This window comes from Lacerta agilis, chromosome 10, assembly GCF_009819535.1.
Source record: "Lacerta agilis isolate rLacAgi1 chromosome 10, rLacAgi1.pri, whole genome shotgun sequence".
In the NCBI taxonomy this organism is placed as follows: Eukaryota; Metazoa; Chordata; class Lepidosauria; order Squamata; family Lacertidae; genus Lacerta; species Lacerta agilis.
Window position 1 is genome coordinate 27,752,282 of NC_046321.1, and position 65,291 is coordinate 27,817,572.

A 65,291-nucleotide genomic window follows, 5' to 3' on the forward strand; every position below is an offset into this window, starting at 1 on the left:
ATGGCACTCTGCACCTGTGTAGTGGCACACTTTCCTGAATAGGTTCTGTACAAAGTCCTATTGTGATGGAAACAGCAAGGTTAAAAATTGCAGCCCTACAAAACCAAAATGCTCCCACAGCTGCCACTGGAACAAGCAACTACGGTACTGGGAGCCCTCTCCCATACTAAACAAAGCAACCTAGGATTAGCATCTCTCCAAGTAGATTACAAACCAGGAAGGAAAGAAAGCCTCATAGCTCTTTGCAGTAATATGCTTTTGATAAGCTAATGCCTCTTTTCAATAAGGTAAACATCAGACACCTTTAATTCTGATGCATAGGCCCACATCTGAATACAGATTTGCTAACCACAGTACATGTTCAAAGAGAATCCAGTCCAAGTAACTGTATCCAATCACTTTTGCACAAAATGTCTCAACCCAAACGTTGCATGCCACCTGATTTCTCTAGCCAGGAGATATATTTTTAGCATGGGCACTGGAGCTAAGCAAGGTGCTCAACTGAAGCCTGGTTATTTCTATACTGCTTTTCAGCAAAAACTTGTCAAGATTCTTGATCTCACTATGATTTTCACAACTGCAGAAAGGACCGGGACTTTGCAGGGATGAGATTTCGGTTCAATCCCCGGCACCTCCACATAAAAAGATCAGGTGACCTTGCCCTTAGACACTGGAAAGCTGTTGTCAGTCAAGAGGCAATTCGTGGTTAGATAAACCAATAGCCACGACTTGGTATAAATGCAGCTTCTTATGTTCCAAACTATGAATGGTGGCTCTCTGTGCTACCACATCAAATTTCATGGCTGAGAAAGAATTCAAAACTCCCTATTTCCACATACACACAAAAAGAGCGTATTAGCAAGCATGCCCCATTCTTATAAATTTACAGAAAATTGTTTCTTTAGGACATCATCAGGTGTAAAGAAATAATTAAACTTACCTGTTGTCACTAATCTTTTTTTATAAAAAAAATGTTGCTTACAATAATTGAATTTGTATGAAGTTAACCCAAGCTGAAAGCAAAGCGTTGTCGAAAATGCATCAACAAGAGATGATTCAATCTTGATACAAATGAGACATTCTCAATAAATCTGCAATTGCCTGGCTAGTTGTGGTTTAAAATGTGCATCCAGATTCAGTTGAAGAGTCTAGCAGCATTAGCTTAAAAAATCATACGCTTTCTATGGCTGAACTGAAATTACTAGTGCTCAATGACATTTTTGCTCTTTATCTCGTGACAATTATGCTATTTAAATTCTAATGGAGTTCACGGCTGCAGGCTTGGAAGTGTCGTTTTGAGTTTGTTGGTATTTGTGGTACTGGCTTGAACATCTGGAACTCTAAAAGAATAGAGAGCGAAGGGCCCCTGAACCAAATTGGAGATTTCTAGTTCTGCACACTATTCTTCCCTCAAGCCCAAAACGCAGGCAGCATTTCTTCAGGACCATCACATTTCAGATGACTCTTCTGCTATCAGACCAATATCAATTATGAACCTGAAGGCCAGATCAGCTTTATTTTTAGGTGTACAAATGGTGTACATTCTCTTCCCTGTCAATCTTTTTCCTGGAACTTGGAAACAGAGCAGGAGGGAGGCTATATGTAAGATGAAACTTCCTGCCGACATGACATTATCACAGCCAGGTTGGAAGGGGGAGAAAGAAAAAGACAGATGCTTCCATCACTTTATCATTTTCTACTTTATTACTTCAAATTAACAACCACGATAAAGCTCAAAAAAGTCCAATATTTACACAGGAAAAAAGTACAAAATCCCCCCCAAAGTTCTTCAAGGTTTTTTGTTTTTGTTTTTTTTAAAAGTAATAAAAAGTTTTGTTTTTTTACTTTAATTAAAAAAAGGAGAGAGAGAGAGAGAGAGAGAGAGAGAGAGAGAGAAAGGAAGAAAGACACAGTAAGCAGGGTAAATAAATTAGGGGCAAAAAATAAAAAGAGCTGTGTGTTAAATAGAAAGAATAAAAAGAACCAAATATGCCAAGCCCCACCCCCACTTCCAATGGTTCCACACTGTCCAAAGTAAAAAATAAAATTAAGAAAGTGTGCCAAGCAAGAGGCTGCAGGGCATGGTAACGACTGCGGCGATGCACATCCCAGGATGGATCTGTTTTCTTAAGGAAAGCCTAAAGTCTAAAAAAAAAAAGTAGTAATGGGGGTGAACACAGAGGGTGGGAGACACCTTTTTGTGAGAAGAGGTTGTGCGTCTGAGCTGTGGTTGTCCTTTGGGAAACCGGTGGTACACAAGGCCCAACCCCCTGCAGCTAAAGCAGGGACTCTCCCCCCACTGTTATTTTCACATACCTCTCCCCCTTTGTCGTCAACACCCTCCCCAGCTCCTGAGGAAGTACAAAATAATAATTAAAAAAATATAAACTAAACACACGCAAACAGTTTTGTTTCATTTTTTTTTTAAAAAAAGAAGAGGACCCCCCCCCCCACTGCCTGCATATGAGGCAGGCAACATTTCCACGTCCTTCATATTTGCTCCTGCCTTGCGCAGCACATGCCTCCACCCCTTACGCACACCCTTCGCACGCCGCAACTGCCGCTGTGCCAGTATTGTTCGCCTTGTTGGTCTGCCCGCAGCATCTCCCAACATGCCCGTGAATGCACAGAGGGGCAGTGGTGTCCCCTAGGGAAAGAATGCCTGAATGCTTCTTCCACCATTGCCCCACTTCGGCCCCTGCCACCCACAAAGGCAGCGCATGCTTGAAACCGCCGTCCACATTTAAATGAATGTTAAAGCCAGCTTTTGACACCACTTGGGCCTGGAATCGTAAAAGTCTGCTGCAAACATCCTCCTCTCCCTCCTTCTCCGCCCCCCTCCCCTCCCCCCCCAAAAACCCCACAATCCCAACGGAATTTAAAATTATGCTGGAAACAAATTTCATCTTACACAAACCGAACTTTTAAAAAATATGGAAGTCGGGAGATTGATTTTTGTGTTGTGTGGTTTTTTTGTTTTGTTTTGTTTTTTCCTTTTTTCCAATGATACAAACAGATCAAAAAAGGGAGCGAGAAGCTGGGGGTGGCTGGCCACAGCCTGCTGGCGTGAAATGGGGCAAGGCCTACGGAGATGAAACTGCGCGACAGCAGCAGAGGTGTTTCGGCAAGGCTCCTCCTGCGTCTGTGACTTTGTCCAAGGCAAGTTGGGCTCGGGAACGCAGGCAACGATCTCAGAAAAGACATGGACGCCAGCATAGGGCAGCTCCTCTCCTTGTTGCTGGCAGGGGGGAAAAATTGGGTTTTTTTCTTTTTTTTTCTTTTTTTTAAATTTGTTTTTGTTATTTTGTTTTTTAAAAGAAAAATACAGTGAAGACACTAGAAAAAGAAAAGGGGAAAAAAGAAGAGAGCATTGTTAAAAATGGTTTCCCCCATCCAACAGTGGAGACCCTAGACAAATCTTACTAATAACTACTACTACTAGTACTACACACAGCAGCAACTCTTCTGAAAATGTGTCATCCGATTGTGCCACTGACCCTCTTTAGAAAGGACATTTATGAAACAGTATAGATGGTGCCTCCTGTTCCTTCCTTCAGCTTCACAATGTATCTGCAACGTGGGCAGGCACTGCTTTACATCCTGAAAGCAGCCCCAAAACTGAAAAGATGCTCGCCTTAGTTAATGCTGGAAGCATCAGACAAGGGTAGCCTCTTCCCACCTCCCAAAGAAAAAAATCAAAATTCTACACAGCAAGAAAAGCGGGTTAAATCAGAAGGGTGTTGCGATTCCAGGGGCACACTCCATGGCCCCTCTGCCGTCAACACTCTTGGCAGCTTTGCACAGGTTGGGGGGCTGAACTTCTGCAATTGGCAGGCTGCTCTGCTGCACAAGATGCTCCCCCGACACAATTGAGAACCCTGATAGATCAGGGTTCATAATCGCAGAGGGAGCCTACAGAAATTCAGCCCCCAAGATGTGGAGGGGAGCAATGGGAAAAGCTACAATGATGTCATTTATGGGGGTGGGGAGGTGAGGCCAGGGAACGTATCCACACACACACACACACACACACCCAATAGTAATTACACAAGAGCACCCAAAGAGCGCTAGAGAGTTAGGACCAAGCCCAGTAAGCTACATAAAGGCCTGCTTTTAAAAAAACAGCAGTGGCTTGCTCCTACATCAACATCTGTATGCTTTTGGGAAGAGGACTCAAGTCACTGCTCTTCCCCCTTAATCTGCTGCCTCCCTTCACCCTCTGCAATAAAGGCAAGTAGCAACCTGCCTCATATTCCTTTCCAACCAAGTAAGGAAGTACAGAGCAAGCTGTTTTTGGAAAAGGCATTCTAACCAACTGATTTCACCCAAGGGGACAAGAAAACAAGCTATGGTGTGCTAAAGAATTGTGCACATTGCCTCTTTCAAGAGTCCCATGTGACTGAGACTAAAGGGTGAGGTCTACAACTGTTAGGTAGTAGCTCCTAGCAGTTGAGCTGGTAGGGTGAATGCATCCCTCAACAATATCTTAATATATGCCTAGGGTTACATGTTTCCACAGCAATATATACGGTTTGCTAATCGTGGCATGTTAGCCAAAGTTTAGCCATGCCCGTTGATGTTCAAAAATGGCCTTGTGATACTCGGTGGGCCTGGAACATTTACCAACCAAGAGACACAGAGAGAATGAATGTTTAGATCTCTCTGTCATAGGTTCTAAACAGCTGGAGCTGCTCAAACATCCCACTTGTTCACAGACTGTGCCGTTTCTATAACCATGAGGCATTATGCTGGGATTACATGCAGAAAGGAAGCATATCAACCCATGAAGATCCACTATCCATGTAGACGAAAGAGAAGGGGTTAGGCAGAGACTCACCTAAGCAAACACTGGTCCGGTGGAATCTTCTCTTCACTTCCCCAGGTGATCAAATGGCACACTTGTCTACAAACAAATAGAGAAGTGAGTAGGCTGCAGAAGAGGACCTTAGCAAGGGTGGGTAAAGAGATGTCATCCAAGTTCTTTTTCCCACCCTTGTCTCAACAAGACCCCACCCCTCCTTCCAAGGAATACATTCAACTACCTACAAACACAGGATAATTTTCATCAAAGTACTGGTAGATGGCTTGCCACTGAATGCACTTCAACCTTATTTTGACTTCTTTTTCAGCAGATTCAAGAATTGTTTAACTGATAATTAGTTAATAAAGCTAAAACCAAATCCACAAAAAGGCAATGATGATGACTGATGGTTCCTAGATTCCAAGGAGATAGTGTCACACATACATATCCTTTGGCTGATCCTGTTCCCAGTTTGGAGAAGCAGGCAGTTGCTGCAGCCATGAGTGCTTTTCTACCAGTTCCATCTAGTCCAAGGATTTTGTCCTTTTCCCCCTGGTTAAAATCATCCATATTTGTTGTTGACTTGAAAAAAATCACTGCAATGGGGCTGTGTCTTTGAAAAGAATCGGGAAGTTCAACTAGTACAGAACGCAAGAGACTCCCTCCTATTGACATCAGCAGACAAGAATGCACATAGGCTGCACTGCAACACTGACTCCCAAGCATAATTCAATGTACTATTATTAATCTACAAATACCCCATGGGTCTGAGCCATATGTATCTTGGCGGGAGAAAAGCAGATTAGCAGCCGTAATGCATTTTTGCTGAACATATTTGGTGGCTTGTGACTACTCTGATAGGACTTCACACAAGAATTCAGACTAAAGATTCTTTTTCTCACTTCAGCGTATGACAAGCCCTGCAACACAGTTAGCTTAGCTGTTCTGCTTCTCGTGCTGGGCTGCCAGAATGTTTAAATTCTCAACAGCTGGAAGGTTGGTAATTTCTCCCCTTTCACATAGGGATGCAATTGCCATCGTTTTCAGAGGAGCAGGCCATTTTTAACGCCGTCCCACACAGAAGCAGAATAAGGACTTGCACCAACTGGGTAGTTACCAGATTAACATGCGCCGGCGAGACTCTTAACTCTACCATTTTCTTAATTCTAGCCACAGCCCACAAGTAGATGGAAGCAGTTCTGGCCCCACTTGGCCACCGGTAGGAACCCACCTGTGACGCTGAAATCCGTGACACCTCTTGCCGCCCTGTGAGGTCAGACGAGGAGATGTTTGCAGGGGCTCCTCGGTGTAACCTCATGCTGACCTTCCGCTCCCTGTCCACCCGTGAAATTGCCCTGGGGGACGTGTTTCCTGGCAAGGGGCAAATTACTAACTTGTAAAATTGATGCTTTTTTTGAAGAGCAATGTAAGAAAAAAAGAGGGGTGAGGAAGAGTCCGTTCCGCTTGGAGCTCAAACTCTAAATTTTGAACAGGATAAAGGCAGGGCGGAGAGGGGGCAAGAGTCCCACAACCACCACTGCCACTGGAGGGGGGGGGGGAAGATGGGAAAGGCAAGAGCAAGCAGCAGTGAAGGAGGTGAGCAGCTGTAGTTAAACACATGGGAGGCTTTACTTTACTTAGGAACAAGCCCATGAAGCAAACGACGCACATGCCTGGCTGTGCAATTCATTGCTATGCAGAGAACAGGTTTGCGTGTGACCTTCCCTCTACTCACCAGATTGCTGGATGCGGGAGGTGGGTGTGGAGGCCATGGGCTCGGCGACATTGCGGAGGCGGTTAGCTGTGGCTCCAGCAGGAGGCCCGGGGGGCAGTGCCCGCGTAGCTGAACCCCGGAGCTGCCCCATCCGCTCCTCTCGCTCATGTTCTCGCCTCTCCCGATCCATGTCCTCAGGATTCCGGGCTGCTCCCTGGAATATCAAACAACCCAGAATGCATCCAGATTTTAGAAGCAGGTTAAAAAAAGGGGGGTGCAAATCACTTTATTCATATGCAGAATTAGCTGCACATGCAACGAGATAAGAGTTCAGGGAAGGGGGGAAGGAAAACCGTCGTGCTGAATCATGCAGGACAGTTTCCATATGCTGCTTTATTTTGCTTTCTTTATTTCTTCTAACCATGACAGGGAGTGTGGGTGGGTGGACTGTGAACCCCCTCAGGCTCCTTCCTTGAATGTTCAGTTTTCCTTTTCTTTCTTTTTTTAAAAAAGTGGAATGAGTCTCTACCCTTTTCACGCTGAAAAGAAGTAAAAGTTTAGGCAATGTTCTACTGCTGCTGCTCAGTAAATGGCAACCTGCCCTGTCTTCCAGTGTTCTGGATATAAAGTGCAAAGGTGCTTAGATGACAGACAAATGCTTGGAATTTATGCTTCAACCATAACTCGAGGCGAGCAGTGGTGCGGCTCAGTGGGGTGACGCAGCCAGTGCTGCATCCACAGATCTGATGATCATGCCAGGCAGGACAGAAGGTGGTGGTAAATGCCCGTTCGCTGTGCCAGCTCCCAGGCTGTTTGGGCAGATGCATGAGGTTGCTCCTCGGCGGAAGGGCTCTCTTGCTGATGGGTGAAGCTTCCTTTGCAGGTGGAGGCCAGGCAAGGTCAGGCGCAGGTATACAACTGCCCCATCCAACCTGCTAGATTAGGTGCTTGGTTTGCTCATATACTGTTATCTAATATCTAATCAACTTACGTTTGAGGGCAGAGACCCATTTCACTTAAAAAAGAAAAAAGAAAGCTGAACATTCAGGGAAGGGGAGTGAGAGGGTACACGACCCACCAGCCCATGCTCCTTCTCATGGTCAGACAAAACTAAGAACACAGCAACTAAATATTTAAGTTTTTCCATCAATTTACAGTGCCACCTCAGCGTACCTTTAGGCCCAATCCCAACAAGATTTGGCAATGGTCCAACAAGGAACAGTGTAGAACAAGGAAGCCTAGTAAGCCCCATCGTGTGCCTTCTGAGATTGTGGTCACATCCAGATCATATGTTTAAAACACATGGCTTCCCCCAAAGAATCCTGGGAAATGTAGTTTAGTAAAGGTACTGAGAATTGTAGCTTTGTGGCAGGCTACGGTTCCCAGGATTTGTTGGGAGAAGCTTGTTATTGTTCAGTCGTGTCCGACTCTTCGTGACCCCATGGACCAGAGCACGCCAGGCACGCCTATCCTTCACTGCCTCTCGCAGTTTGGCCAAACTCATGCCAGTCGCTTCGAGAACACTGTCCAACCATCTCATCCTCTGTCGTCCCCTTCTCCTTGTGCCCTCCATCTTCCCCAACATCAGGGTCTTTTCTAGGGAGTCTTCTCAAGAGGTGGCCAAAGTACTGGAGCCTCAACTTCAGGATCTGTCCTTCTAGTGAGCACTCAGGGCTGATTTCTTTAAGAATGGATAGGTTTGATCTTTTTGCAGTCCATGGGACTCTCAAGAGTCTCCTCCAGCACCATAATTCAAAAGCATCAATTCTTCGGCAATCAGCCTTCTTTATGGTCCAGCTCTCACTTCCGTACATTACTACTGGGAAAACCATAGCTTTAACTATACGGACCATTGTCGGCAAGGTGATGTCTTTGCTTTTTAAGATGCTGTCTAGGTTTGTCATTGCTTTTCTCCCAAGAAGCAGGCGTCTTCTAATTTCGTGACTGCTGTCACCATCTGCAGTGATCGTGGAACCCAAGAAAGTGAAATCTCTCACTGTCTCCATTTCTTCCCCTTCTATTTGCCAGGAGGTGATGGGACCAGTGGCCATGAGAAGCTACGCACTTTAAATATTATTTAAATATATCGTGGGGGTGTGACCTTTATGCACTTGTTTCCAAGCTTATTTCTACAGCCATACAGGGTTTTGAACTTGCTTTTTATTTGAACAACAAACAAACAGTGGTTGAGGTCAGGACACAGAACTCGGCTACTAAAAAGAATTAGCAGTATACAGTGGTGCCCCGCTAGATGAAAATAATTCGTTCTGTGAAAATTTTCGTCTAGCGGGTTTTTCGTCTAGCGAAGTGACAATGACAGCCGCGCTTTCGCTAGACAAAAAAAAAGACGAAGAATTTTCGTCTTGCGAGGCAGCCCCATAGACAAATTCATCTTGCGGGGCAGCCTTCTGCTAGACAAATGCCTTCGTCTTGCGAGTTTTTCGTCTTGCGAGGCATTCGTCTAGCGGGGCACCACTGTACAGTCATACCTTGTGTTATGTTTGCTTCACATTGTGGCTTTTCAGGTTACAAATGCGGCAAACCTGGAAGTGTTTACTTCCGGGTTCGCCCCGCGCACAAGCGATCTGCACGCTTTGCACATGCACAGTAGCGGCACTCTACTTACGGACTTTGCGGGGTGTGAATGGCACCCCAAAATGGATCGCATTCGTAAGCAGAGGTATCACTGTAATGTGTGAACACAAGAGTCCCTCAATAAAAAAGAGACCCTCAAGCATGGCCATCCCTACTGTTCACCCCCCTTGCCTCCACTTGCAGCTCACAAGCACACACAGACTCCAGGACACAACGAAAAGGCTCAGAACTGGAATTACTCACAAACTTGAGCATGTTCCAGTCGAACACATAGTCATAGGAGAAACCCTGGCGGTGGAAGAGGTTGCGGAACAGCTGCCTCAAGTAAGAGTAATCTGGTTTGTCATCGAACCGCAGCGAACGGCAGAAGTTGAGGTATGTTGAGAACTCAGCTGGGAGAAAAGCAGGGAGAGATTATTAGTTGCCATCAAGCACAGCAGTCCCCCCCAATGAGGCACTGCTGTTCTCTTCTTTGCCTTCATAAAGTCTTCATGTTATAGATTACTAGAGAGGTCTTTTCGGAGGTGCTGCTGCAGTTGTGGAATGCCTTCCCTTGAGACACTCACCCGGCACTCAGTTGTCATCTTTTAGCACCAGGTGAAGCCCTTTTTGTTTCCCCCAGAAATTTCACCAGCCTTAATATCTTTTAATGTATTTTAGATCTTTAGATACGTTATCTGCTGTTAATAGCACTCTGTTATGGCTTGTTATTATGTTTCAGTTTTCCTGTTTGTCTTTCTATTTTATGTATGTTTTAGTTTTTTTTCAGGATTTAAATAAACAATGATAAATTCTCCAACTTCAAAGAGCCAGAGCAGCACGTGCATGTTATATGGTTGTGTTCATTTCATATTTTGGGCTATTTCTCACACCAACTTTAGGCAGCAATGTTGGGAAAGGAAAACAAGCCTAGCTAGCAGTTAAGTTTTTCGTTGTCTATCCTCCTGGGTCATATTATGGACCCAAGAAAAGACCTTTTCAGCTGTGGTGCTTCTGCCATCAAGCCTAAAGCCCACCTGCTGCCAAAACCCTTTTTATTTCGTCCATTTGCAGAGGTAACTGGTACATGACTATTCCTACCCCTTCTTACTCCAGTTCACTCCCACAGAAACCTGCTAAATACATGCCCCCCTAATTCACCCCACTTTTCCCCAAACCGGAGAGAAATAACCTACAGGCAGGCTTGCATGCCACCCCTTCCACTTTCCTCCCAGATTCTCAGTCCTTCCTCTCACAAATACAGGTCCACCCATCGAGGCTCAGGACATGTATATTGGGAGGGCATGCACCTCTGGTATAGGTGCTGTACAAGGAGAGACCATGCTTTAAGCAGGAAAGACAGACTGCTGTGCATCTGTTCATAGGGAGTGAAATTTGTCCATCACACTCTGCGACTTGACATACTTGAATACACACATTTAAGGCTTCCAATTCCCTCTATAAAGGGGATAGCATATGGACTTAATCCTGCTCTACATAAGCCCCAGGGGCCTATATTTGGAGACTCTGAAATGAGCTTGCCCAACATATACCCAGCGGACTGCTTCAGGTACAAGCAAGGCTTTAGGAACATAGGAAGCCACCTCCTACCAAGTCAGACCGCTGAGCCATCTAGCTCAGTAGTTTACACTGACTGGCAGCAGCTCCCCAAAGTTTCAGACGGCTCTCTCCTAATCTTACCTGGGGATTGAACCTGGGACCTTCTGTATGCAAAACTGATACTGTACCACTCAGCTATGACCCTTCCCCAGGCTAGTCCCTTACCTCTTGAGGCAGCCCCTTTAGCTACAGTTTCTAGACTACTGGGGCAGAACTTGTTGAAAGTCTCAGATTGTTCACCCAATATTTTGCAATCAGAGGAACAACGTTCATCTCGATCCTAAATAGGTAGCAAGGTCACAGAGCACATGCAAAGATGGCAACTAGACAATTTTGAGTATGTTTGTGGAGACACGAATCTCTGAGTGTAGGAGATGCAAGGGCACATGCACGTTGTGCATGCAAAGGAAGAACTTACAAGGGTAGCCTTTGCAGAGCACCTCGATGGGCGTCGACATCTTCTTCTCACTGATGCGCTCATATTTCTGGCGCTTTGTAGCAGCCTTCAGGCCTTGCCAAGGCAGTGAGCCAAGGTTGAAGTACATCAGCACATAGCCCAAGCTCTCCAAGTCATCACGGCGACTTTGTTCTGGAAAACAGATGCACACGCATGCATGAAGCAGAGATATTCCAGCAATAGCTTGCATTACGTCAGAAAAGTCAAGGTGATGATATAGACAAGCTACAGAACAGAGAATTTGGCTTATCCTGCCAAGAAATGAAGATTTGTTTATATTTATATTTTAAAAAGCAGGCCCAGCGCTCATCCCCTCTGACGGAGTCCTGCAAGTATGTGGCAAGACTGAGATCCAGGCAGGGCTATGTGTTGCACAAAACCATGGAAGAGAAAAGAGGTACTGAAACTGGCACACAATTCAAGATCTTTGGAGTTTCAGCTGTCTTTTTTCTTTTGAAAAAGTAGGCACTCAAGACTGCAAAGAAGAGATTCTGAGGAGACTGCTGTAGGCAAAGATTTCCTATAATCAAGGCTTCAATAGTTACCTTTCCCCTGACCAACAGAAGCCAAAGTTAGTAACCCAAAGTAAATGTATAATCAGTCTTGTATTTAAGCACTTGCCTAGTAGCCATGGGTGACAAGGAATGGCATGCAGACAACGGATCAGGTTGGTGGTGCTGAGTAGAAAACAAACAGGCAGTCAGAGGAAGGAAGCCCTCTCCTCAACTCCCATCAAAGCAAGGCAACAGCCTGCTGGAGGAGAGGGACAGAGTCATCTCTCCTCTGCTAGCCCTTAGCAGGTGTGTGTGTGTGTGTGTGTGTGTGTGTGTATAGAGAGGGGGGCAGGCTTGTAACTTTTCTGGGCTTATTTACGAGGCTCTGTACTAACTGATGATACAAATCAATTCTAGATGCTTTTTAGAATTCAACTTATCTTTTGTATACGATTTGTCCTTCCTCAGATGCTAGGAAGGATGGCACTCCCGCATTTAGCACTGGTTTCAGGGGGGAACTGTGTGTTATGTTAACCCATGTGGGTTTGGCCTGTCTTTTTGAAATAGCAGCTGCTGTCTAAATGCAAACTCCCTCCTGATGCAAATACCAGCTTCAAGGAAGTGATTTTCATCAAGACCACAGTGTGTTGATAAAAGGATAACCTCTGTCTGCCCACCCCACAAAATACTGCATGCCCTATTTTTTATATAAAGAGAGAGAGAGAGAGAGAGAGAGAGAGAGAGAGAGAGAGAGAAACACATGACCAAAACATATGTTTTGCCTCTTGTGGATCCTTGTGGCACCAGGTGTCTATCCTGCTCTTTCATGTTTCCTGCTACCTAAAGTTTCAGTTGACCCCTACCTTTTTACCCTACGCTATGACAGAATATCTGAAAAAATCTCAAGAGAGCACTAGTAACAAAAACAGAGGTAAGCACTCTTAAGCTCATTGATATCAAATGGGCTTAAGCATGCTTAACTGTGATGGACTGTGGCCCTGACCTTTATTACTTGGCCTCTAGCGTGCATTTGGCCGAAATATCTTTCTACTGTGGCTGAATTTCAGTTCCCTATATCTGTGCCATTTCCTAGATCATATCAGGAACGTGGGGGGGGGGGTGGAATGTTACTACGAAGAAGCTCAGTCTCTGAAAGATTTGTCCATGTAGAAAAGAGCTTTCTGTCCAAAAGATCTATTTGGTATAAAGACAGAGCAATATTCATCACACTGTCAGTATGAAAAATTGTACAGTATTCCCTTTGGCTGTTTTCTTATTGTACTAAGTTCTCCAGCATTCCCTAATAACAACTCAGCTAGCTTATAAGGGTTCAAGGCAGGTTACAATGCATCTTGATCCAATTTTATCCTCAGCACCCGTGCTGCAGCTAAGCAGCAGCAACGACCCAAGTGAGTTTTTAATCACTGAGAAAGGATTTCATTGTCTCAAAGTGCAGTACTGTACAGCCATTTGTGTTGATTTAGGAACAAGTGATATTCTGGTTCTAATCCACACATAAGTCACAAAGCTCACTGGGTGATTTTGGACCAGACACTATCAGCCAATCCTACCTCACAGGGTTACTGTGAGGACAAAATACGCAAGGAGGGGAACTGTGTGCACTCCCCTGAGCTGCCTAGAAGGCAGGTTACAAATAAGCAAGTAATCAAAACCCAATATTCTAAAACAAACGCTACGATACAAAATGCTATAAGCCACCACAAATTAAACTACTAAAGTTTTACAGATATAGGGGGAAATACAGTAGGGGAAAAGCAGCTTGCAGCTTTTTCTTTTAAAAAAATAGACCACACAAACCCCAGAGAAGTACCCATGTTTTGCATTTTACATCTGTACCTACCTTCTGGAACTCATTTGTGTTTCATTTAAGGCAGGCATGTCTTCTCTATCACCCTTTCAGTACCCACCAAAAACCTTTCTCCCCAACCACTGGGTATTTTTAAAAACCCAATGTGTCTCCCTATTGGACTTGAAACTTGTTCTTATATTTGTTTTTAATGTTGAAGTGCTTTGGGATGCTTCATGAGAAGCAATTCACAAACGAAATGAACAAGCTAACAAACAAGTTTATCACTGTTAGCTGCCTTAAGCACTATTTGGTGGAGAGGCAGAATTTTAAAAATGTGAACAAAGAGGTGAAAAAGTTGTTAGGTGAAAAGGGAATAGAAATGTGAATCTTGAAACGTGGGTTTGCCCCAGTCATACATAAAGCAGAGGTGTATGTGTTTCTATCTATCTATATCTATATGCATATGTATATTGTATGCACCTTCTAATATAACATAATGTTACCTGGACAATTTACTCTCTCTCTCTCTCTCTCTCTCTCTCTCTCTCTCTCTCTCTCTCTGTATGTGTGTGTGTACATAATATAAAGAAAAACGCAACAAACATTTAAACCACACCCCAAGAGGTAAACACGGATAGTCCAAGTTTCATAAGCCTTTTTAAAGAGCTTGGGTGAACACAAAGGCCTTTACTTTGTGCAAAAGGAGACCGGAAGGGTAGTGCCTGGGAAAGCTGTCCCCTTGCCAGGATGCTACTCCCCCAAAAAAGGTCCATTTGGCAGGGGCACCCTGAGCCTGTGCCTGCCACAGCCTCTCCCCCACTCACCCCAGCGCTTTTCTTCCAGCTGAGCTCACTACTAGCACCAGAGCTCTCCTCAGAGAAAAGCAACAGACTTCAGGGAGGTGTCTCGAGGGGAAGTTTCAGCACCTGCGTACCCTTTGGGCTCCTGGGTGGAGACTTTGTGTTATCCTGCATTCTAAACACAAGCTTGTCTCCTCTGGTTTGTTTTTGCTACAGCAGAGGACCAAAGTCCTGAGGCACATTAAAGGATGCTAATAAATTTGTTGTGGCACAACCCAAGTCATACAGCTACTTCAGCTGAACAGACGCGTTCAACTGTCTGTGAAATCCTCTCTGCGAGAACAATGTTAAATTAACACATTGACAGGGAGGAGCAGGGTTTTGTTTTGTTTTTGTTTTGAATGTAACTTCTGAAAGTTTTATGTTTATTCACATTGACTTTGCCTCAGACACTGTAGGTGGTTTCACCATGGCAGCGAAAAAACCACGAGAAGCAGACAAGCACCGACTTTTTCACTGCTTCCCGCAGCACCAGAAGCTATTTTGTATCATAAATCAGAATGGATCTTTGGAGTGCTTGGGGCCCAGGCCATCTCGCCACTTGGGGCATTCACAGTAAGTGCCGCCCTGCCCTGCCGCAGTCACCTGCGCCACACACACCCCACTGGAGAAGCAGCGGCAGCATCAGGCAACATCTCGCCCATTTGGGGCTTGATCCTGCCTGCTGCTGACTGGCATTAAAAATCAGTGAAGTCAGTAAATTTTGATTCCGTGACCTGGAGTGTGTGGATAATGCTTTACACTTTGGCATGAAATCAACTATAGATGCTAGAAGGCAGGATCAGCAGGAAGGCTCTGGGGCCCAGCTGGAACAGGGAGAGGGGAGGGATCACCATTCGTATATTTACGCCCTTCTCCTCCAGCTACTTAGACAAAGTCTGTTACAGGCCATCTCCCTGGGCACTTCTGGGTGTCTGTTTCATATATCTCGAGATATAAAGGGTGCAGGATATGCTAGAAGACATATTTTGAGCATGTGAAAGTTGACTGGAATGCTTGACTCCATGCTGACTAGAGAGCTGCCTTTTCCAAATCGTTCCTCCTAGTAATATTTCCCTGCAAGGTCCAGGTGAAGCGCTCGCCCAGATCTCGCCGTCTATTCCCCCTCCTCCTTCCCAGTTTATTTGACTCAGGATTTGAATAGATAAACACCCAGCATGTCCTCTGGACACTGTAATCACTGCACTGCATATTCAAATTTTGAATACTGTAGCCAAATTAAGTTCAACAGAATGCATTTCCCCCCCCCCTCCTCCCTAAAAAAAATCAAACACAAGTATACTACAGAATAAAAATGTACTGGGTTCATTCATTAAAATCACTGCTATAGCAGGGCAGCCAAAATGAAGCCAACCAGACACATTTGCCAATTCAGAAGGTGGTATTTTTAAAGCACAGAATTCTAGACTCTGAATAATGGCAAACTTGTTAAACGTCCATTTAAAAGCTTTGCCGGCTCCAATTATAGCTCCTGCCTAGACTCCTCACAAGACTTCAGACAATCCACTAGGTCTTGCCTACAACAAGTGCCTGAAGCCCATTTTATTTACGAGGTTTCAGTAGTGCAGAGTTTATGTTAACACGGAGGGTCAGCCTGGGGCGCGACTATCCAGCCCCAGACCGCCAGCAATCTATGACTGGCATGCTGCATTTGGTCCAGGGGCTTCCAAGTTGGTAGGCCTACCTCAAAATAGATCACAGTACATGAACATAGTACTGCACATAATATTGCGTCATAATCTAACATGAGATTCTGGTCACTAAACTTGTTTTTCTTTAAATGAAGAACTCCGACTGTAATTGTGCATTTAAAGTAAAACACAATTCCTGCATAGCAAAGTGGCAATAGTGAAGGTGTTTTACACCCTGCCTTTCAGTACCACAATATCGAAACATAAAAGACAATTAAAAAATAAAAGATACATTTCCAAAATGTGCATACTCAATGTAGCTTTCGGATTTACAGCTTCCTGAGTTTGATTTCCCCCACCACAGAAATTCTAGTCTTTAATTTTAGAGCTTCTGATTACTTAGCCTAGCATGAATTGGACAAGCCACTCATTTAAATGAAAAAAAAAAAAAGAATTTCCACCAGGTTGAAATATCTAGATCAGTCAGGTTTATACAGTATGGTTGTATGCCTTCCTAAGAGGAATGTCAAAACATTCATTACAACACGCAAGTCAGACTGCTGATTCTTAAAGGTCCCTCCAATCAACATGCAAACACACACTTTAGCTGCTTATTTGCCAAGTCCAAAGGATCCATTCATGCAAACAGCAGCTGGGACTGATTTATGCATGACTACTACATACACAGTCTAGCAGTTAGCATTGCTGAAAGAACCTTGACTAAAGAACCCCTCAGCCATGAAAAAATTCTTACACGAAAAACACCATGCAGGAAGTTGTACACAACCTGCATGACAATTGTAAACTTCTTAATCTTGCTGCATGTACACATGGCCTGCACAACAGGCGCAGATGAAGATCCACACACATTTTATCAACCCAGGCAACTTAAAACAGGCAAATCTTGCTTTGCACTAACCATAGTTTTGTGGGTGGCTGTGGGTGCCCTTCATCTGCAGATCTCAGGGCGGTTCACAACTATGGTTTGGGCTGCTTATCTGCTTTCATTTTCAGTCTATTCAGCATCCCCATTTGCAGGCATAATGACCTCTGGAGGCAGATCAGAGACCTTAACTATGGTTGGCCAAGGGGGACACAGCATGCCAAAAAACGGCATGAGCCACAATTTCAAACAACAGTTTCAGATTCTAGTTTGCTGACTGATCACAAACCATGATCTGTCAGCTCTTTTCATAAACTGCCACAGACCACAACTCAAGATTATTATTTGTATTCTGCTTTTCTACAGAAGGTACCCAAAATGGTTTACAATGAGAAGGAAAAATTCCAATGTGCAAAGCGCAGAGCATCTACACAATAAATAAGAGAAATATATGCAAATAGCAACCATATTCTACCAATACCCCCCAATGATTTTTTTACAAGCATATACAGCATCCCAAACAATACTAATCTACCAACTGGTCTCTCACATTCATGCAACTGATTGGATGACTAATTTATTAGCAAAGCTCTTTATCAGATTCCTGTTTGAATTAGTAATAAGCACTAGTCCTCACAATATAGTTGAGTAAGACTCGCCATACCATTTAAAAAATAATAATTTGCTTTTCGTTTCAAACTGTACTGCTATCTAAAAAAGACCAAGCTGTCTGAAATATCAGCCTTTATAGAGCATGTACCCTGCAGTAGCCAACATGGTGCCCTTCAGATGTTGCTGGACTACAACTCCCATCAGCCCCAGGCAGTACAGCCAATGGTCAGTGATGATGCAAGTTAAAGTCCAGCAACATATGGAGGGCACCATGTTGGCTACCGCTGATGAAACTCATCGCTGCAAGATTCTTACATATGCATCTTTATCAAAAGAACACAGAAACAAACAAATGGAATGAAGACAATTTGCAATGACGACAAAAATAAGGTTCCACATTTTAAGAGTCTCCATGAGCTGGAATTTCATACCGAAAGCCAAAACTAATATTTCTCTCAAGGGACCAGTGATAGGGATGATAATACTATTTTAAAGCTCTACTCCTGGGAACCCCATTGTTCCATAGGAGCTTATTAGGATTATTTAAAGCTGAAGGATGGGTTGTCCCCCATTACCAGTGGACACTGGTACTAGACACATTCTGTCCAGAATTGGGTTAATTTTGCTCAGCTGGTAAATATGCTAGCAAACACTATAAACAACAACCCCTTATACAAGGAAGATAGAGTGAAGCCCACTCCCCGTGTTTCCAATCACCCAAAAACAGACTCGCTAAGGGAAATGCAAGTAAATGCATCTCAAAACACAAAACATGTGAAACATTTCCCTCTTATTGATCTCAATGTGATGCAGAACATATTTACAGTATTGGGATCCTCCAATCTTCCACACAGTAACACTACTTTTGTTGTTTTCAGCACAATGGGGAAGAAGATATTCTGCAGGTCAACAGCTTTCCTGCAGCTCTAATAAATTATTTGCATGCCTAAAAATTATTTGCACGTTCCAATTTCCCAGGGGGGCAGCAGCAGGTCTTGAGGCATGTGGTATAAGCTATCTCTCTCTCTCTCTCTCTCTCTGGCAAGGCAGCAAAAGGAAGTCATCATGGCAGTTAAATTTTAAGACTGTTTAACATTTGACATTTTGACCAGGTCACTGGCCAATTGTCCAGAAGCTTAAGCTGCCAAAGGGCCCCAAAAACATGTTCTACTGTTACTTCAGTTCTGCTATGCATTCCTTTCATCTTCAGCAGCACAGTTAAAGGCTGGTAGAGGATGGGAACTTCCCACAACAACTTGCCTTTCTTGGCCACACTACAGACCCAGTGTCCAGCAGGATGCCCCTTGTAAGCTTCCAAGCAGAGCGAAATGTTAATAGTTAAACTTTGTTGGTAGTAAATACCATTTTTAGCTTTCATAGCCGATTGCCATTCAAAGACTCCACATGTTTGTCTAATCCTCCCCACCCCAAAAAAGCGCCATCTGAGCAATTAATCCAAAGTTAATTATGCATTGCATGAACATGTGCATCCTGTTGTCTGTTCCGAAGTTGTTTCACTCAACACATAATTAACCTTAGGTAGATTTTTAGCAACCAGAAGGACCTGAAAGATATAAATTATCAGTACTCTGAAAGATATAAATTATCAGTACTCTGAAAGATATAAATTATCAGATTCTCTCGAAATGATTCATGATTTTATATACTCCCCTGTGTCCCCTTAGCCATCCTTTCCCCCCGAAACTAAAGGTGAAAAAGTTGTCCAGTCCTCCAAGTTCCTGTTCATTTCAATTGTCCTCTCCTTAAGCCTTCCCCAGCTCTCTTAACTTCTTTTTTGAGACAGGGTAACCAGCATAGAACAAAATGGGCTGCCTAACTGTTGGACACTGTGACTAAGTTCATAGGATGGGCTGCAAACTTTGATTAATGAGCACAATCAACTAAAACTTAAGAGATTAAACATTTTCCCTGAATAACTGGGTGTGGCTAGTAAGACCCCAAGAACTCTACATAGAGTACACAGATCTGCTAGTCCATTTCTCCTGTGCCTTTTTTTTGGGGGGGGGGGCAGGGTGGAGAAAAATGACATTCTTTCCCTGGCTCTATCCAAACACAGGAAGGCATTCAAAATGGTTATTTGGCATTTCAGAAAAGACTGCTCACATCACGTATCAAAAAAGCGCATTAGAATTTTATTCACTGTGTAAATTTGAGTAATCAATTGCTTGAAAAGCTGAATGGTTTTACACCATCTGAAGTTTCAAACACAGACCCGATAACTGGATACTAATGCCACGGGCTTCCATTTCTTCTAGCTTTTGCTAAGTGTCCTAGTTATTAGGTTGCTAGCTCACACATTACCCAATAGCATCACAAAGGAGTCTGCAAGGAGCCAAGTAAGAGAACGCCCTCGGCCTGCTGTACAAAAAAAGGTGGCCTCATGTGACTGGGGCATGTCAGAACTTCAAAAAAATCACACAATTGCAGACTAAGAAAGCTCAGCTTAGAGTTGAGCGGTACCCTGAAGTTATTACACAAGTTTGCAAAATTATAAAGTTAGCAAAATTATAACTACTATGAAATGGATTATTGTTTAACGCAAAGGTGGAAATCCTGTGGATCCAAGGTTCTCATCATCTCTGACCACTGGCTATACAGGCTGATGGGAGTCCACAATACACAAGGCACAACTTTATTATTATTATTATTATTATTATTATTATTATTATTAACTGTTGCAATTTGTGTATTGTGACAACTGTGTTTGTATAGCAAGGTATTGAACTTGTTTTGGCTGATGGGAGTCCAGCAACATACAGAAGACCACATCAACTTTTCTCCACCTAACCATGTTCTCCATAGTAACATGGGAGTACAAGACAAGCTTACCAATTCCAAGGTGAGTATTTATAGAGGCATAGCGGGCTGTGCCAGTCAGGTTTTTGTTTTCCCGATAGGGGATGTGTTGGTGAGTGCGAGCATCTCGGTACTTCTTGGCCAGGCCGAAGTCAATGATGTACACAAGGTTGCCCTTCTTGCCGAGCCCCATAAGAAAGTTATCTGGCTTCACATCTCGGTGGATGAAATTCTTGGAATGAATGTATTCGATACGGCTGATCTGAAAATGGGTTGGGAAATGGTGCCGGGAAGGAGAATATACACAGAAATTTGTGAAACCAACGCCACTAACAGCACTGCAAGCTACACAGCAAACCGTATACACACAAGAGGGTTAACCTGAAGTCTCCTGTAACTTGCAATGTCCTCTCAAAGAGAAATCAGGGAACCTCAAGTTTTCTTTTAATCCCAACTTTCTGTCCTTCGGTAGCAGGAAAGTGAAAATGTGGGCCTTAATCACAGGACCTCTGGAGCTTAATAAGTTTTCAAAAGGAACATTTCGAATGCATTTACTTGGCCACAGGCTTGGAGCCAGAAGCAGGAGCCAGAAGTTTCCACACAAGAAGGTGTGGAAACATGGTACTCAGGGCACCCAGGTCTAAGTGCATCACAAACTACCAACTCTAGCAACACACCCCATTGCCCTCAGCATCTTCCAGCACTGGCCAAGAGCACATACGCTACACCCCCCCCCCATCTCTCCTACATGAGGATTTATGCTTCTCCAGCTCTTGCAGAACAAGACACCCTTTGTGCACATTTTCTCCATTCCCCACTCAAGCGTAATAATTTAGGATAATTAAATCTTGAACTACTGCTACAAAGAAGGGAACTGAGAAGAAAGGCACACGTGAGCATAAAGAAAAGATTATAAGAACTCACCATCTGATCTGCCAAGAGCAGAACAGTCTTGAGGCTGAACTTGCGAGAGCAGAAGTTGAAGAGGTCCTCCAGGCTGGGTCCCAGAAGTTCCATCACCATCACATTATAGTCGCCCTCTGCTCCACACCACTTAATGGAAGGGATGCCCACTAAGAGGGAAGAGAAACACACACACCCCTTATGAGACACCAAGAACCAGGCACCAAGGTTTAATATCCAAACCCCACTGTACCTCATAGCAACTCGCATTTCATTATTTGCTGAATTTACCTCCTCCCTGCATCATCTTGTAAAATTTGCTTTCAATGTGGAGCTGCGGGTGCTTGGTTTTCACACATTCCAACTTAATGGCTACCTCTTCCCCAGTGGCAATATTGGCACCTGCACAAAAACAAAGGGGGGGGAGATGACTATTTATTTAGTACATTTCTATCTCATGCATCCTGGGGAAACAGCACCAAATGGGCGGGGTGTAAGTATCATCACCATCAGCATTATCATCCAAGGAGCTTAGGGCAGTTCTTCCCCTTCCCCTGTTTTATGCACACAACAGCCCTGTGAGGTAGACTGGGTGGGTGCTACATGACTGGCCCAAGGTCACCCATCAAGCTATGGCTGGGAAGCGATTTGAAGTCCATGTCTCCTTGGTCCTATTGACACACTTCTTAATCTCACTCCACACTGGATCTCCATTGCACATGACGTGGGTGAAACACTCTTACTTTCACCAAAAAAAAAGTTTATGGTGCTAGCCTTTTTAATATTGGGTAGCAGATCCACCTAAAGAATTTGAGGCAAATCTTTTCATAATTAGTCAAGCTAGGAGGAGATTAAGACCCTCAAGCCAAAGCAAACATTTGATTAAAAAAAAAAACACATTCAAAACCTCAGGTGATGAACTACTCACCGGATGGAGCCTTCCGAATGTGAAAAGTATAAACAAACAGTTGGCTTTTATTAGCTAAATGTTTGTTTGCACTTTTCAGCCTCAAATGGCATGGAAAGCACAGAGGCTGTTTGATGCAGTGAAGGCTTTAGCACGTTCATCATAAGCCATGTATCAGTTGCAATAAATATACCACAGCCATAAGAGACATTTAAAGTGTCTCTAAATACCATCCACGTAAAGAAGCCATTCCTAAAAGGATGCATCAGAGGCTGCAAGCAGAGATCTGAATACATGTAAGTGGCTCACCAGTTTGCCCACAATTACAAAAAACAAACAAACCACACAGCCCAAGGTGCTAAATTTGGTCAAGCAGATAATGCATGAACCTAAATAAATAACTAGATTACAATCTCAATTTAGCCAGGAATTCTTAGGTCGGTACTGGGCAAGGAAATTATCTAACCCTAGCTACACAGGGTTAAAAGAACTCGAACTTCACATATTGCATTTTGTAAGTGTGAAAGAGACACATTCATCATGCTGGGACACTTCTCAGGAAGATGCAACTGCTGAATGTCCTATTGAGGGCAAACCTGCACTCGCCATTGTGCAATGAGCAAAATGGCCTTCAGGGATGAGAGCACACACCAAAAAGAGTGCAAGTGTTTTCACATCAGGAGTGTGGATCAGAATGGGCAGCAATAGGGCAGAGGACAACATTCATAAAAGAGGGAGCCAGCAACATCATGGATCAATGATTGACAAGACTGCAGACACACCATGCTGATGTACCCCAGAAATGTATGGAACATCCCATTTTTTCCCACTGGCAGCAAAAGCACAGTAGCTTTGCAAGCACTGTAAACACCAGAATTCTCCTAGCACCGAGGTATCCTTCTGGCTGAGTAGCTCTTGTTCACACACCTTGTATCCTAGGACTCTTGCCACTGCCATCAAAACAATGTGCATATTATTATTTCTGCAGTGAAACCATTTACAAGCAAGCAAACAATCAACTGGCTTCTTTTTGTTAAGTCCCACCGGCTCCCTCTCTTCAGGTGCCCTCCTCTTCAACGAAGCATGCAATTATACTTTTGGAAAGATTTTTAAAAATCCCATTTGGTTTATCAATTAACTCACACACTCTGAATGAAGAAAAAAGATTCACTAGCAAATTAAACCACACAGGGACTACGACACACAGGGTACCATTATATTTCTCATTTAATTAAATGTTGACACGGGTGGAGCTAAATTTAGCTGCCACCAAAACAAGAAATTGCTTAAGTGCTGCACACAACCCTATTTTATTTTTTAAATAAATCATTTTTGTTTTGTTCTTTTGGTTGCGAGAGAAGAGGGTGGAGCATGCCATTTTCCCCTCTTATGGGAACAGAGAGGTTCCACCAGCCAAAAATTACAACAGCAAGATATGCACTCTGCCTGCCTGCAACGATTATGCCACAATCTCCTTCCCAATCTCAGAATTGTCAAATATGTTGTTAAGAGATGGCTTTTATTTCAGGACACTTCAATTCTGTAGGTCAGAAGCTAACAAAAATGAGAGTGAGTGTTGTTAGGCCTCATTGTATGAGGTTCCACAGCATACCTGAATACAGTAGCCCCATATCCTTGGGGAAGTTTTGCTACGCCATTCCAAGCCCACCCATGTCTCTCTGTGTCCTGTCACCTCCCAATCATATGTAGCCATTCCGTACAGTGTTAATTCACAAATCAGGCAAGCAAGTGGCTGTCTCCCCTGTTCAAGAGAGACCTTGGGCCAGTAATATCTAACCCTATCTACTCAAGTATTTGCTTCAACACCCTCAGACCATCAACTCCTCCAAAACCCACTTCCATCTTACTCTCACATAGCCCTCTCAGAGCACATCACCATTTTTCATCATTATTCCTAATCTGCTCAACAGCCTACCCAAGTCTTAATCAAATCCAAGGGTATGCTAAAATACCTGCTTCCATGCAAACATTCCCACAACCTTCAATCTCCTGCAGGGGCCCTAATTTGGATAGGTGGCTAAGCTGTCATCTATAAAGAACAGAACCTTATCAGTGGTCGTGCCTTCCCAATGGAATTTTCTTCCCAATGAGGTCTACCAGACTCACTCTGACCAGGCCTTGAGGGGGCTAATCCAGACCTCAATTTTTCTTAAGAAAGCTTTTTATTCATTTTTTATTTTTTATTTTAGTTTTTAAGCACTGCTACCGAGGCACATTTTTAATCAACTGGTTGGATGGCAGGTTTTCGAATAAAAGTAACATTCAATCCTCTACAATTCTGGTGGAATTTGCTGATCTAGATGCTCTAAACACAGGAAGCTTTTTATTTTCTATTTCTTTCCCCCTCCAACTCTCTCAAAAAAAATTTTTTTTAATTCATCTCTCATCACTTCTTCTGCCTTTCACATTTTAATTTCACCCTATTCCTTCTCCCTGCTCTTTTTACATCCACTTTTTCCTCCTACAACAGCTTTCCTCTTTTATCCCCTGCCTCTCAATGCACTATTTTATTTTAAAAAATAATAAATATTAACCATACCTCTTTCAAAATTCATTCACTGGCTTTCCTGGCCCCTTTTCCTCTAGAGGCTTCTTTTTCTCTCCCTGCCTACCCATCCTTTTCCCCACACTGGCCTGACCACTCTGACTGTTGCCCAGTTCCTGTCATGCCTCCTCTTCAACTTTAAAGGCTACAGCCTCTCTTGCCTCGATCTCCTGGCTCCTATGTGCTCCTGTGCAGTGCTCATGTAAGGAGCCATGTGCAGCTGAGGGCCAGAACTGAGGCCTACTTGAATCTGGGCCGAGGCTCTCTGCTGCTCTAAAAATAGTTGTCCCAGTGATTTCTTGTGTAACTCCTTACCATTTCCCATCAACAAAATGCAAAATTTGCCCAGGTGACAGACCTCCTTTTTTCTTGGTGCCATTTATTTTCAGTTTATATACTAAATTATGTCCAACTATTTAACAATTAAATGTTAGGACCGTGCTAAATTTGCATTCCCAAAAGTTTGAGGCAAAAGCAAAGCTTTATAGAAGGTGAAAAACATTTTATGAACATTCAGAGGTGGAATTCTAACCCAATAAAGTAGCAGATCCCCAGCCAACATATACATCCAACTGTCTTTCCTTGTGGGCAATTATTGAGCATAAGGTATCCAAGCTAAGAAATAATGGATGGTATTAAACAAGACTGTACTCAACAGTAGACCCACTGAAATTAATAAACATGATTAAAGTAAGTCCATTAATTTAAATGGGTCTAATCTGAGTAAAGCTTAGTGGAACACTGCCCCAATCAAACATACATATGACAAAACAACTATAGCCTTTGGGAAGCTGTTGCAGTAACGGTGTGTGCATATAATCTTTTGATTACAATAAATTGATGAAAGTTAATTCTTAGGTATTTCTGCTTCCCCCTCCCCTTAAACAAAAAGTTAAACACAAAGACCCTAAGACCAGGACATCCTTTTGGCATGTACCAAGACCCCTCACAATCTTTGTTGTTGTTCAGTCGTTCAGTCGTGTCCGACTCTTCGTGACCCCATGGACCAGAGCACGCCAGGCACGCCTATCCTTCACTGCCTCTCGCAGTTTGGCCAAACTCATGTTAGTAGCTTCGAGAACACTGTCCAACCATCTCATCCTCTGTCGCCCCCTTCTCCTTGTGCCCTCCATTTTTCCCAACATCAGGGTCTTTTCTAGGGAGTCTTCTCTTCTCATGAGGTGGCCAAAGTACTGGAGCCTCGACTTCAGGATCTGTCCTTCTAGTGAGCACTCAGGGCTGATTTCTTTAAGAATGGATAGGTTTGATCTTCTTGCAGTCCATGGGACTCTCAAGAGTCTCCTCTAGCACCATAATTCAAAAGCATCAATTCTTCGGCGATCAGCCTTCTTTATGGTCCAGCTCTCACTTCCGTACATTACTACTTGGAAAACCATAGCTTTAACTATACGGACCTTTGTCGGCAAGGTGATGTCTTTGCTTTTTACTTACCGGTATTTGGGTGGAGGGAGTCCACCCCATAACATAACAAGGCGGGTCGGGCCTACCTAAGGCCCTGCCTGAAATGCATCTATACAGTATCTTTCTTGGTACTGTTGACAACGATTCATGGCTCTCAATTCATTCCTCTGCTGTGGTGCCACTGCAGCTGGGTGGGGTTGAGGGCTCTGCTTTCTTCTTCTGAGTGATCCCAACCAGTTAGGAATCATGTAGGGAACATCACATCATGAGGCTATGTACCCATGTTTTGGCTCTGTGACATTATTGAAGGCAGAAGATAGTCAATGCTTTGCGCCCTCAGCACAGGGAGGGAACATGCCAGTTGTCATGGCAACTGCACTATACTAGTAAGGCAGAGCACTGCCCCAGTTGCTTTGGAAACAGGGATGCTTCCCACCTCGCCACACTGTGCTGTAGTGATTTCACTGCAGCATAATGCAGAATATCATCCCATTCATTTTGGCAACAGGCTCATCATGCTCATCAGGGAGAGCAAACAGAGAGAAGGCCCCAATGAAAGAGATCTCCAAAAGGAATTGATTTGTCACCTTGTGCAAAACCAGTTTCAGTTCATCTGTATTTAAACAAGTTAGACTGTTATTTAAACAAGTAAGACTGGTAATTAAAATTAGCACAGGTCATGCAAAATTGTAACGAAAAAGCAGATCTTTAAAAAAAAAATCCTGGGGCAGCTTCTTCTATTTCTCTAGGACAAGCTTCCTCAACCTCAGCCCTCCAGATGTTTTGAAACTACAATTCCCATCATCCCTGACCACTGGTCCTGCTAACTAGGGATCATGGGAGTTGTAGGCCAAAAACATCTGGAGGGCCAAGTTTGAGGAAGCCTGCTCTAGGATGTGTCATTCAGAAGTCATGGGGATGCATTCCAGCATTCTTGGGAACGTCAGTATCTGCATTGTTTTAAAAGTGTTTTATGTTTTAATGGTGTACGCTGTCCTGACATTTTATGATATGGCAGTATAGAAACACTTTTGTAAGATATAAACAAACACCTAGCCCTGATTTACAGAGAAGCTAGGGAAGGAAGAGGAAGTGAGACTCTGGAATATGCTTTTGATGGCCAGGAAACCATTTTCACTCTTTGCAGTCTCCACTCTCAGTTCCCCTACCCACCACTTATAAAAATTATAATTAAACCATGTTTCTTCTCCCCTTCTGGTCCTGCTTTATTCTGTAATCAGTATTGGTTTACCTAGCTTGAGTGGTTTGGTGCCAGTTAAGCTGTTGCCTGTCTGCGAATGCTGAGGACAGTGTTATGTCAAATAAATCAGTTATTGCAAGATCAAAAGCACTGCTTATTTTGCTTATAACAAGCTTACACAATTTGGGCTTCTGGGGTTGCAAAATCTTAACTTTATAGTCTTGCCACAAATGTGTCAGGCTTGTTACACTTAGCAACGCTCAGCGGCTAAAGAATGCCTATACAAAGGAAGTAGCATTCTAGAAGTTGGATATATTATGCATGTTTTGCATATCTTATTCTGCCCCAAATAAGGCAAGTGAAAGAGGAAGGAGTTCTGCAAAGGTCTGAAACTTAGGACCTCGGGCATAGGAAATTATGCACACACAGTTTCCTAGACCCTCTGGCGTCCTATAGCATTTTTTTTTTTTAATCACTCTTAGAATATTGGAATTTGCTCCATTTCCAAATCCCATGTTGGACACTGAGAATGCACAGCTTTGACTATTACAATCAAAAGTTACATTTAGATATTCTTAGTCAGCCAAAGCAAGGTTGTGTGGCACCTTGAAGACTATACTGTAACAGGTTTTATGGACTAGCATCCACTTTAGATGCATGAAGTGTTATCAACAGTCGGCAGAGATCAATACACACCAACAAACAATTCTGGTGGGGTGGCCTGGAGCACTTTTTTTTGTAAAAGATTGTTAAATGAGTTTCAGATCCTGCAGCCTGAGGACTTGGAGAAGGTACATGATCAGGTTTGTGCAACTACTTGCATTTTGGACCCTTGTCCCTTTTGGCTTACAAAACCTGACTGGGAGGGGGCAGCTGGCTGGCCCAAGGTGGTAATTAATGCCTGGGCCACCTGAAGAAGGTGGTGGTGGACTACTCCTAAAGAAACCCCTGGATTCAGAAGTTCAAAATAGTTTCAGAACAGCAGCAGAGGTTCCTTTCTGGGAAAGTTCCTCAAAAGAATGGTTGCCAAACAGATCCAGGCACTCTTTGGAGAAGATTAAGTTTTTTTTACATCCATTTCAATCAGGATTCAGGCCCAGTCTGGGTACAGAAATCGTCTCAAGTAGTTTTGGATTATGACCTGTGTTGAGGGAGGTGGAAACAGGAGGAGTGTGACCCTTTTGATGCTCTAGTCTCTCAGCAGCTTTCAATACCATCTGCTATGGTATCCTTCTGGGATGACTTGCTGGGCTGGAGGCACAATGCTGCAGTGCTTCCACTCCTACTTAGATAGTTGGCTCCAGGTGGCGGTGCTTGGAGGATACAGCACAGCCCTGTGGGTTCTCCAGTTTGGGGGTCCAACAGGGCTGGTTCTGTCCTCCATGCTATTTAACATATACACAAAAGCAGGAGTCATACAGAGCTTTGAAGCATGCTGTCACTAGAACCTGCCTCATTTCTAATTCACCTTTTCATCTTCTGCAGGTGAGGCAGTGATATGCTGAATTGCTGCCTGGTTGCAATAATGGACTGGATGTGGTGTCCGCCTACCAGAAGCTTAGGCTGCTGATCAACTACAACCCTATCTGAACAGATATAACCTGGCTGCACTGTGCTTTACATGAGGCTGCTTTGAAAAACTGTTCAGAAACAGCAGATAGTGCAGAATGTAGCTACCCAATTGCAAACAGACTTGAGGCAAAATGATCATATAAAGCTGATATTGGCTCAGCTGCACTAGTTGCCTCTACATTCCAAGGACAATTCAAAAAGTTGGTTTTGATCTTTAAAGCCTTATACGGAGATCTGGACCCTAGTATTTTTCAGAAATGTCTGTCCCAACATCACCCTATAGGGCAGGGGTCAGCAAACCTTTTCAGCAGGGGGCCGGTCCACTGTCGCCCAGACTTTGTGGGGGGCTGGACTATATTTTGTAATATATATATATATATATGAATGAATTCCTATGCCCCACAAATAACCCAGAGATGCATTTTAAATAAAAGCACACATTCTACTCATGTAAAAACACCAGGCAGGCCCCACAAATAACCCACAGATGCATTTTAAATAAAAGGACATATTCTATTCATGTAAAAACACGCTGATTCCCGGACCGTCCGTGGGCCAGATTTAGAAGGCGATTGGGCCGAATCCGGCCCCCGGGCCTTAGTTTAGGGACCCCTGCTATAGGGGCTCTTAGATCTGTATCAGAGGCCCTTACCTGGGTGCTTCCTCGGAGAGAGATTTGAAGAGTGGTAACAAGGAAACGGCCCTTTTTGGTTCTGGCTTTTTGTCTGTGCAAGGGGTCTCCCCACTAAGGTCTGCCTGGCCCCGTCATTAATGTCTTTTTGGCACCAGGCATGAACTTTTGTCCCAGGCATTTGTCTAATTCTGATTATTTTGCTTGATAACATATTTTGCTACTGAAGTTATTTGCTGCTGCTTCAATGGGTCTATTCTACACGTTTTTGGATTTTAAAAAAATTGCAATGTATTGTTATGGTATTAAAATGTTGTATGGTGCTTAGAGACTATGTAGCAAGAGAAAGGTAAGAAAGCTAGGAGCAGGGAAGGCTGCAATGGGTAAATATATATTGTTTATATTTTTATCAAGTTACACATTATGCATGTTTTTATTTTATACACTATGGGTATAAGAAAAATGCTGTAAACAACGTAGCCCGAGGCCATGGAATGCCATCTGGGACATTTCTATGCAAAGCTCAAAAGTGACCTACACCCTACTTCACAGTCAAAAGTAGGATACTGCATGTAGTTGAAGCTTGGTACTGTTTCTTTCAAATACAAATTGGAGTGCTTAATAAAGAATGCCCCATGCAAAACAGAAGCTTGGCAAATCAACAGGCCATAGGATAAGTGAACAGTGAGAGCAGCAATATTTGATTTAACCTCCCTCCATAAACAGAAAGGTAAGAGGAGGTGCACTGCTTTGAACACAAATTGAGATTTTTAGGCTTATCATAAACTTGTCAGCTGCCATTCTATATATTGTAGTGTCGCTGCTTCTTGAACTTTCAAAGTCTGAGTGACCTTCTATAGGCAGAATCATGATCATGCAAGGGACATGTTGGGGCAAATTTCCAAGAAAACAAATTTAGTTTGGGGCTTCAGGAGTGATCCACTTTGCCAGTTAGCCACTCACCCTAAGGTGCAGAAACTCCCACTAGACCTACTCAAAGGAGTAGAGCAGGCTTCCTCAACCTCGGCCCTCCAGATGTTTTTGGCCTACAACTCCCATGACCCCTAGCTAGCAGGATCAGTGGTCAGGGATGATGGGAATTGTAGTCTCAAAACATATGGAGGGCCGCGTTTGAGGAAGCCTGGAGTAGAGTGTAGTAAGCCTTGGGCTCCCCTCACTCCATATGTGCAGCAGTTCCCACCTGATCTCCGCCCTTCTACTTTGAGACAAAGCATCATTTGCTGTTGCATTAGAACCACAGTTTTCACTAAACTTGCAAACCAGGACTGAAAATAAGCCGTTCTGGGAAATTGCCACTGACAATGTAAAGCAACAAAAAGCACCTCCATATATGTGCAGAGTCCAACGGCAGCCTACTCCTATGTATCTGGGAATAGGGGGCAGGATTTCCCAACAGGATTGAACCCCATTGGCAAGTGACCTAGCAAAAGATTTCTGTCCTTATGCACGGTGCAGGAATAGCCAACAAGCACACAGTTCTTCAATTGTGGGCAAAAATGGCCAAAGCAAAAAACAAAACAAAAAAACAGGCCCGCTCTATGTTCATCAGCAGCATTCTCTCTCTAGTAGAAATTAAGAATAGGGCACAACAGGCTGGGAATATAATATGTTCTGATATACAGTGGTGCCCCGCTAGACGAATGCCTCGCTAGACGAAAAACTCGCTAGACGAAGGCATTCGTCTAGCGGGAGGCTGCCCCACAAGACGAAAAAGTCTATGGGGCTGCCTCGCAAGACGAAAATTTTTCGTCTTTTTTTTTCCGTCTAGTGAAAACCGCGGTTTGCATTGCCGCTTCGCTAGACGAAAAAACCGCTAGACGAAAAAATTTGTAGAACAAATTATTTTCGTCTAGCGGGGCACCACTGTACCAGCCAGAGAAAGGAAGATTTCCATTTTTCACGGGAACATGTGTGTGAAGCAATCATTTGAACAGATCTGGGGAGGGGAGGGTGGGGGAGAAGAAGAGAAGCAAACATACAAAAGTACTGCCATCACCAACCTGTCAGTGAACTTTGTTTGGCAAAGCAGTTGCACTCCATTTTAGTCATAGCCCTGAGGGCAAGGTGTAAATTCAGGGATGTGATCCACCAACTCAGTTCTTCACTTGAATAGGATAGTGCATGGCACTTGCATAACACATATTTCCGCTTTTAAATTCTCAGCCATTATCTTATCATCATGCCCGGCATTACTCATTAGGAAGATACGTTCCCCCTTAGGACCAGAGTTATACAACCTGCGGTGCCTGCCCCTCTCTCTCTCTCTCTCTCTCATTTCCTTCTCTGTAGGAACTCCTAGTCCTCTCCCCCCCATCCCTTCCCATGGGCTTTATTCTCACTCCATCTGCTAAAATGATCAGCAAACCTAAGTTAATGCTGACATTTAAAGAGTGTTGTCACTAGGCTTTAAAGCTACAACCCCAATGAGATTAGCCGGGAGGAGGGAGGATGTGGGCACACAGGAGCTGACATCTGAGTCACAGCTTCAGGTCTGTCGTCTGCAGACTCAGGAAAAATGGCATCCATTTATAACATCAGTGGCCACACGCAAGGTATTTTTGTAAGCTGGTCTAGAATCCTACAAGTGTTAAGGCAGTATGGAGAATGCCATGTGAGAAGTTGTATCAAGATGCCTGTCCTTTAGGCTGGAGGCCTCACACACATCTTGAAGGGGGGGGGGCACCTGTTTTTTTCCCAGGCAGCCATTCAAAATAGTCCTCTACCTGTAAGCAGAATGTAAGACGCTGCTCTACACCAGGCCAGATAATTGGTCCATTTTGCCTAGCTTTGCCTACTCTGAAATGGCAGGCAGCTCTCTAGAGACTCAGGCTGATCTGTCTTTCCAATCACCTGCTACCCAAACCTCTTTTTTTTCTCCTGGAAACTGTACCTTTCTGCATACAAAGCAGACCTTATGCCCTCATGCCACAGTGGTCCTTCCCCAACACAAGTTGTATGCAAACTGCTTATTTAGCAATCCTCGCCAACATCTTACTACTACTACTACATAAGCTGCCTACCTTTTCCTAAAAAACTGTATTTTAGGCTGTGACTCACTAATTTTATTTTATTTTATTTTATTTAGGGCAGCAGAGCATATGGGGAGAATAATATGTTGGATCTCTTTAAAAAGCCTCACAAGTCAAATCCACAACAGGAGATGATGTCATTATCTCACTCATCCATTCTACGTATCTATGTAGCATTCATTCTTTGGAGCGGTTTTGTCTCTGGACTGCTCAGTCAAGGAGCCCAGAGGTGTGGACAATACAAAAGGCAGCAGGCATGAGCAAAGACTTTCTGTCATAGCCAAGTCCAAAATCTTCCTGGTCCCATCCAGCTATTCATGACAGAAGCCCCGCTGCCAACACCAGAGAACAAGGTAAGAAGACGACTGAATTTAATGCAGCTCAGAGTACAAGAACTCTACCCATTTGGTGTAGTCGTTAATGTGTTGGACAACAATCTGGGTTCAAATCCTGAAGCCAGCCACAAAGTTCACTATCACAGTTTCTCAGTATAACTCTGCCACACACGGCTGTTGATCAGGTAACATGGAGAGAAGGGGAAACTTTTGTCACTTTGATCTTCCTTGCAATAAAGGTGGGATATAAATGTAATAAATGTAAACCTTTGTCACTTTGATCTTCCTTGCAATAAAGGTGGGATATAAATGTAATGATAAATAACCTCTTGCCTGCTAAAAGTCAGAAATGCTTTCAAAAACAAAGACTACATTAAAAATGAAAATAGCATGCTTCTCCCCATTTCATGCCCAGGTCTTTAACCATACTGGTGCGTATACTGTACCTAAGGCTCATTTATAAAGCTTATTTCAATTTAGGTTCCTCCTCGAGCCCCAGTTCTTCAGCCAGCCTTTTCCTGAACCCCCAACCGCCTTACTTTACCTGCAACTCCCTCCATTGCTCTCCTGTCTTTCCCCAGCCCATCCCATAATCCCCACCTCATCGCTCAAACACAGAAGGAAGAGTCAAGTGAACATCAGGCACCGTCCCCATACTAGATAAACCCCCAGGAAACCATATCCAATCATAATCATGCCTTTGTTATTACAAATAAGATTATGAAGCAGCCAAGACAACAAAGGGTAGTTAGAAGCAATCCCGTTCCTTTGCCTCATTCCATATAGATACAAATGCTACCAAAGACCTTATGCTTCAGTGATCTGAGAAATCTGGAAATCATCAACAATCCTACGCAACATCCACCCCCTGTCTCATTCAATCGTGTGGGCCGCGTACTTCAAAATCCATTTGTTTCAAACTGCTCAAATGGGGGGGGGGGCACGTGACGGAGAAGGTCTTACAAAAGGATTGATGCCAGTCTTCATGAGGGACCCTTTTGGAAAATTTAGATGCATGGACTTGTTGGGGCACATAAATACACTCACACACCCCTATTGGCATTCAAGAGCAGAAGGGACATTTTGCCACCACCTTTCCTCCCTGTCATTTTTTGTTACCGAGCGGCAAAAGAAAAGGATGGGAACGGAGCAGATGGGTGAAGTCAGGCAGGGAGAGAGAGAGTTAACTAGCTAGGAAACAAAGGGAATGCACCCCCTCCCTCTGAGGGAGGGGCCTGCCATCAGGAACTGTCCAAGCAGACACCACCAAGCTACCCAGCATGCCCTGCTTTGCCAAACAGCCTTCCCTGTCTGATGGAGAAATATCTCTATTCCAACCTGTAGCAACTCCTGCAGATAAAAGTTCTGCTTCTGGATCCAATGCCAATACACCTCCCAAGCAGCTACTGTGTTCAGGATCACCCACCTCTCTCTCCCCCCCCCACACACACCATTGGTTCACCAGTGTTGCTCAGTTGAGCCTCCCAAACCAAACAGTCTTCACAACAGAAAGCAAAGTCTCCGCATTCCAGACGTGTGTTTATAAAAGCCATTGAATTACAGAATCATAGAATGCAAAAGAGGCTTATAGGGTGTCTAGTCCAGGACACCCCAGTCTCTCAGCCTGATCTCCAATGCACTTTTTTCCAATACCAGGCTTGCCAAGCAACAAGCAACCTCCCTCTGGGGCACGTCACTCCAGTCTGATTTGCACAACAGGGCTGGCATCCTGAGAACACAATTTCAATAAATCCACACGGTGGTTGGCATGTGCAGAAGCAGCCAGCCAATTTTTGATTTACCTACTTCGCTTTCAGTTATTTTGTGGTGGGGTAGGAAATACAAGTGCTTGCATTTAATGAAATACATTTCACTTGGCACTTATTGGACAGAGGAATCAAAAAAGGTGGAAAGACCTAGAGGAAGGATGCAAGTGGACAGAAAGAACAGTGGGGGCTGAGCCAACTGAGACGTTTTCAAATCCTCTCATGTTGACATTGAGATGAAACTATAGAATGGCTACTGGATCTTGGGAAGGATCAAATACACCAGCTCATCAGACATCAATTTTTGAAGCTTTCCATAACTCATGGTTGGCCAGAGAACTGGTGCCCCCCATCACTTGAGCAGCTCCACAAAATGCAAAAAAGGAGTAATAAAAAGACAAGCCGCCACCACTTAAGAGTCTGTTACTTAACAGAAAAGCTATAATGAAATACTCCTAATCAAGAATATGCAGCCTTTATCTTATACTGCAAAATTGCAAAGGCTTCAAGCCAGACATATTCCATCTTTGCCTATGCCCATACTTTCACAATTGCAAGAAAAGGGATGGACAGTTCTGCCATCTTTATTCCTAGAGGGCACACTGCCCCTTGCTTCATCTCTATGTTCAACATGGCAGTGCCCAAAATATACTTGCTGACCCCCATCTTAGAAGCAATCATGTATTTGCAGTACAACCAGTATATGTGTAGTGTCAGTGACCACCATCTCTTGCTTGAAGCCTGTCAACCCTGCACCAAAGGCTGAACTTAAAATACAGGCAATAAATATTGTAGCTCCCCACCTGTGCGCCACTTCTGGAATAACAGAAAAAGCTAAAAAATTATGTAGCTGCCAGTGAAGGGCTACCAAATTACCATAATCAATTGATAACTACAAATTACATATTACTGAACACCTTAGCGGCAAGTTCTTAGCTGACGCACAACAGACCATGGAAGTACTTTGTAAGCAAGGGTTTGCCAACAAAAATATACAACCAATACAGGGCTGGGGATAAAAGGGATGGATGAACATTTCAGATGAGATGAAGGAACTCAGCAGGCATTCAAGGTGCAAGTAGAATGGGGACCAACGGCTCTTGCTGAAGTAGCCTTTTAGGTGGGTGGGGGTCTTCTTTCAGGTTTAAGAAAAAGCTAGTCCAGTTAGATGCAGTTGGAAATACATAGGGCTTGGAGCAGAGAGACCTGGGTTCAAAGTTGTGTTTGTTTATTTAAATTAGTGGTGGAGAACCTGTGGCCCTCCAGATGTTGAACTATAAGTCTCATCATTCGTGAACATTGGCCATGAGGCCTGGTGGGAGTTAGGAACCTGTGGCTCTCAACACAGATGGACTCAGCACCCAATTTAAATGTTCATATCCAGCTTCATTCAAAGGTATTCAAAGCAATTTGCATCAATTATTAGGCACAAAAACATATAGGTTTCATTATTATTATTATTAGATACTACTATTGGGGGGGGGGGGAGAAACTGCTTCTAAAAGCCATGTCACTTTATGTCACATCCGTTTCCAGAACCTCATTAAAAGAGTAGATCAGAAAACCTCACTGCAAGTATGGTCCAAACCAAGGGGGCAGACACAGATAAAGCTGCATCCTTGCTGGCTGAGCCACAAAGCTCACCAGGGCTTAGAGTCAAAATCACTTGTAGACTAGACTACTTTCACAGGGTAAAAAGGAATAGCGTGAGAAAACTTCCCTGAGACCTTGGAAGGAGAGAGAAATACAAGTTTAGTTGCTAAATAGGTATGGCAGATATCCAGTTGGAGCAGAGGGCTTTTGACAAGTGGAAACCAGAATCTTGGAAATAAATAGTCAAAGGAAAAGGTGACAAGGTGGGGTACAAGTTAACAGGCCTAAGCATGGAAGGATACAGCCAGATACACCATATCCACCACACCCAATACCAGAACAAATTGGGTTTTAAAAATATTGTTTTTTAAACTCTGTATAAAGAACTTTTGATTTGTTTTTAAGTAAAATGAAGAGGATATAAAATTTTAAAGTCCATTTCCATGGTGTCAGAGAGGAACAGGATTTTCCAGTGGGCAAAGAAGACAGGCCCAGTATTATGATCCACCCACAAGAGGACTCCAAACACAGCCAGAAGGATGACAACACAGGCTAATTTTTATTGTTTTAATTTAGTTGTATCCTTAATAACTGCATTGTCACCTGCCACTTTGAGGACTCTTTTAGGTGGAAAAGCAGCTTATAAAAATCTGAATACATATATCAATAAAATAAGAAGAAAATAGAAGGTTTACACTGGAAAATTAAGGCAGGGCAGCTCAGAAGAAAACAACCCAAAGCAACCACACTCAAGAGGAGGAATCTGGGAAACAGTGGGGCTGGCAAATCTTGTGGAGATGCCAGAATGGAAACTGGAGATGGGAGGTTGCAATGTGACACCCTGCTAGAAGCTGGGAAAGCCAGCTACATGCTATACAGAAGCTATGTATGCAGAGGCATCACCTTACAGATCACCCAGAGGGTAGCCTTTCGGATGCAGCCCTGGGAAGGGAAGCCACACCTAGGACTTTTTATTTACTTCTGGGCACACCATTAAGTGGACACAGACACAAAAAGGTAGGGTCATTCAGAAAAAGAGATAGTTTGGACTGATTATGAGAAGAGACCCCTGGGTTGTCAAGAGGAAGGCATGCAGCTTGGCAGTATAAAAATAAGCCAAAGCACTGAAAAAGGCAAACATCTCAGGGCAAGCCAAGGCCCACCCCCCGAACAATTCATAACCTGATGGTTATCCTAAAAGTATCTCCCCCTTCCCAATCAGAGCAATACAGGAAGTAAGCATTTGAATTCTTTTCTCTGAAAACCACCTGCCCATATACACAGACCTTCTAGATTTCTTATATCTGAGGATTCCTTACCAGTAGCACCATGTCTTATGGACCATCATTTGGTATCAACAGCACTACCCTGGCACTCTGGAATACTCTTCCTTCTGCCATATGCGTTGCTATTTCTTTTCTTTGTTTTAGACATCTTTTTGAAGACTTTTATTTGCCCTAGCTTTGTTAGACATGGTGCTACCAGCAAGGACACTGATCTAAGTAATCCAACAGGTTATTGAAAGCTGAAACCTGTACCAACTATTTTGACTTTACCATTATTATAATGTGGGGATTAAAGAAAACATTGTTGCTTTTATATATCATGTTTTATACACCGCTTGAATACTTCTATATTGAGCTGGTTATAAATGTTCATAAAATAACAAACATGTACTTTATATACAAAATCCAAAAAACAGATGCAAGATTGTATAGCACCTTTCCCCAACCAGACGTCCTCTAGATGTTGTTGGACAACCTCAATTATCATTGACAACTCTGACTGATGAAAGTTGAAGTGCAGAACATCTGGAAAGCACCAGGTTGGGTCAGCCTCTTATGTAGTGCTGAACATATTGCAGCTTGAGAATTTCCACCACCATCTTCATTAATGAATACAGGCGGCGACCATTTTAGGTGCGTCCAATTGGCACAATCGCCAATGCATGGTCCTTTGGGACCCAGAAGAAGGAAGAAGGGGGCACATTTATACACACTCCACCGACACGCATGCAGGGGCCAGGAACAGAAGCCCTGTGCGAAATGCTTGCCGCCTTTACAGTAGTACAGAAATCTTATCACACCTCAATTTTTTTAATGGTATGAATTCCAGCCGTCAGATAAAAGAGTATTCTCCTCCCCCCCCCCCCGGTCTCTGTCTAAAGGAGTTGTTTTTCCTCTGGCCCTTAGCCTCCTTTGTTAAGAGAATACAAGGCTGAAGAAACACACAAGAACCAACACACACCAGCTCACCATTCCAAAATGTTCTAAAGCTATTAGAAGATGCGTTCCTACAGTTAGGACAAACTCACCCAAATAAATATCTCCAAAGGATCCACTACCGATTTTTCTTCCCAGCCGATACTTGTTCCCCACTCGAAGCTCCATGATTCAGTTGCTCTGGGAATAAAACAGAGGACATACAGAGTAAGATTAGAAGATGACCTAAGTCAACACATTCAGCTACCATATGAGGGACCCAATATTTATTCCTGGTGTGGGGAACTCCCCATCAACCCTGGCCACTGGCTATGTCTGCTATAAGTGATGGGAGTTCAGCAACATCAGGGGGTTCCTACCCCAGGTTGATTCCTTCAATTAAAGTTTTTGGGTCCAGTTTTGTGGCCTAAACCCTTGGGACTCTCTCACTGTCATAGTAAAACCTTCAATTTAGTAAACAGTAGTCTGATATTTCTTAACAGGTTTTTTTCCAGGCTGGGGGGGGGGCGTTCAGAAGATGTGGGGAAGTAACAGTTCAACCAAACAAGTCACCTAAAATAACCTTGACTGCCCAAATTTGGCTGCAACGTTACCTAGAAAAAAAGCCTCAATGAAATCAGCGAGACAGACTTGAACATAAAACATGCCTGGAACCAGGATGCGGGTCTCTGGCTAAAACAAAATGTATAGCAGAGAACTTGATGGTGGAGAAAGTGAACCCATCTCAAGGACAAGCCAGAACCCTACACCTGGCATACATTCCAATGAACTGGGATTTGGGGCTCAACATTTCTACTCTGCTCGGGCAGCGGCATGGTAGTACAGGACAAATTCCTCAATCACATGGTTCACAACCAGTTACTGGGCCCAAGGTGCACATCTGCATTCCACATTAGACACCAGGCACATCATATGTTTCCACACATCACACTCATGAACATGAAAGATCCATCCAAACCCCAGCACTACCACCTTCACTTCAGCCATGCATGCCAACTTCTTCCTTTAGGCCTGTGCCAAATGTCGTTCTGGAGACTCCCAGCAATATCCTCTCCCAGAAGACCACCATCTTGTGTTTCTCCTGTCTCCTTTTGCCCGCCCCACCACTGTGGATCTGTTTGAAAGACTAGGGCTCTTTTTAAAGGATGCTGCTGTATGGTTAATTTATGTAATGCATATTTATTAATGTACTATATGCAGGCTTTGCTCTCCTGGGTAGGTAGGCTGCTTGAAAGGATTAAGCAGACAGGGGGTCCTTTCACTTGATGGAGTCTACTGCTTCCTTTCTGCTGCACCCCAAGGTCTACAATATGCCAGAAAAAGCAAAGTAAGTGGAGTTCTAGTCATATGCAAACTAATCATGTACTCCAAAAAGAGAAGTGGTGGAGCTTAAAGGCACACATTTCACTGTAAGCTTTAACAGAGCATCATGAACCCTAAATACCCAGTTCCAATTACTCAAAGCACAACAGAAGGCAGAGTCCCCTGCTAAAACATGTACCCAAGCATGCAGGATTGTTAATCTGCAAGGACTACAGAGTTATTCTCTTGTCTTAAAATTCAAGCAGAATATGCCACTGAAGTACAGCCCTGGGGAACAAACAGGAATCAAGAGGTTATATTCGAGCAAGAAGATAGGATTCATCCCTTCCACTACCCCAATTAAACTAGGAATGTAACTGCATATACATATCACTCATACTCTAACTTGCTCTCAATACAAGATAAGGTTTTTTATTATTATTATTCCTATAAACACTGGTGACACACGAACCGGAAGGAGCCAGCGGTTTTCAGAAGTTACTCTGGAGATGCTTGATCCCTAAAGGTTAGGAGTTTCCTAGGTTTCTCTGCCAGCTCTCTTCAATACATAACCCAAGAGTACAGACAAAAGTAGGGACCGGCATATCAGCAGCTAGTAACCCATCTCACTCAGGACAGCACTGGGCTCAAGCAAGCCCAGCTGCTCACTGTGGTTTGCAGTTAGTTGTGACTTTTTAACTTCCTGCAAGAACATCGGGGCTTAATTCGGAGGTACCCCACACAGCTTTACAACAAGCCTAGCAGCTGACTGGCCTTCAAACTCATTTTCTAAAAAATGTTGTTCAAGGGGGGTGGGGGAGACAAAGAATGAGATCTCCCAATTTCCCTTTCATAAAGATAATAATGAAGCACACAACTAAGTACCTCCAGTTTCATCAGACTTGCTTCCTAGTAAGCATGCATACGACTGAAACATTAATAAGGCAAGCAATGCTTTGGACACGAGGGTTCGGAGAAGGCAGCAAGACCAGTTCATGCCAAGGGCAACAACAAATCAACCCGTCACCTCAGGAACTGTTTCCAGGTGCAGGGGATGGGAACACTTACCCACCCACCCTGCTGCCACATCAGTTTCTCTCCAAACTCTCAGGCCTTCACCTCCTCCATCCAGAGAGACAGAAAGGAATTAAGCCAACTCTATGGCCTTCCTCAAACTAGAGCAACAGCCCTAGGCAGTCAAGATGCCAGCCAAGAATTCCCTCTTCATGAAACTAGAAAGACTCCCACACACTCTAACGCATATACTCTGCATGAGTGGATGCTTATACTATATTAATAGCCACTTCTATCTCTCTCCCTCTTTCTTTCTTTCTTTCTCTCTCTCACACACACATTCTAGAAAGCTGTATTCGAATCAGCACCACACACAAACCTACTCTACATTATGTAAATGCAATCATATAATAAAAATATGTGTGCATACAAACACACAGCAGGCCCCCCACACATCTGGCATTCAGCACTTTATAGTACAGCATAAGCAACCCCCCCCCAAGCAATTATTGTAAACAAGAGGACTTCCACACCAGCTTTACTTGATTTGCTAGAAATCAAGGATGCATCGAGGACTACAGTAGGCCACACTGTGCGAGAGCTGACCAGATATATATAATGGATGCTTCTGGGTTTGAAGAATGGGGGGGGGGGGTAATTCCATATCAGCTTCAAAGGATTGGGGAAACAGAGGAGTGTGCACATAAATACAGCAATACTTTTCTAAAAAGCAATGTGCCACGACAGAGATATTTGCTTCCTTCTCTCTTTCCTCTCCAGTTACCAAAAAAGAAAAGGAGCTAAAGAAGGCAGATCAACCACACACAACAAATGCAAGCATTAAAAGGAGATAAAAACTGTTAAGATCATCTCATCACTCAGCCACAAGTATAACTTAAAATTAAATCACCCTCTTCCAGCGCCAGAAGCATCTTATAAAATAGGGAGGGGGGAGAATAATGCAGCGAGGAATGAGAATTAGGCAACAGAAATAAGCAGCAAAACTTCTATTTACTATACAATCCTCATTACAAATCCCTGAGCTGGTACAAAGAAGCAACGTTTCAGAAAAGATGTGGGGGGTGGGTGAGATCTTGCCCCCCCTCTTCACCCCCCTGCCTACAATACCGAACCTTCCCAGTGCACAAAAGGAGAGTGTGATTTACAACAACAGCCACTTCCTCCCCCCCTCCACCTCACAATACCCACCCCATTTGTCAAATGTAACATTTTTAGAAATTCAACAGTGTTTACTATTGGTGTCCCCCCACCCCACCCCACCCCAAAAAACCCTCACAAACAGCCGAAGGTTGGAGCCAAGGGGGGAGAGAGGAGAAAAGAGAGATACCCGTTACTCACTACCAATTGTTTGTGAAACCATACACAGATGTTAAGTATATAGGAAACGGAAAGGGAGAAACGCGGGGGGGGGAGATAAGCAGCAATCACCCCTCCTCTCAAAAACAAACAAACAAACAAACAAACACACACTGACTTGGACATTAGGTTGAGCATAACCCCCAATAAGTAAAATTTAAATATATATATATAGTCAGTGGAGCCATTTCTGCATGAAGACAGCAAAGGGGGGGGACGGGGGGGGGAGAAGCGATACAGGAACCCCTCAATGTGTCCTTCCGAAAGTGAAGCCGGGGGGGGGGAGAGAGAGAAAGATGCCTGCATAATCCTTTGTCTCCGTCAAAAATTAAAACACACAGAGAGAGAGAGAGAAAACGAGCCTTTTGTTGTCGTCCCCCCGTTTCGGTTACAGCTTCCTTCTTCGCCTGTCACCTAATTCCACGGGGGAGGGGGGCAGCCCAATGCCAGCCCAGCCTTGTGTGCGTTGTGTAGTGTATGTGTGCGTTGTGTAGTGTATGTGTGCGTTGTGTGCTGTGTGTGAGCGAGCGAGAGCCTCTTCCCCCTCCCCCCCCGCCTTATCCTCCTCTCTCAGCAGAAAAAAAAAACAAAGGGACGGAGGGGCCGCATTTCCCCCCGGATTTGCACCCTAAAACCTGCCCGGATCCCCACAATATTCACCCTGCCTGGAAGGAGCCTGTCTGCCGCTTCTGCTCCCGGGGCTGTCAGGGAGGAAAGGAGCCGGGGAAGGAAGGATGACGGAGGATTGGGAAAGGCGGCCGTAGCCAGCTCTGAGCGCCGCCGCCGCCGCCGCTTCCTCCTTCTCTGCGCTCTGCCTGCTCAGCTGCCTCCCTCCTTCCCCTCCAGCCTCCCTCGGTGTGTGTACAGCCGAGGCTCTCGCTCATTGAGTTTCCATTGAGTCTCAGGGCCAAACCCACTGATGTCATCCTACAAAGCCCTGGGCCCTCCCTCGGAGGTTTAAAGGGGCAGCAGCTTGTTTTTGTTGCTTCTTGCTTTGCGAGGGCTTCCTGGTCCCCCACGCTGGCAAGGCAACCGCTTTTTTTTTTAGGGGGGGGAATAAACGCGGGGGGACGGGAGTTATTAAATGACACGCTACCCATCCCAAAAAAATATGTGCTTGCGCAATTTTGTGAAAACTGTTAAAAGCTGTCTGGGCTCACACCTGCACCGCAGTGCATCGCTATCGCGTTGCGCGGAATCCAGAAGAACGGGCGCCAAATGCCTCTTGTCGGGGTAAAGGAAAAGGCTCCCATTGCTCGGCTCAGGACAAGAGAGGCTGCAAGCTTCTACACATACTGTATTAAGCTGGAGGGGAAGCTGAACTCATCCTAACTTTCTGGGTAGGCATCCAAAGCATCCAGCTCTGCTGCACAGTTCAAAGCTTTTTAGCAAATCAATAATCCAGACAGATAAACACCTCAAGATCAGAAAAGTTATATTTTACCCACTCTGGACAAAGGGCTGAGATGTGGGAGCTTATAGTCCTAAAGCCTGGCCCAATGTAATGAGTGCATTAACAGCCAAATCTTACACAACTTTTCTTTTTTGTAAATCCCATTAAGACTTCCTACCAAGCCAAACATGCACAGGATCCAGATGGAAGTACCCCTCTGACAACAAAGGGCAGTGTTCGGTAGGGCAGCATTCTGCACTGCATGCAGAAGGTCCCCAGATCAACGCTCAGCATCTCCAGGGGGTAGGGCTGGGAGAGAGGCCCATATTTGAAACCCTGGGAGAACTGCTGCATGTCAGCATAGGCCATGCAAAGACCAAAGCCTTCTAAAACAGTGTAAAGCATCCTCCTGTGTTTCCTAAAATCTCAAGATTGTGGTTTGCTTTGCATAACATCCAGCCTGTATTCTGGAGAATGTGAGATGTTTCTTTGAAGCCTCCACACCAAAATATTTTTAACACTCTAGACTCATTACAACGTTTATTTGCTTTTGTTTACTTATTGGACCCTGAGCCATTTGCAAGTGCTATTCTCAGACATGTCTGTGCAGCCATCAACATGTGCTGCCTGAGGCAGTTGCTTCAACCTGCCTCATGGTGCTGGGTGGAACATCCCAAGAAACTCGCTTAGGAATGGGCTGTATGCTTGTCTTGAAAGCTCAGCTTAAAGTCAAACACAAAATCCAAACCATAAACATTTCGGGCTGCATTTTGTCATTTGCATTGCCTCTAAAATGGCTTTTCCTCTCCCTCCTATATCCTCCAGCCAATAGTTTTATCAAACAAAATTTACTTGATTCAAACCATCAGCCTTTGGATCATTCATATACATACCTGTATATGAATGTTCTGAAATGGTTCATATTTCTCTGGATGCCCTTGATCAAAGGTCACAAGACAACAAGGAATGACTACTTCCTGAATATTGTGGATCCAATTCTGTGAAATCCCACACCCAGCTGATAACAGACAGGCCCTCTCCCTGTCGAACTTCCGGCATTTAATTTCAGCAGGCAATTTAAGTTTTCTGATTTTTGTTGTCTTTAACTGAGTTTATCTTTATTGTATCTTTCGTAACCTTACTGTACACCACTTGGAGATTACGGTCACATCCACACCATACATTTAAAATACATGTCTTATCCCAAAGACTCCTGGGAACTGTAGTTTGTTAAAGGTGCTGGGAGTTGTAGCTCTGTGAGGGGCAAGTTGCCCCAGGATTCTTGGGGGGGGGGACGCACACATGTACTTTAAGTGTGCTTTAAATGTATGGTGTTGATGTGACCTCTCCATTAACAAAAGTAGAGCAGATAAAAAGGTTGGTAGCATCTATCATCAAATAAATTGCACAATACGGCAACTGTATGCTCTCATACAGCAATTGCCCTGGTTAGGGCCATTAGACATTCTTGTCTTGCTTAACTGGAGGTGCTGAGTAGCTTCCTAGAACACAGCCTCTCTCAGCTTGGTCACTCCAATTCTAGCTTGGCCATTCTTCGAAACCAAGAGGAGTGTGTATGTATGCTCTCATGTAATTCAGCTGAGGTGCCCAAGCCTTGTTCCCTTTCCCTAAGTATCTAGGAGTGGGCCCGGCTGCAGTCTGTGGTAGCCAGAGGAAGCCAATGTGGTAGAGTAGTGTCAGACTAGGACCTGGGATTGGGAGGGGAGCCATGGACGTCACCTTGCGCTCCCTGGAGAAAAAGGTAGGATATAAATGCAATCAATCAATGGCCAAAGTAGGATTCCTACAAAAACAACAACAACCAGTGAAGACACAAAGCTTGGTCTGGATTCAGCAAGCCCTGTTGCCTGTGGCTAATATTTTGTCTGGTGACAAAACTCAACCAGGGTCTCTAATGTCTATGCGTGTTAGTACAGTGATGATTCCACAATGTTGTCCTTGTAGCCACACAAAAATGAAATATAGTAGGTTTAGCGCCCACCCATTTCCTTGTTATTTACATTTTTTTCCCCTGGAAGCAAATAACATGGGCACAAATATTAAACTTGCACTATATTCTGCTATTTTTCCAGAAGTGACTTTTATGTGGTGTGACAGTTCAGCTATAACACAAAAACTAACTAGTTAGGGAAACATCAGGCAAATGGAATAAACTGTGGTATGAATGCAGCCAAAAAAAGAGGTCTTTTTTTACACAATTCATAATTACCGGTAATGCCTCGAAGTCACTGCCACAAGGACAGGGCTGTCTTAGGGAGATCGGCCGCCGTGGCATGGCGATCCCTCCGGCGCCCCCAGTGTGCCGCCTCTCCGCCGCCTCCCTCCCGCGCTTGCCGCCCCTTGGGAGGGGGGGTGGATGAGCGGGGGATGAGGGGCGTGGCGCTGGAGCAGTGCGGGGCTCTGCACGCCCTTCCAGTGCTCCCGGGACGGGAGGCGAGGGTGGCCAGCTCGCAGCCCGCCTGGGAGCGGCATGGGCGGCAGCGTCTGCGCTGTCAACGCGCGAGCGCCCGGCCGCCAGGCCGCCCATGGGGGCGGGGGCGGGTTGGGGAAGGGGGGCGCCTGGTATGCCGGCGGGCTCATGGGGGCGCCCCTGGGAGGCACAGCGCCCTGGCGCACTGCGCCGCTAGCCCCTATGGATGAGACGGCCCTGCGCAAGGATGTGGTCATGGCCAGTAGCTTTGATGACTTTAAAGGGGATTTGACAAATTCATGGAGGATAAGTCGAGGCTGATAGTCAAGCTATATATTTAAATTTGTATGCAGCTTTTCCATATAAATATATGTTCAAAGTGACTCACAATAGAACAACAAAAATGCAGATCAATATATCATTACAGTAACAAAATACTAAGATGACATTCACACCAGACATTTCAAACACAGTCCAGACTCAAGACACATCGGTTTCCCCGTGGAATCCTGGGAGCTGTAGTCAAACCTCTTGCAGGGCTTCATTTCCCAGCACCTCTAGGAAACTAAGAGTCCCAGGATTCTCTGGGAAAGTTCTGAGCTTTCAATGTGTGAAGTGGATGTGACCCATATAATTTTGTGACATAACATGACAATCCAACAAATAACTCATGCTAAAGACATCATAAAACCAACTATCCACCAGTGGCTAATATGGGGATATTTTGGTTGCCCTGTTATATCTGGAACAATTCCAGACTTCTTCACAGCGCTTTGCATTAGCTTTCTGGGCAACAGAAAACTGAGGTGACAAGTATGTCGTGTGTTGACAAAGCTCTAAGAATCCACTTGGATTTCTTTTACTCAGCATTACGCTTATTAAACAGAGAAAGGAAGATTCTTGAGGAATTTGAAGACATCAACAAGCAGGCTATCTTATCAGCACCCAGGACCCCTCATTGTTTGGCTCCTATGCAAGCTAAGCTGGCCTCGGACAAAATTAATTACACCTACAGGAAAGTAATGCTGCAACAATTTACTCTGTCACCTCCCAGTGTTCCTAAGCACCTTTTGCCCATGGGAGCATAGCAACTCACGCAAACTCCAGAAACCCATCTGTTATTAATTTATGCAACACGTTCATCTAACCAGCGGAGTCTACGGAACTGTGTCAACGTGTCAGGATTGCTCTAGGCAAAGTTTAGGATATATTGACCAGACCTCAACAAGTTGGCATGATGGCTAGACTGAGAAGGTTATGCATTAGAAGATTTTGGCAGGAAGGGAAGGAAAAGTGTATTTCCCCCCACCCATAGATTTCCCCACTCTTTTTTACCGTATGGTTTCATTTTACTTCAAACTTACGATTTTAAGGTGCATGCATTCAGTTTTAGGAACTCACACTGAACCCCAAAATTTGTCACCGTGCTCAACTTATACTTAACACAAAGACTTGCACAGCACTGATCAAAACAGGCAAAAAGTTAGCAGTGGTGGATTGTCCCTCTAATTGTCCTTGGCCCGGAATAAACAGATATTTTTCTTTTATGTTTTAATGGTAAGTTTGGACACTGTTACTTTTTTCTGCAAATTCCTTTCACAAGAAGCTAAATCTGACTCCTGCACCACTCTGTCTTAAGGTTTCGTGCTCCATGCCTTTTACTTTTTAAAAACTGGATCAATTTATTGAGGGATGTGTGGGGGAAAACACTGGGGGAAAGGATGGGATATAGCTCAGTTTAGCCTGTGCTTTGCATGCAGGAGATCACAGTTTCAATGCACAGCATATCCAGGTGGGGCTGAGAGAGAAATCTGTTTGAAATCCTGCACCGTCTTATGCACCTATAAAACTATGCCTTTATTAATAGGTTTTATAATAATAATAATAATAATAATAATAATAATAATAATAATAATGCAGCCCTAGGCATGTTTACTCAAGAGTAAGTGTCAATATGTTCAATGAGTAAACTAAGTTCTACTCAGAGTATACCCAGAAATTCATTGAGCCAAATGAATTGCGGCCATTAATTTTAATGGGTCTATACTATTAATATAATTCGCCCAGAGTGTTTAGGGTTTCAGTCTAAGGCAGGCATCCCCAAACTCGGCCCTCCAGATGTTTTGGGACTACAACTCTCATCATCCCTAGCTAACAGGACCAGTGGTCAGGGATGATGGGAATTGTAGTCTCAAAACATCTGGAGGGCCGAGTTTGGGGGTGCCTGGTCTAAGGCTACAATGTTGTGTACAATTTTGAAGCTCAGAATAAAACCCGTTTTTTTCTGGTTTCTTTTGGAAAAAAGCGGGAATTTTCAGAAAAATTGAAAAAAATGCTACATTAGCACTTCTTTTTTCTTTTCCAGATTGAAAGCCATTCTGTTACTTTAGAAACATAAAATATAACTATGGACATTTTTAATGGGCATAAAATTATCACAACTGGCATATTAAAAATATAGTGTATCCAAACAATTATTACAAACAGAATTTACTTTTTAAATAATATTTATTTGTATTTGTAACAAATGGAGCAACAATCTCCTGAACTGTATACTAGTTTATGTGGAACAAAAAAACCCCAAAAAACTCCACAAAACAATTTTTAAAAACCCAGAAGTAACAATTATTCATATTTCCTCTCCACAGTATTTAAAAAAAAAACATTCTCATAAAAAGAACTAAAGAAGGAAGTGGGACTAATTTTCAATGAATGGGCATGAAATTTAATCAGAATCATTTTCTGAGCTGTAATTAAGTATATACTTTCAGACCCTTTTTGTTGCTCTATATTTTCTTCCAGTGCTTTGAGGCCTAGAGAAGAGGAACAGAACCAATGCATACCACAGGCATGCAAAAACAAAACTGAAACCTTTTTCTTTTCTGGTGACAACAGCACCTCCTAAAGGAAGAAATGTATCTTGTTCTTGCATTGGAGAGTTCAGTTTGTAACCTACCGTAGGACTTGCTTGTCCTCACTGAAATTAGAAAAATCTGATACCATACATATTTTTTTAGAAATGATTTATAAAATATTTGAACCCCTTATCTTAAAATATTTTATTCATCATGTTAAAATAAAACATTCCATAATCTATTTTTTCATTTTTTCGGGGAAAAACAAAAAAGGCTTCAGGGAAAAAACTGGGGAAAACCTGGTTTCCCCCCCAAAAAATTCCGGGCCTTCACATCTCTAGCACAGAAAGTACTGTATATAAAGAGAGAGCAGGATGTTCAGAGAGAGTTAGGAGTTGAAGAAAGAAAGTTTAAATAAAGTTATTTGTTTCATAGTAGACCTTAATGATGATTAATACCACAATTCTATGATTCTACGACACAAATTTAACAAATAAATGCTAAAAAATACAATACAATACGATAACCCTTTTCTGAAAGGTAAATTAAAAAGTGTTTTAGTGCCAGATTAGAGGGGAACAATTAACATGATGCTAAAATGGCTCATTTATCTAGTTTGTTATTGTGCACATCAAAACCACATGCCTTCAAAAGGTTGGAAAAGGAGCATCAAGGTGATCTACACCTGTAGAGATGTTGGACTCCTTTTTTAAAAAGATCTAATAGATAGAAAGAACATTGGGAGAGAGGGGACACACAAGAGGACAACAATGTGATTATGATGTCATGTTGATACCCCACAAAAAGTGACTGAACAAAGGATGCCTCCAAACCCAGTATTTTGTGGAAGAGATTCAAGTGTATACCAAGAAATTTGTGCAACTGAAGCAATTAAATCATTCTGTTGCCCCTAGAACAATAAATCCCCTTTAAGAAAATTAAAATTGACTATTAGTAGTTAGGAAACTGATGGGCAGTGCACTGAAAAGTGTGCAGAATGAATAAATAATGAAGGACAAATTGAATAAATACCCCACAAGCAAATCGGAGTGACTATTCATTGTCATATAACCTCTCTGCAAATACACTGGAACAAACGCTCAGTAAAGACCAGATACAATCTGACATTCACATAAACTTTGTGCAAGCAAATAAGGGTGAATGGGTTGTCTGGAAGAGCGCAATTCCAGTGGGTGGGAGTTCCGCTGTAAACGTCTAGTGGGGAAGCACCCCAGGCCAGTGAGGACTGCACTAGTAGTTCACTATCCTACCTGAGTTGAAATAATAATAATAATAATAATAATAATAATAATAATAATAATAATAATAATTATTATTATTATTATTATTATCACAATCATTTCTATACTGCTTTTACCCTCTGCCTTGAGGGACATCTTTTGTCTTTTGTGACAGACAGATGCTCACAATGTTTCTCTGTACAGCTTTATATTTTTAAGGGGGGCGGGAATCTCAAAGCTGCTTACAACTTACATAAACATAAAAGTTCCACAAAACATAAAAGTTAACATTCCATCTCTTTCCACACCACCTACAGTTGGCTCATGGCCAAGCTGAGTGAGACAACTATCTCAGCTACCTGAGACTAATGACTTCTTGTCCTCATAATCTTTCCATTTTTAAACCCGGCTTCTTAGATACCTTTCTCCAGCCTTTTATCTTCTGCAATGAGGGCTTGGGGATTTAGTGTACTCTACGTAGTCCTCAGAGGCTAGGAGGAAAGCCAAGCTGTCAAGCAAACCAGCAATGGACAACATTACCTGCCCAAGTCAATATTAAGTGGTGTCATAGAGGCTGGGTTTACTTCATCAGTAGCTTAGGCCTCACTCACCTGACAAAATGGCTCTTCATTTGTGAGGAATCGGTGAGGTGGCCTCATTTCTGAAGATCTGAGCTCTTCCATCATAACAAAGGCCAAGCCGGGACTGGAACATCCCTAGTTCCTTAGTCAGAGCAAAGTTGTCTATTCCAGACTTTTCATATCATGGAGTCTCTCTGAGATAGAGCTCACAGCCCCCCCCCCCATCCAGACTCCAAGTCACAATCACAATCCCTATGGCAACTGTCATACTTGGTGAATTTGTAGACATGAAGGTTAGGTAACAGTCAATAGCTCTCTGCCTCATGGTTTGTCTGTGAATTAATGGATTTGGCCTCCACCCCACCTTCCTCTTGTCCTAGGCCCCCTCTTGAGAAATTTACTGAATTGTTTTATAGTTCTAGCCTCCAAAATGCCACTGTAGTGAATCCTAGCACTTCAGTCAGCTAGGTGGACCACTGTTTATAACCTGGATCATCCCAAACAATGCTTTACCAAAGTGGAGCAACAAATAAATTGTCCTTCCAGCTGACATGGAATTCAAATATCTTTAAGATCTGGTCATATCAAAATCCCAGTTTCAGCAAGTTAGCAATTCTCCTTAGGGCCTACCTGCTGGGTCTTGATGGGTCATATGATCTAGAGACCAGCACCTTTTAATTCCATAACATCTAATTTCATTTGCTGAATGCTCAAGTAAACTTCCCTTCTGAATATGTGGAATATGTTGTCTCAGCACTGCACAGCTGTGAATCATCAGAAAAAGGGAGTATTGCAGGTCAGGCCAACTTGGAGACTTAGAGGCATCTACAGTGACTGGGAAAATAAGGAGCAATTCACCAGTTTTCTCCCACTTAAACATCTTATTGAAGAAGTTTATTGAAGAAGTCCTTGAAGAAGTCCCTTTATGGAAGACTCCTTGTTGTTAAAGGAGCAAGAGTTTCAGCCTCTGGTCACGTACTTACCAGGAAGTTAGGATCTGAAGCAAAATGGAGACTTCTTCAATCTGTCTATTTTATTGTCTATGGCCTCGTTTCCTTTGAGTTGGATGTGAAATATTGGGACCATTTAGATTCTGTGATTGGTAAAAGGGTTAATTGATTGTCGGCTTTCTGGCCTCCATACACTAATTACCAAACTTAAAACCATGGAAAAACCTGGTCTGAACAAAGACATTGGATTCTTATCTCATTATACATGACAAAAGCTATCTTTAGCCATCTCACCCCTTGCCTTTTCCTGCAAGACCAATTGCAGTCGTTAACAGTCGTCAACAGGTTTTCCACACCTATCAGCTGATCACCCATTCCCACCACCCTTCTGAGTAATACCCCTCCCCACTCTCTCACTATATATAAGGGTCTGGTGACTTCTGTTTCAGTGTATCTGAAGAAGTGTGCATGCATACGAAAGCTCATACCAAGAACAAACTTAGTTGGTCTCTAAGGTGCTAGTGGAAGGAATTTTTTATTTTATTTTGTTTTGACTATGGCAGACCAACACGGCTACCTACCTGTAACCTTTAAAGCAGTTAAAAAATCTATTTGCAAGCCAATCACCAGATGTCAAATCACCCACATGCCAAATTTGACCCCTTGGGTTAGGATCTGCTAAGAATCTGGCCCACAGAGCCAAATGGTTTCCTCAGCTCTACCATACAGAATACTGAGCTAGATGGGCCAATGATCTGTCTTAGTACAAGACAGCCTCCTATGTTCCTATGAGGGCTGTCCAATAAAACAAAATGGCCCCTCTCGGACAAAGGAAATACAGAGGGATCCTGGAACCTGAAGCTGTTGAATTACAATTCATCAAGAGGTTCAGTTCCAATCACTTAAGGGCAGAGCTGAGATAAAGTTTTTATAAATCAGTATTCACATGCTAATTAGCTGCCCAGGATGTCTATGTTATCACCAGCCACTGTTTTGTGACTGGTCATTGTTTGGTGCAATTATCATCTTCTGTACTTTCTGTGTTTCATTTCCCTTTGACCTCGCTGTTTACCATGCCACCCCACCTACCTGTGTGTGCATATTAGATAAGCTTATATGCCATAATAAATGGATTAGTTTTTAAGGTGCCTTGAGGCTCTCTGTTGTTTTTGCTGCAACAAACTGGCATGGCAACCCCTTTGGAAAACGTTTCCCCTATTCTGAATATAAGAAGAGCCCTTTTGGATCAGACCAGTGCCTGTCTAGTCCAGTATACTGTTCTAACCAGATGCCTATGGGAAGCCTGCAAGCAAGACATCACTAGCTCTCTCTCTTACACTTTGCTCCCCAGCAACTAGCAACTCAGTCACAGTGCCTCTGATTCTGGAGATAACAGTCATAATCCCAGTAGCAGACAGTATAATGGGGCAATGGCACTTACCTGACCTCCTGACAGCTGATTCACTGCTGCTTACCAGGAGGGGAGGAGAGAAATACAAGGCAGTGGGGAGGTTGGCAAGGTGTGAAGGCATTGGTGGAGCCAACCTGTTGCTCCTGCTGGTGCATTTGATCTTGTCTGCCACCTTTCTTCCCCACCCTGGTAAGCAGCAGCAACTCAGCCGTCAAGAGGTCAGGCAAGTGCTACTGACCCAGCACACAAGTCCACTACTGAGTCATCATGATTGTAGCCACTGATCACCTTATCCTCCCTGAATTTGTCTAATCCCCTTATAAAGCTGTACAAGTAAGTAGTGATTGCCACTACTTCTTGTGGAAGTGAGTTCCATTGTTTAACTATATATCGTGTGAAAAAGTATGTTCTTTTGTCTGTCCTGAATCTCGCAACATTCAGCTTGGTTGGATGCACTGGCGGAGGAAGAGGAGTGCGGGGGGAGCATACCACCCCCAGAAGCACGATCCTGGCAGGGTGCCATCACAGCTGCCCCCCCCGCGCACACTGGGCACCACGCCCCCAGGATGCGTGCCAGCCCTGCCCCGCCCCTGCCTGCTCTCCAACACCCCCCCCCCGGGTGCCGGAGCATGAAGCTCCACCACTGGTTGGATGACCCCAAATTCTAGGAATATGGAAGAGAGAAAAACTTATCCCTATAACTTTCTTCATACCACAAATAATTTTATACACCTCTGTCATGTCCCCCCCCACTTGTTCACAGTTGATCATACGTGCATCCCGGGATTATCTGAGGGCACCTGCTCCTAGGAACATGTGAATATAATTTCTGCCATCCTCCTAAATCCTTCCTTTAAAAGAAATGCACGCAAAATTATGTAACTGGGTCATCACGTCCACTGATAAATAAGCACCTTGGCAATTTCAGAACTATATCCCATAACAGAGACTATTGAGACTCTTCTGGTGAATTTTTTACAATTCTACCAACTAATATCAAAAGGTTGTGGGGGGAGGGGATACATCTCATGAACCTTTGCTTCTGAAATAAGGTATAGACAAAAATGGGAAGGGGAAACAGTATACACCAGCCATGATGTTAGACCCTTTAGGACTCTGAAGGTTTTTCAGTTTGCTTTATTGTCTTGATTCTGTTTGGGCTTCAAGGATAAGTGCGGGCAGGATGAAGGTTGAGTGCCTGTCAGCAGTAGTACACCTGCAGGATTAATTACCGGTAACTGTGCTGGCCCCTGTCTATTGGCCTATCTCACCTGGCAGGTGATGTAACATCCCTCACACCATCCCAATAATGGCTTCTGGAACAGGTGTGAGGCATTTAGGATATCAGGCCAGCCAGCACGTAACCACTAAGGGTCTAGGTAAACCATAGAAATTAATAAATGCCAGGGTTTTGATTAATTGGGATATGGATTTAAGTGCACAGGTGTGCCAGACAGGGAATTCTGGGAATTCCTGGGTTGGTTTATGCAAACCAGCCTGGCCAAGCTAGGACCATTAAGGGAACAATAGAAGGCTGTTGAGGATCATTGCCAATGGAAGAGAACTTCCGCCTGCCCTGAGGTGTGAAGACAGGGGTTTGAAGGGTTGCCAAGGTGATGGGGTGTGTTTTTGAGCAAGGGTTTCTGGGAGGAAGTAGGAGGATGAAAGAGCTGCGATCCATCTTAGAGGGGGAAGGTTGTCATGCTGTAAGAGCTGGACTTCCTACATGCAGAATGAAGGTGTAAATAGGTGAATACACCATATTTCTTAAAGCACGACAGTCTCTGCTGTGTCTTCTGTTCTCCAAAGGGACACAGACCATGTGTGTGTGCCTGGGACCCCATGGGCTCTTGCCACCGCTTGGCAGAGAAAGGGTCTGGCACCCGGCTTCTGTAACAGTATGTAAATCACCTTGATGGGGTCTCTCACATTCAAGATTTGGTGTAGGCCATGACTTCTTCTTCTTCTTTTTAGGCCATGACTTCTTGGGTGCCAACTGGAGTTTTTCTGTTGTCATTCCTTGGAGCTCCTGATAATAGAACGGGGAAGTATTTTATCTTCCTTATGCTGTGTTATTCTGGTTAAAGTCAGTTTCACTGCCTTTTATTCTGTACTGAAGCCTGGTACTTAATAAAAGACACCAACACTCTCCACTACTGTTATTGCCACTGAATCCAAAACAACTATTGCATTTGGCAAAACAATAATGCATAAGGATATATAAATTTTGTATTTTCTCATTATGAAAATATAATGCCACCCTTGGAATGTCACCCATGTTACATTTCAGACTGGCCAGAATGTTATAAGCCGGAAGAAGACTCTCCCTATTCAGCAGCTGGGTCCAATTAAGACAGGCATGTTCCACCCCCACCCCCCACCCCCGGTGTCTTTTTAAGTAAACAAAATGAAGACTTGCTTTAAAAAATAATTATAATGGAAGGCGAGAATTTAGGGAAGGGACTTCAAATATCTGCAAAATCTACTAATTGTAGCATAGGTGTTTTTTTTTGTTGACATGGAGAATGTTCCATAATGTCATTGTGTAGCAGCAGGACAGTGGAAGAAAGCCCCATTTTATTCCTACAGTGACGATGCTGTTAAGATTTAAGTGAGACGGTAGTGCAAAACTGTATGTGCTGAGAGTGTTTCTTTTCTTTTCTTTTCTGGTCAGGTTTGGCAAATTGTTATTATTTGTTACTCTGAGGTATCAGGAACGTAGAAATGGTCCAGTTACAAAAGAATATAATGTTGGTGGGTGGGAAGGGAACAAAAAGGGAATGTTATTGACCACTGTGCACCCACAGGGTTGTCCAAAGCAGAGGGGCAAGGGGCTGTAAAATCATGAATTCCAGGGACCAAAATTACCTACCTGCAACACTGTGCCAAGTAGACTTGTGCCACTGGGACCGCAACCACCAATAACACCTGTCTGTGCACCTTTGCTTTGTCAAAAGCAGTGCGCTGATGGGTCTTGGGGACAACAATTCCATTTAGTGTTGCTCTGGGGATTCAAGGCTGGCGCCATGTCTCCTCATGAAATCCTCCTGGGGATGAGAGGGGCCTGCAAAGCCCTTACTCAAGCGCTCCAGCTGAATTCATACTTGAATGTGGCAAAGCTGTGATAATACCCCACTCTACTCGCGCTATCAGTTCCCTTGGGATTTAAATTGTGGGTGGGAGAGCTGCTGTTACAAACCAGCCCCCTCACACAGGGGGGGGGACACTAAGTGATTTGTCCGAAATTGTGTACATTAGTGGGTGGCAGTAGAAACAACAAGGGGGGGGGAGCGGAAGGGGGCCCCGTCACACCAGACATAGAACGGTTTCTTATACCACTTTAAGAGCCGTGTGGGGAATCCTGGAAACTCTTAAGGGTGCTAGGAATCATAACTGCGAGTCCACTGTCTTTAATGAACTACAGTTCCCATGATTCTTTTGGGAAGCCATGACTGTTTAAAGTGGAATAGGAGTGATTTAAATGTACTGTGTGAGTGTGACACTGGTGTCTTTTGCATGCTGGGCTGTCATTGTTTCCACCACGGCCTTCCTCTCCCCCCACCTCTCCTTTGCCTTTGACCTCTGTGGGCAAAGATGATTAAGGCACTAACTCTGTCAGTTTAAGCCTTGATCCACCAGGCTGTGTGTGTTAGCGCCGACTAGAAATAGCAACCAGCCCAGCTGTAGCAACGAGCTGGGAGATTTCAAGCATTTTTAGCATACATGGCAAATCCCTTTGGGCATAATACAGTAAGGGTGAGAGGATCAAATTTTGCCCCTCAAAGATGCACCAAGAAGGCCCCAGTTTCTTCAGGCGTGAGGGGCTGCAGTTCCTCATCCCTCCCCCATATCCTGGAGGAACCCTCACCCACCCCGAGCCATTGATGCTTATTACACCAAAAGGTCATTAAACATCCATTAATCTTAAACGAAATATTTTGGCTTCAGAGGATATTGCAGATACTTTAGCTTTCTGTTTAGCAAGCTGCATTTGCAACAAAATGGTGGCGTGTAAAGTCCTTCTGTTAAGGATTCATTCCCCTTCCAGGATATTCTATTCCAGCCCCTTCTCCCCTGCTTTCCTCCTTTACCTCCAAGGAATCCAGGGAACTGTAGTTTATGGGTGCTGGGAATTGCAGCTGTGTGATGGGCAAGGTCGAAGCAGAGAGGCTTGTAACACCAGCTAAGGAGGCTTCTCTCTTCTGGAAGATGCAACTGCTAAGTGTGATTTTTACTGCCTTCAGGCATTCCCCTTGACCAGCCGCACGCTACAAGATAGCGTTGTGTATGTGCCAAGAATGAGATTCACTATGTTCTGATGTTATTTTGATAAGCACTTTCTCGTTAGTAACTCCTTTCAGCAAATCTCCAAACTGCCATTTAAGAGTTTTAAGAAGCAGTTTGGGGAACCAACACAAAAAACAACAAAGGGGAAAATTTGACTAAGGACGGGCATCACCTCCTCACCCCCTACCCCTGGAGCGCTTCTTTATGGACAGCGCATGTGCTTTGTGCCAAATGCTCAAGAGTGTCAGCAGCCTTTTGGGGAATCAGCTGACAGATAAAGCATCCTACAATCACGCCAGTAAGTCACGCTTTATGTGCCTGAGGTTCACACCCAGCTTTCACAATCAAAAGGCTAGTAAATATTATTGCTAATTGTAAAGCAATTCAATTGGCATTAGTTAGCCGTGGCTGTTATTACTATGTGACTAAACTATGCTAGTTACTATCAGATGCTAGCAGGCTTCCCACAGGATGGCCACTGTGAGAACTGAATGCTGGACTAGGTGGGCCATTGGCCTCATCCAGCAGGCTCTCCTTTACATTCTTATCAACTGTTTCTGAAATATTTCCTTTGTGGCTTTGATATGTTTCATTACTGCTTTTGATACTTGGCGTGGAATGCTATTTGATGTATCTGCTGTCGCTGCAAGCTGATTTTGTTGCCGGAAGCTGATTTGGGCACAGAGTTGTTGTTTTTTCCTGCCGGAAAAGTGGCATACAAATATTAAAGCAAATGATATTGGGGGGACTGTGCATAAAGCCCGACACATTTTACTGCTTCAGTTGAAAGACGATATGGGGCCTCCCACTCTTTTCCATACACAGAAGCTAATTCCATTGGGAACTGACTCTTAAGTCACACTGCCTGATGAACAGGACAGTGTCCTCACAGGAACATAGGAAGCTGACTCATACCGAGTGAGGCCATTGGTCTGTGTATTATCTGCGCTGGCAGGCAGTGGCTCTCCAGGGTTTCAGAAAGGGAGTCTCTCCCAGCCCTACTACAGATGCCGGGGATTGAACCTAGGGAGTTCTACATGCAGTGCAGATGCTCTTATTCCCCTGTTCCTGGGCAGCAGGCTAACTTAGGTGCTACACGGCAGAACACTGCTCTACGCTTTTAATTCCTTGCTGACACTCTCCACCCTTTGTCATCCGCCTCGGCCTAACGGTAGGCCCATGCGCATCATGTGTCCATGTGCTGAATTCAGAGCAAGCCGCTGCAGCTTTGAAAAGAGTATGTGATGCACATGTGATTCACGTGCGCAGCACATTTGTGAAGCGGCGAACAGGGGGGTGCACGTTTTAACAATGAGCATCTGTGCGAGAATGCGGATTTACTGACTAGCGAGCAGCAGCACATGTGTGCTGTGCGTGGGCGGGCAGAGATGCGCAGAGCTTCAGGGTGGTGGCTTGTTTGTTTGTTTCTCATCGGTGAGTAGGCCAGGCGCTGAGCTTTGGGAGACTTCCGTGGGCATGGCTGCCCCCATGTGGACTGGATGGGGCAGCACATGCTGTTACGAAACCAGCCAGTTCAGCGAAGAGACAAGCTCACATCCTTCTGCAGGAAGAGTAGCAGCAGCAGCAATATAGGAGAGGGAGAAGGGATGGCTTTGAAATGTGCCTTCCCGGCATACTCCAGTGGATTAGCCCAGCATCATTCTCAACCCAGCTTAGATTTAATTCTTACGCAAGGGGTTTCCGCAGAAGGGACAGCTTGTCCTGGCCAGCTAAACAAACTGGCTGGGCTGGGACAAGGCACCGATTAAACAAAGGGCCTCTCTTCACTGTAGTAGCTGGTGTACGAGAGATGGGAGAAGGAAGGAAATTGCTTTCTGCAAGTGGTTCATGACGGATCATCCCCCCCCCTTGCCCAATCCAAAATAAATAAGTAAATAATATTTTAGCTGCATGCAGGCTCCCCATGCTGTCCTTTGAGGTCAAGAGGACAGATCTTGGAGCCTTTCCGTTACCTCCAACCAGGGAACACCTAGAAAGGGTCCAGTTTCATCTTGTGTAGAATCAAGGCCCTTTTATATACTGAGGCTGCAATCCTAAGGCACGGGCTGCTTTTAAAGAAGTTTGGCTATCTTACCCCATGCGCTGCTGAGTTTTGCAGCCCTCTTATCTGTTTCCAGGCTGTGGAGAGAGGGTGATCTGAGTCATGGGGAGGGTGGAGAGTGTGTGTATGAATGTAGTTGTGCTTAGTTTATTTTTTTGGTTGCTGTTTTGTTAGTATTGTTTTATTGGGCTTACTGATCAGAAGGTCGGTTCGAATCCCCGCAACGGGTTGAGCTCCCATTGCTCTGTCCCAGCTCCTGCCGACCTAGACAAACTCCTCCCTCGCCACAACCCCATAGTCACCTTTGACTGGACTTAACTGTCCAGTGGTCCTTTACCTTTACTTTTTAAAAAATAGATTGGAATTGATTCACAGAAAATTGTTAATTATTCTATACAATTTGTTCCGTATTTGTGATGTTCTATCATGTTATTGTTGTTTACTGATTGTAAGCTGCTTTGGGATTCATTTGGATGAAAAGCGAAATAGAAAAAAAATAACCAGATTGGGGAAGTCTGGTTTAATGGGAGGGGGAGGGGGAGGGGGAGGGGAGTGTTAGTGGTGAGTCCTGCTGGAGAGGCCAGGAATTGATCCTGGGACCTTTTGCACACAAGGCTCAAGCGCTGAGTTATTGCCTTCTTTATTGTATTTTTGTTTTGTAGTTTGTTTTGAAATTTCCTTAAAAAATATATTTTAAAAACCCAAACGTTTGTGACAGCCAGCTAAGCAGCTTTTGTGCTGATAGAAATCTGCAGTAAACCAGTCTCAGCAATTCTGTCCCAAGAAGTTTTTTTGGAACCAACAGGGCTTGTGGCATCTTGTGCAAGAAGCATGTGCAGATGCAGTACAGGGCAAGGCTGCTGTACCTTTAATAGTTATGCTCTGCCTGTCGAGATTCTCCCCACCACCACAACAACAACTAAAGGTCCTGGAGCCCTGACATTGGTTGCAGCCAGTCATCCTTTATATGGAATTGTAGGCTAAAATCCCTTCTGCTTAGTCAGTGTCTGCTTTTAATGTGATGCCCAAACCATTCTGTCAGAACATTACTTTCCATTTCAGAACACCTTTAAAAGTACAGTTCCTCACACATCCCTTCAAAATATATGCCACTAGCAGCCCCATACATGGCAATGCTTGAGAATTCTAACAAACAACAACAAAAATCAGTGCAGTTTTGATTCAAAATGGCATCTAAACATAGATGAAAACATGCCCCCTGAGGAACCACCACACAAAATTAGGTTATCTTAAGATGTAAGATAAGACCTTAAAATCTGATGCATTTGGACACCTCTTAAGATATAACGAACAAACAAAAAAAACTTTCCAAAATATATATTCTGATACCCAAATACTGACAAGGAGCATATGTGTGTCTCATTCCTCTCTCCCTCTCATAACACTTTCCTTTCCCCATGGGGAAAAAAAATCCTGTTCCAAACATTACACCAACGTTTGCCAACCTGGTGCCCTCCACAGGTTTTGGACTACATCTCCCATCAGCCTCATTCTGTCTGGAGCTGAAAGTGAGTCGTAATCCAATACCGATGGGGGGCGCCATGTTGGCGAAGGCTGCATTACATCATTTGGCGTGTGTGCCGTTAATTCTCCACTTAATATGTGCAATGCCCCTATTGGCCACTAGGTGGTGCACTTGGGACAATCAAGCAGGCCTGCTTTCCTCTTACCCATAAAGCATCACTCTTAATATTTTGTTCCTTGAGTAAAGAAGCAGGGAAGCAATGTCCAATTATAAGGATGATTTGCATCTCATCGTCCCGGTACTTCAGGTGTTTGACCTGTGAGTGGGAGTGAAGGGTGGGTGGGAAAGCTGAGCAATCTTCCTGCCGCCAGCTCAAATTAAACAGACGAACCTGCCTTCTACTGAGTCAGAGTCCGTCTCTCATCCATTATTGGTTGCTCTGACTTGCAGTGGCTGTCCAGGGTCTCAGGTGCAGACCTTCAACTCGCGATGCCAGAAACAGAATGTGGGACTTCTGCATGACAGAAAAATAGTGCTTTTCTGCTTCAATGTGGAGCACTCGACCTATTTTTATATTTTGCCAGGAACTCCTCTTCATTCTAAGGGCTTCTCCGGATTGCCTGTTTATTGAGGGTTTATCCTGATTTGCTTGCACATAGATCATATAGAGAGTTAGACTGTACCTGATCTTTATTCAGCTCTATCTGGTACGCTGGCTGAGACCCTACCTGCTCACAGACTGTCTCGCCAGAGTGGTGCATGCTCTGGTTATCTCCCACTTGGACTACTGCAACACGCTCTACATGGGGCTACCTTTGAAAGTGACCCGGAAACTACAACTAATCCAGAATGCGGCAGCTAGACTGGTGACTGGGAGTGGTCGCCAAGACCATAAAACACAGGTCCTGAAAGACCTTCATTGGCTCCCAGTACATTTCTGTGCACATTTCAAAGTGTTGTTGCTGACCTTTAAAGCCCTAAACGGCCTCGGCCCAGTATACCTGAAGGAGCGTCTCCACCCCCATCATTCTGCCCAGATACTGAGGTCCAGCGCCAAGGGCCTTCTGGCGGTTCCCTCAATGTGAGAAGTGAAGTTACAGGGAACCAGGCAGAGGGCCTTCTCAGTAGTGGTGCCTGCCCTGTGGAAAGCCCTGCTATCAGCTGTCAAGGAAATAAACAACTATCTGATGTTTAGAAGACATCTGAAAGCAGCCCTGTTTAGGGAAGTTTTTAATGTTTGATCTTTTATCGTGTTTTTTATATTCTGTTGGGAGCCGCAAATGTAATAATGAAGAAATTAAGTGTGCATTTGGAAAGGGAAAGCACCAAAATGGAGTGGCATGTGAGAGATACCAACCTCATGACTACCCAAATTCAGCTGCACTCAGGTGGAGATCTCTTCCTTCGTTGCCCCCCACCCCACGTCTTCCACAGCTGGTTCCAGTGAAACAATGTAAGGCCCTCGAAATAAAATAAAATAAATTGTCCAGTAGCACCTTAGAGACCAACTAAGTTTGTTCTGGGTATAAGCTTTCGTGTGCATGCACACTTCTTCAGATATGACCCTGTAAGGCCCTATACGCCTCCCAGCAAGATGTGAAGCATCCTAGAAAGGCTTGAAATGTACAAGTTAGCCCTACCAGGATGGAAGAGATCATAGAATTGCAGGGCAGTGGCAGGGTTTGGGTGTTTATGCCAAAGAGACCATGACAGAGAGGATGCAGCAGATCTTATTGGAGATCATGGATTCCCCAGGATGTTTCCCAGAGTTTTGAAGAGGCTGAGATGGCGTGACCTGCAACGCATAGGCCTCCTGCATCCTGCAGCATTCAGGACAGCCATTGCACTGCTCTCCTCCTGCATTTGAATAGCCTGTATATTCCTGCACATCCAGAATTATTTTCCCATCCCAAGGCCTGCACATCTGCATGCCTGAAGTGCTGCCTTCCTTTTCCCTTTGTTTGCATGTGAGATCTTCATCTGTTTCTGGCACGGGAAGATGGTTAGTTTAGGCCTTTGGCACACGATGAACCTTGCCAAATCTCATGACCGTGCAACCAAAACACATTACCTCTGTATGGCACAGTTGGTGCACGCTGTTATGCAGCATGCACGTGCAAATCCATCAGGCCTCCTATCCTGTTGCACACCTTCCTGAGTCAGGGTGTTTGCGTATATGTGTATGATGGGGAGTTGGGGGGGGGGGAAGGGCAGTAATGTGTCCTGGATTCCCGTGTCCTTGTGTACAGAGCCCTTCCTTCTCAGTCCATTAGTTAACTTTCCAGTACAATGCCCCAGAGACGAGTGTCAGCCTCTGAAAGCTATATTAAAAGCCAAGTCAATACTGGCCCTCTCTCATGCCCTAAGAGAAAAGACTTCATTAATTATCACAGGGGAAGGAAAAGGTTGTGAGGGACGGTGGGGGTGGGGTCTGGCACGCAAATGGATCAGCATCAGCGCGGGAGGCTGCGTGAGAGACAAGCAATGGGAAATTCAGAGTAGTAGCACCATTTAATCTCTGCGTGGCTTCTACAGCCAATGAGTAATATATACAGCCCCAATCAATTGCGAGAGAATCATTGCTGGCGTGTTTATGTGGTATGGGGGACCATCTAGGTCAGATGGTGGCCCTGCAGATGGTGTTGGGCTCCACCTCCTATAGGCCACAGCCAATGGCCAGGGATGAAGGGAGTCATGGGATTAGGATTGTCTTGATATCCCTTTGCTATCCCTGTTCTGTCTTGGCCATGTGTGCTGGTTTGTGAAATATATTGTTGATGTTCTTTCTCCGAGCTGCCCCATGGTTTTCTGTGTTTGGAGGGTTTGGAGATCAGAGGCATCTGTGTGCCTCTTATCTAGATATTCTTTGCCCCGGTGAGCTTCTTCGGTGGGTCGCTGGGTGTAACACGGAAATTAATTTTTTTATTTTTGAAACTCTCTTTAGCAAGAAATCAGAGTAAACACCCCAATCTGGAGAAAACCCGATTGATGTTTTTTCTGATTCGGTAGTAAAGACTGGGCTTCCTCGGCCGTTGGGCAAAGTCAAGTCTAGATGAGCCTTTAGTCTTACTTGCATATTCCTTGGCCATGCTCAAATCACTCCCATCCCCTTTTCCTTTCCCTAGCTGGCAACAGGATGCCAGGGAGTAGAAAAGCAAGATCAGCCTGTTTAGTACTACCGGTTATATAACTGATGAGCAGGAGTTTTGTCATTATTAGTAAAAACGGAAGTATTTAACCAGCGCCGAACAAATTAAGGATGCCTTTGTCATCTATGTGGACCCATACTGAAGTCTTTCATCTGCGGGGTTCTCACAAATTCTGATAAGAACATAATAACTGCCAGTGAGCAAACGGAAAAGATACATTTGGTTAATGAGGCAAGGAAGGCCAGGTAATTAAGCAGTGGCATCTTACCAACCTTCTGCTGAGTCCATGCAGAGTGTTCAAGTTACTCAAAGCTCTTCATCAAATGTTGCTTCTTTCTCTTCATAGATGTGAAGCCCACAGTTTACCTTGGAAATATCCAAGGCATCGCATTAACTGTCTTCAATTCTCATTTTCATTTTTTATGCTTGTCATATATCTGCCCTTTTCAATAACCTGCAATTTTTCTTTTTATCCGCTCCTGGCCTATGGTGCACGTATGCGTATATAACATTCTCCTACTCCTCTTTTACCCTAATTTAAACCCATATGTCAGCATGTCTAGGTTGTAAGCTTTGTGGGGCTTGGCGTATGGGTTTGCTTGTGCTGGCTAAGGCTGATGGGAACTGGAATCCAAAAATATCTGGAGAAACCATGTTGGCTACCCCTGCTGTACAGGCGTGTCTATACACTATTAACCAATGTTGGATTTATATCAGTTTAACCATTACCGCTCCCCACCACCACCAAAAAAAAGGGAGCAAATTATAGTTTAAGGAGCATGCAATGAATTCTGTTTAAATTCCCTTATAAAACCATTCCTCATAATTCCTTAGGGATGAGTGGATCTATTAAATCAGTTTAAGTCTGTGGAGTTGATTTGCACATGGGATCGGTCATCATGCAAATGCAGATCATTGCATAATGCGCTGAACCTGGGTTCTCCCTTCTCTTTGTCGTCAGGCTTCCCCTGAAACATTATATTTTATTAAAAAATAAATAGTTACAAAGTCAGTTTTTTTTTTCAGGCGAGAACACAGAATGAGTCGGATGGTGAAGGTGGGTTGAGCATATAGATCCCATTGCTTAGCAGAGACCAGGTACTGGTCATTAGATGCTGGTCCAGTTGGGAATCTTTCCTCTTGCAAATTTCTCTCACTTGCCTCCATTGGAAGGGACCAAAATCTCAAAAGGATCAGAGACAAGTTCATTAACTTACTTAGGAAATCATGGATACCAAGAACCAGGATGAGACAGAGCTGAATCATTAACGCATGAGAGCAGAGGAAGCTAAAGCTATTCTCTCCTGAGGC

At 44.0% G+C, this 65,291-nt stretch overlaps 1 protein-coding gene across 4 annotated transcripts; it reads right to left on the minus strand.

The window, feature by feature from the left end:
• Nucleotides 1-2,867: 2,867 nt before the first annotated feature.
• LOC117053650 (casein kinase I) lies at nucleotides 2,868-50,815 on the minus strand. Of its 4 annotated transcripts, none has more exons than XM_033161595.1 (11): nucleotides 50,666-50,815; nucleotides 38,534-38,621; nucleotides 21,468-21,578; nucleotides 21,198-21,346; nucleotides 20,307-20,535; nucleotides 11,128-11,298; nucleotides 9,354-9,502; nucleotides 6,537-6,729; nucleotides 6,033-6,172; nucleotides 4,838-4,903; nucleotides 2,868-3,336 (listed from the first exon to the last, which is right to left on the minus strand). In XM_033161595.1, exons 2-10 carry the CDS (start codon nucleotides 38,607-38,609, stop codon nucleotides 4,871-4,873), a joined length of 1,251 nt encoding a protein of 416 aa, XP_033017486.1. In that variant the 5' UTR covers nucleotides 38,610-38,621; nucleotides 50,666-50,815; the 3' UTR covers nucleotides 2,868-3,336; nucleotides 4,838-4,870. The 4 variants fall into 4 exon arrangements, with proteins under 4 accessions (XP_033017486.1, XP_033017487.1, XP_033017485.1 ...); XM_033161596.1 differs by lacking the exon at nucleotides 50,666-50,815 and adding an exon at nucleotides 50,476-50,499; XM_033161594.1 differs by lacking the exon at nucleotides 50,666-50,815 and adding an exon at nucleotides 42,795-43,023.
• Nucleotides 50,816-65,291: the final 14,476 nt, after the last annotated feature.

What these genes read in the sequence shown, in the direction of transcription:
- LOC117053650 (XM_033161595.1), bottom strand. Translation starts at nt 38,609, where the DNA reads ATGGAGCTTCGAGTGGGGAACAAGTATCGGCTGGGAAGAAAAATCGGT. An exon ending in ACTGGAACATGCTCAAGTTT is followed by an intron (nt 6,730 to 9,353) that starts GTGAGTAATTCC and finishes TTGATATTCCAG; the next exon opens with GGAGCAGCCCGGAATCCTGA. An exon ending in CTCCCGCATCCAGCAATCTG is followed by an intron (nt 6,173 to 6,536) that starts GTGAGTAGAGGG and finishes GCCCCTTGCCAG; the next exon opens with GAAACACGTCCCCCAGGGCA.